Here is a 72089-nt window from a genome sequence, read left to right on the forward strand (position 1 = left end):
TGATCCAGTCTATATAGCATAAGACTTTTGTCTCATAAGAAGTAGGAGATAGAAGAGATAAAATTCTGAGTGATAGATAAGTTCAAGTCTCCACATACCTTTTTGTTGATGAAGTTCCACGGTTCCTTGAGTAGATCTTCGTCGTTGTATGATGAATCGCCATGAAGTCCTTGAGCTCAACTACACTTTTCTATCCTAGTCCGAGACTTAGCTATGTAAGCTAGAAATCAAGACTCATAGTATTGATCATTAACATTGAAAAACATGCTTGATATAGCAACGCATGCGAGGTCGACCGAGCTATGCTCTAAAAATCTCCCCCCTTTTCAATTTTAGTGACAAAACTATTAATACATATGGAATACAAAAAAGATAAACTTTAGTGGCTCCTATTCCATAGTCTAATTTTCAACGTTCCCTGAAATGTTCGTCCTTCCAAGTACTCCAATGATCCCAAAGGTTGTAAGTTTAGCATCACCGTTGTTGAAGATCCATAGCTATAACAATGAGAGAAATCGAGATTCTCGATCATTATTATACAGTGTCACAATATTATTATGTAACATCAAGGTCCAATTGTATCACGACTTTAACAATAATACTATGGTGATATGTATCAGTCCCTCTTAGTCAATACTCCATCTCGATCATGGAAACCACTCCCCCTTACACAATGATCCAAAAACCATATGTATTTGTAGTGTGAACTACAATATTTCTCCCCCTTTTTGTCAATAAAATTGGCAAAGGTACAAGAACGGGATCATATGAAATTTCCACAAAAGACATTTTATAGACTAAAAGAAAAATACATACCAACTTAATTTAGATGCAATCATAAAGCCGAAGCTAAATGCATTCATCAAGGAGTTTTAAGATACAAGATAACCCCTATAAAATTCCACAACCGCACACCCCGCAAGATATTACCATTAAGCACAAGTTCAAAAGAACTCTCCCTCATTTGATGTCATTCCCGAAAGAACAACAAGAGGGACCTTAATTTCGAAAGAAAAGAAGAATTTTTTAACTGGACACCAAAAACCATGGAAATGATTTTCTATATCCAAAACTCAACCAAATTTATCACAAGTAAACCCATGATTAATTTAATCGGAATACACAACTAAATCAAACCACAAAAGTGATCAATTTAATTGATTGTGCTCAACATAAGAAAACTCACGGAGCTACGACTAAGATAACCACACGGAGATGACTACCTTAATCGTTCAAATACTCAACATAAGGAAAACCTTACGGAATAAAAGACTACATCAACCAATAGAACATGATTAGTATAGCCGTTCATATAATCAACACAAGAACTTGTGGAATATATGAAAAACTCAGCTAGATTAATTACAAGAGAACCTATAATTAATCTAATTGGAATACACAACCAAACTAATCATCGAAGCAATCAATTTAATTGTCAAATGATTTTGCTCGACAAAAGAAGACTTTCGTAGCAAATAACTAAATAACCATTCAAGATGATTAATTTAGTTCAAGAATGCTCAACATATAGCATCTCATGGAACAACCAACAAGGCCAATATTAATCGACATAGTTGTAAGGTGCTCAACATAAGATACACAATGGAGCCTTCACGGTAAAACATAACAAAATGGATCAATGAAGATCAATACCGTGGATAACATACAAGGATCTATTCTATTTACCATCACTATTTGCATAACGACATAATAGACTTTATCCTTGTCAAACAAAAGATTTCATCCTATTTTCCATCAAATAAATGACTGCATAGGCATAACTTTTGTATTTGTCAGAAGTCCATTTGTACTTTCATCAATACGAACACCAATTTATGAACAACCTTACTTTTGACAACATATGGGACCTTCAAGTTCACGGATGCAAACAATACATATCCCATAAACAATTGCAATATCACAAAATCATAAAGATTAATACCGCAATAACAATCTTTGCCCTTAGAAGGTAGAATCAATCTTTTTCGCACGTATTTATACCAAGATTGGTTACCAAAAGGGTATAAAAATATTTCCTTAACAAATAAGAATATACAAAGTCATTGACGACTATGCACCATAGTTCACATGAGATGATTGTGAACACTCAAGAATATATAGCAATGTAAACTACTACCCATTCTCGAAATTCCTTCTTTTTGATTCACCAACATCATTCTTGTAACAGCTACAAAATAACTTAGAATAGGATTTCTCCAAGAATCCCAGTGCCCAAGTCCAAGAGAATAGAACAAGTGCAACGAAACGGAGCAAACACTAAAAAACAACAGACAAGACAAATACCAATAATAACTCATCCAAATTCAAAAATTCTCATCTTCATTTTAAGGGAATTCAATAAAGAAGAGAATTCAAAAAGAATGAGGTAAATCCGAGTTCGGACGAAGAAGTTACGGCCAAAACAAGTTTACCGAATATCGACGTCAAGTATGCATACGGGTTTGCGAACTTAAACCCCTGGATTTTGATTTTGAATGTTGTTATGCATACTTGGTATGTGTACCATGTAGTTCAAACATCCCGAACTATTATTTTCAAACCTAAACATTTAAGAACCTTAAACACAGATCGAGTTAGGTAGAAATGAACGATAAGCAAGATTATTATAAGTATTCTAAGCAAATAAAAGTACAAATCTTGCTCAATTTTATAGACATACCTTTTTAGATGAATCCAATCGAATTCTACCGCCTTACCGAACATAATATGTGTGCCCCAATTCTTGTGCTTCCCTCACCGTATACAAAGCAGGGCATTCCTTGGTGAGGATGCACTTCCAACACAATCAAGTTGCGTTGGGGTGAACAAAGTCTTGCTCACCACAAGTGACCTTTGGATTATCATGAAAGAGATCACTTTTAGAACCTTTCACATCCAATTCCATTTTTCCAAAAAACTTGTTAAGTTCCAACATCATGGATACTGCCTTTTCCATAGTCATGGAGTTTTCTGGAAGATCATTCCTTTTCACACTCAAAACATCATTGTCTTTCTTCGGTATCCACTTCTGAGTGCGTTTAGGAACATTCGGAACCTTCTTCCCATCACTCTCTTCTAGAATTCTTGGAAGAGAATTGGATTGACTATTCTTTTGCAAGTTAGTATTTCTCCAATTGGGAGCATTGGATCTTGTCTTCGTATTTACGAAGTTATCCTTTTGATAACCATTACGATTATGAAAAGGATTCTTACGAAGTTTATAGGCAAATCTAGGTCTATCATAGCACTGATTCCTTTGCCTAAAGTTTGGACAATTACAACCTGTAACGTTAAGAGGATCAGTCTTAACGTATGATCTTGGTTTCACAACTTCTTGTGATGCCCAAACAAGAACATCATGAAGTTTCTCATTCCTTATACGGAAACGACATCTCCTTTCCAGGTGACCTTTATTTCCGCAATAGTGGCAAACATAAGGAATGTTCTTACCTCGATCCTGTGTGCTAACTTTGGAGGTTGATAAACTTTGCTCTTTTGAACCTTAACTGCCGGAGAAGGTATTTCACTTTTGCCATCAGTGGAAACCTTTTGTTGAGAAGAATCACTAGCCTTGACAAATTTTACCTCTTTGCTAGTACTTGGAGCATCTATTCCCTTATAGCCCAATCCTCGTGTATCACGATGATTTTTACTTGCTCCTCCTAGCATAGTGGTTAATTTGCTTGAACTAGTATTGAACTTTTTCAAGTCATCTTCCAACATCTTGATTTTATCAAGAGCAGCAGCTAAATCAGCCTCAAGGCGTTTTTCTCGAGTGAGATAAGCGCTTTCTCTGTCGTCAAAACTTGTTTGCTGTTAAACCTTGCTTCAGATTCTGCAAGTTTCTCTTCCAACAAAAAGTACTTTTGATAAAGATTATCACATTCAAGTGACTTCATACGTAGGTTTTCCTCAGAATCCTTGAGGATCGATTCGGTAGAACGATTCGAAAAATAAACACCTGCGTAACATCTTCTCAATTTCTTGTTTTCTCGACAGAGAGGAGTCAGAAGAGGTGTGACATGAGAAGTTGTAATATTCTTCATATTCCACGAATCCAAAAACTTAACATACTCTGAGACTTCCTCATCAACATCTCTATCAATATATGAATCACCTTCATCAGAAAGTTCATCCAACTGTTCTTCTAGGAGAGTTTCCCAATCAACAGTTTTTACATCAAGAGAATGTTTGGATATTGACTTAGATGTGACAGTTCTCTCAGGTGAATCCAAGCTTTTAGAATCATCTGGTAATTTCTGAACTGGTACGTTATTAGAGATATACTCGTCCATAATCAGATCGCTACAAACACAGACTTATAAGGTTTTTAACGTGTTTGCCTTCTCTGATACCAATTGAAAAGGCGGGGGTCTAACAACACCACCTAATATTCCGCTTAGCAATCTGTATGGACAAACTCCAATATACTTTTTATGAGAATCAACTAGACAGTTAGACTCAATCAATAAAAAGATATATCAAAGAGTTTATATCTCAATCTCTCGATTTGATCTTTACTCAAGCAAATGAAAATCTGCGAGTCTTTATCAAAGAGAGATAACTTGGACGGTACCAAAGACCAATGTCCAAGGATCAATCAATATCAATCAACAACCAAAGGTTGGATTTCCAATTGATGATCTTTAACACACAACATGTATTATTTCAATTATATAAAAACATAATGCGGAAAACAAATAACACAGACACCAGAAATTTTGTTAACGAGGAAACCGCAAAATGCAGAAAAACCCCGGACCTAGTCCAGATTGAATACACACTGTATTAAGCCGCTACAGACACTAGGCTACTCCAAGCTAACTTCAGACTGGACTATAGTTGAACCCCAATCAGTCTCCCACCGATCCAAGGTACAATTGTACTCCTACACCTCTGATCCCAGCAGGATACGTGCACTTGATTCCCTTAGCTGATCTCACCCACAACCAAGAGTTGTTGCAACCCAAAATCACAGACTTGATAATAAACATATCTGCCTCACACTGAAAAGTCAATAAGAGGATAAATTTGTCTCCCACAGATAAACCCTAGGTTTTGTTCCGTCTTTAGATATGAAATCAAGGTGAACAAGAACCAATTGATAATCCGGTCTTATATTCCCGAAGAACAGCCTAGATTAATCAATCACCTCTCTACAATCCTTCCTGACTACACAAGCGGTTTGTCGAGGAATCACAAACAGTGAGACGAATATGTTTGTGGCTTCTTTATCTTGCCTATCGGAGAACTCTCACGATCTCAAGCCAATCAAAGATTGTACTCGTATGATAGAAGATGCAAGATCAGATCACACAACTACGATAAAAGTAGTATCGGTCTGGCTTCACAATCCAATGAAGTCTTTAAGTCGTTAACCTGGTTTTAGAGAAGAAAACCAAAGGTTAAAGGAGAATCGACTCTAGCGAGCACACTAGTATCACACAAACGTGTGGGGATTAGTTTTTCACAATGCTAGATGTCTCCTTTATATAGTCTTCAAATCAGGGTTTTGCCTTAGTTACAAAACAATCCATATTCACCGTTAGATGAAAACCTGATTTAGATTCAAGCTAATATCACTCAACCGTTAGATCAAAAACTTAGCTTGTCAAACACACTTGGGTAGACGTTTACTGGGTTTGTGAAAACCATGCCCAAACGTGTACGTGTATGTTGGTTCAACATAGTAACCCAAAAGGTTAACCATATGAGCATTTCATATTAACCTTGTTCTTCTTCACCATAACTAGTTCAATTGACTCAAATGAACTAATTGGAGAGTTGTTCAATTTCTATGAGATCTTACGTAACTACAAAAGACATAATTGAAACAAAGATGATTCGGTTCAATTGAATCGGCTCATGAACTTTATAGCCACGGTTTTGCATAAAGCATTCCTTAGTAATTTAAGTTTCATGTTCAGAGCACATCTTTAGATCATAACCTTTTAAGCTCACAAACAAGTTCGCGGACTTAAGACAACCGGTGGAGTTTTCCAAACTCAACAGAAAATCTCGGCAAAGAGACTTTCGCCAGTTCGCGGACTAGGTTCGTGGAATGAGTTCACGGACTTACACGCAAACGAGTTTTTGGAAAATCCCAGCAGAAATTCTCGGTACAAGAACTTCCGTCAGTTCGTGAACTGAGTTCGCGGACTTGGCAAAGCCAATTCCTCCGGTTTCTCTCAATCAACAAAGTTCGAAAACTTCGGATTAAGGAATAGATGGTTATGTAATCTAAACTCTCATTCCAATCATTGAGATATTCTCGGAGGACGTTATATAGCCGTTATTCACAGACCGTTTCGCGTCAGAGTAATTCTCAAAGTAATTGAAACTTTTCATGACTTTCGTCACTAGGTGAAGATAAACTTGATCAAAGCGAAATGCTTTACCAACACATGATTTCGAGATATAGATAGGCGAGATATACTCGGCTCGAAATATCTAATGTGTATGATCCAGTCTATATAGCATACGACTTTTGTCTCATAAGAAGTAGGAGATAGAAGAGATAGACTTTTGAGTGATAGATAAGTTCAAGTCTCCACATACCTTTTTGTTGATGAAGTTCCACGGTTCCTTGAGTAGATCTTCGTCGTTGTATGTTGAATCGCCATGAAGTCCTTGAGTTTCACTACACTTTTCTATCCTAGTCCGAGACTTAGCTACGTAGGCTAGAAATCAAGACTCATAGTTTTGATCACTAACATTGACAAACATGCTTGAGATAGCAACGCATGCGAGGTCGACCGAGCTATGCTCTAACAAAAACCAACTCAATCCGGTTACCTAAGTATGCGTACCAGTACACATACTGGCGGAAATTTCACGTCCGTGAATTTCTGCTGAGTTTGAAAACAAAAAAAAACTCAAATCCGGTTACTTAAGTACGCATACCCGCACGCATACTTAAATGTGTTATTTTTTAAAATTGGTTTGTTCATGAACTAAAATATTTATATAATAAGGAATGCAATTTGCAAACCGTGGCTATAATGTTCATGAATCGATTTGAGTGAATCAAAACCTATTTTGCTTCGGTTGTGTCTTGTATACTTCTATAAGATCTAAGCAATTGAACAACTCTCGAACTAGTTCATTTGAGTCATTTGGACTAGTTATGGTGAAGATGAATAAGGTTGATATGAAAGTGCTCATATGGCTAACCATTTGGTTAACTACTGTTGAACTAACTAGGTGTACACGTTTATGTACAGTTACACAAACCTAAATGAACGTACATTTCATTTGTCTATAACAAGCTAATTTCTCCGATCCAGTACAATTGTGTTTCTATCGTATCGAGTACAATTGTAAAATTGGCTCGAGATTAATTTCTCCGATAGGCAAGATAGAAAAGTAGTCACAAACATCTTTGTCTCATCGTTTGTGATTCCACAATATCTTGTTTCGCTAGTCGATTAAGGTTATTGTGAGGTGATTGATATTTCTATGCTGTTCTTTGGGAATATAAGTCCGGTATATCAGTTGGTTCATGTTCACCTTGATTTATCAAAAGACGGTAAAACTCGTAGGTATTTCTGTGGGAGTCAGATTTATCTATTAATGTAGACTTTTATGTGTGATGGATATTTGTTTATTAAAGTCTTCGACTTTGGGTCGTAGCAACTTTTAGTTGTGGGTGAGATCAACTAAGGGAATCAAGTATGTAGTATCTTGCTGGGATCAGAGACGTAAGGAGCGCAACTGTACCTTGGATCAGTGTGAGATTGATTGGGGTTCAACTACAGTCCAGACCGAAGTTCGTTTGTAGTAGGCTAGTGTCTATATCGGCTTAATACAGTGTGTGTGTTCAATCTGGATTAGGTCCCGGGGTTTTTCTGCATTTGCGGTTTCCTCGTTTACAAAACTTCTGGTGTTTGAGTTATTTCTTTTTCGCATTATATTTCGTTATATAATTGAAATATCACAGGTTATGCGTTGAATCGATCAATTGGTAAATCCAACCTTTGGTTGTTGATGGATCCTTGAACATTGGTCTTTGGTACCGTTCAAGTGAATTTCTCTTGTATTCAATTAGACTCGCAAACTGCTATTTGCTTGAGTAAGTATTGAATCGAGAAATTGAGATATAACTCATTGATATACTTTTCTTAAGATTGAGCATGACTGTCTAGTTGATTCTCTTGAAAGTATATTGGAGTTAGTCCATACATATTGCTAAGCGAAATATTGGGTGAGGTTGTTAGACTCCCACTTTTTCAAGCAGGACTTTGCGCAATTGATTCTCTTAAACGGTCTCACACCAACTAAAAGTTGCTTCAACTCAATTGAAGACTTTAAACCAAATCTGCCTCCCACATATTAAGCTTATAATCGATTTCCTGATTTACGATCTAAACGGATGATCAGATCAAATGATGGATCCATGTGATGAAAATCGATAGCAACTTGACAAACGTCTGGCTATTCTCAAAATCTGGATTTATGCAACCCAAAGTGCACCCTAGATTATTATTCACCTTACAAGTGTAAAACTTGTGGAATCAACAAAGTATGAGACGAAAAGAAATTTGATGATTACTGTCTATATTGATCGTTGGAGCAAGCTCTAGAAACAATCAAGATCCGGATACTCAAGTTATCAAGATAAAAATAACTGGACCTGGCTTCACGAATCCCAATGAAGTCTTTGTAGTCGCTAAACCCTAAAAGAGTTTCTGGAGAGGACGACTCTAGATACAACTAGGACATACCAAAAAGTAGTGTTAGGATTCAAATATCCCAGTTGCCAAGAGTCCCCTTATATAGACTTCAAAGCCTAGGTTGCTTTAGATTTAGGATGAGATAGCTTTGGAACCCAGCAAACAATATCCACCGTTAGATGAAAGCTTTGAATCTTTATTCACTTATACAAGATATACACTCTGGTTAGATAAACCTTAACCGAACCGTGTATAAAGACTATGTTCAACATGGTTAGCCCAAATTAACCGATTTGAACTTTAAAAGCTTAACACTCATTTTCATGTCCACTAAGACATTAATCTTGAGTCACAATCATGTGATCAAATGAGTCTAGTGTTAATTAGAGAATTGATCAAATGCAAATCACTTCATAGAAATAATTTAATTACAATTGAATCATAATCGACATAGTTGGTAAATGTACAAGGTACAATTACTTGGATCATTTGTGAGTCGGTTGAGTCACAGTACGCGGACCGATTTGCAAATTTATAAGCAATAACCGAGTTCCAGAGTTGACAGAACTTTTACAGTTCATGTACCGGTTTGCAAACTTAGGTGCAACTCAAAGTTCTGGAGTTGACAAATTTTTTTTAGTTCACGTACCGGTTTGCAAACTTAAGACTTTTCTCGGTTCCGGAGTTCACATAACTTTTTCAGTTCACGTACTGGTCTGGGTACTAACTGGTTCTAGAACATAGAACTGTATTGGCTAGCATACCGGTTTGATTATTTTGACCCGGCTCCCTTAGCATAGTTCCAAAATGGTTTGCAAATGAATATGCATACCTATCCGGATCACGAAACAAACAGATTTTCCCATGATGTACATACGAATATGCAAATCACACAAATCTGAAAGTGGAAACGTGCTTTCCACAACTCGCAAATAGGAAAATTTAGTTCGCGAACTCAAGTACAATTTGGAGTCAACGTAAAACCTCTGAAATTACATGGTTCGTAAACTAACATTTTCAATACATTTTGGAGTCAACGTAAAACCTCTGAAATTACATGGTTCGTAAACTAACATTTTCAATACGTGAACTGTATTGCAATTTGGATGGATGTCAACAGAAAACTTCTAAAATTGCATAGTTTGCGAACCAATATTTCCCGTCCGCGAACTTTAGTGCAATTTGGATACCAACAGAAAACCACACAATTTACGTAACTGTTGAACTAGCATTTTTAGCTTGCAAACTCTAGGACAAAATCGAAGTCCAAGGAAATCTAAATTTTGCTACGGGTGTTCGAACGGTTAAATAGAAAAAGGAAAAGAATTGTTATTTGAATTTCCTATCTAACGGTTATAAAGTGTATGAAGATGGTTATAACGGGTTTGATAACGCTGCTACAACAGTTTTTTTTTTCGTTTTTTTGTTTTTAATTATAAGTTTAAATCTTTCCTTTTAGAAATAAAAAATCATATAAGAAAATATTTTTATACTTTTTTCCTATAAACCAGCGTGAAAACAAAATAAATAAAAAACTTGCGCTAAAATGTTATTTAAAAAAAATTTAGAAAATAATATTAAAAATGATTATAACGTGCATGAAATCATGATAATAATTCTGGATAATAACATATTTTTAATGTATCAGCGTTAATTAGACACGAATATCGATAACCCCACGGACACACTGGAAATGGACCGTTTTAATGATCGGTTTTCCGATTTTTTTTTTCCGTCTTTCGGGTTGGCAATGGGTCCGGATCCTCCGGATATCACTGGATCCAGACCCTACTAATAAAAGACGGGTCCGATTCTTAGCGGTACCGGGCCGGTTCGTAAATCTGTGGACCCAAAATCGAACCCGTTAAAAATACCGTGTACCCGTCAATTTCGGGTACCCGTTGGGTATGGAGAGACGAGAGAGAGCTAGGGAGGAAACATGAAAAATCGAAACATATAAATCTGGACTATTGGGAGTTGCATGTGATCCATGTGTGGACGCTACAAATTCATGGTAGTGACAGCTCTCTCTGATAATCTTGTTCTTATTTACTTGGCTCAGCTAGGTAGCTTTCCTTCTGAATCCTTGCCCATTCACAACGTGAATGCCACTCTACACATACTATAAAAGTATCGTTTCTTAATATTTCGTCACCTTTCTTTTTATTTTTCCATTTTCATATTGTTTAGGATTCCCATCCACCCTTCGTCTTTCTGCCAATTGTAATTAAACCCTGAAACATGATGCACTCTGCACTTTAGAGCATTTCCTATGGGTAATCTCCGTTTTGGAGACTAACTCGTCCATATGAAGAACCTCTCGCTCATATGAACGAGTGAACCCATTATGGGCAAAAAGAAAAAGAGCACTACACGGAAGATGGTTTCCCGTGAGAAAAAAATTTGAAACCAAACGGGTAACAATCCCCCGTTAATAATTTTTTTTTTCAAAATTTAATAGTAAAATAATAATGAGAGGGAAAACTTAAAATTTAAAAAACAGAATTTAAGCATTCACGGGGGACAGTCCCGCGTGAGATAGTGAAAAATAATATGGACGGGGGACTGTCCCCGCTCAACCCAAATTTTTTTGATACACGGGGGGATAGCTTTATTTTTTCAAACTACCAACTACTCATTCATATGAACGAGTGTATGAACGTGTTGGGGGTGTAAGTGGGGTAAAAACTACCCATAACAGTCTCTAATTAGAACAAATTGGTACCCATAAGATTTGCTCTCAGGAATCAAACAAAGTAATGAAGCTCACAAAGAAGACCCAGCCAATGGTTCCATATATCCGTCTCAAGCTGATTAATTATCTCTATCCATGTAGATAGTTATGTTGAACAACCACCTAATATGAAGCTCTCAAAAGTCAAAATCACAATTATAAAAATGGATTGACCAGTTACTTCCGTCAATGTTCTACCTTTTTCATTTTCACAGGGTACTGTGATTTCGTTGTTTTACTGTGGTTCTGTAGTTCCCAATATATGAAGTGGTCTGTCAAAGAAAAAAAAAAAAAAAAAACCATCAAGAGTCAGCTTCTAAATCAGAACCTCTCGTCATGGTTCAAAATCCCTCACCTAGTCGAGGGAAAGAAAGCCGATCTTCTAACCTCTGATACAACCCGTGATCTTGTTTACTTGCATATGAGTTGTAAGCAGAGAAATACAGAAATGATTTATGTAACGAGGTTTTCTCCCGAAATTCGTCCGCAAGAACCCACCCCTATAACTCCTCGGTGCGGGCCATAGGGACTGTGGGTATCTGGATTTCCTGGTCAGTGTAGCGTCTCCCAAACATCTAATTTGGTAAATTACACTTGACTAATTTGGTATAATGTGGGTCTACCATCGTCTAATTATCCTTTAAACTTCCTATTAGTAACTATTAGCCAGTTCATAATGTTCTTATCGTGGCTAGGCACTCACGTTCAAATGGAGACCTCAATCATTTTTCATACGGTCCACATATGTACTGTATCATAAAGATCCCACTTAGATTCCTAGGTGGCCATCAGAGCCTAGTTAGCAATTCGGGGTACGAGTAGTAGTTCGTAACGACATACGTACGGGAATTATACGGATTCAGATAGGTCGGATTCGGTCAAAAATTCGGTCTATGATTCGTTGTTCGGATAGTAGTTCGGAACGGCATACGTACATGCATATTCGTTTTATAAATGTGAGTTCGGGACTTAAAATCGGCTTACATATATGATAAATTGATAAGTATTATGACCTTATTACGAGACTAATTTTATTTGTATATGATTTATAAGATGGAAACAAATATTTTTAGCGTTATTATTTAATAAGAAGTAAACAATTTAATCGCATAAATGTATTATAAAACGAGTTTATAGACTTTTAAACAAAAATCAACACATAAAACACTGGTTAAACAACTATCAATAAAATTTTTTAACTGAATAATTATATTTAAATATATAGTATATACAAAATCAAACAAAAACCAATCAACAAAACTCTGGTTAGAGAGTTACCTATGAGAGTTCTAATTCGGAAATATCATTCGGATTCGATCAGTTCGGATACGTTCGCAAATTATTGGTGAGGTCCATATAATCCGCGAATAAAGTTCGGAATTCAAATAGTTCGAAATATCATTCAGATTCGATCAGTACGGATGCGTTCTCAAAACATTCGGGAATAATTCGGAGAATTACTAACTAGACATCGGAGTCGACAACTAAACTTTTATTCCCCGGTTACTCTCCTCGCCGCTATATTCCTGTCCAACATTTTCGCGTTCATTCATTCGTTTCCATACAGCAAGGTCCATTAAGCTTTCCGGTAGTCCTACCATGCCATCCTTATCCGAACCGCTGGATTTCTATAAGTTTCTTAATCTGTAGACACGTAAAGTGTGTTGTATCTTGTATCATCCAAATCAAAACGACACGCCTCCACGATTATTCGTTACCATATCTTTGAAGCTGTCGAGGACTTCATTATTCGTTTGAACTTTTGGCTCCAAAAAAGCGCGGCCATAAAAATCGCCCTTAAAATATTCAAAATATCAAAAATCAAAAATTTCCACTTTTCACAATTCACACTCCATGGCATTCCCCAAGGCAACCCCAGGGAACGTCATCAAGAGGTAAATTTCAACTGTTAATCTTCTATGTTATATCCTTAAAAAAAGCATTTATTATTTTCAGGTCCTTGAAGTCGTTCTATATTCAAAAGGTGAACATAAAAATTAAATGAAAAATCCCTACCTTTCAAACTCGGACTCTGTAGAGAGTTTCTCTGTCTCTCTCTCTTGGTTTTGCAAAAAAAAAAAAAGAAAGAAAAGAAACTTGCTTTCTTTGTTTGTCTTGAAAATGAAGGAATCTCAAATACTTTGTTACTGAAATCCTAATTTTACTTCATCACTCATCATCACTCATCAGTATAGAGTTTTTCAAGTACATTTTCAGTTATGAAATTCAAAAAGGGGGGAGATAATGGAGTGAGTGAGAGTTGATTTTGATTGATCAAATGGCAGGTTCAACATCGTCAACAAGAGGAAGAAGTAGTTCACCATTTGGATATACAAAATCAACAAGTTCAATTTCATCATCATCTTCATCATCATCACTTGTAATGAATAATAATAGTAATAGTAATGGTAAAACCACTATTCCAAGACCTACTTCATCATCATCATCTCTTTATGGATCTGGTAGTGGTAATGGAATTAATACATTAGCTTTGACACCAAGTCAAGCCCAATCTGACTCAATGTACAACCAAGGTTCTATGGATTTTGGTGGGAGTATTGTTGCTGTTAATGATGATGCCATTCCTGATACTATTGATACTTCAGCTGCTGGAGATAGTATTTCTGTTACTGTTAGATTTAGACCTTTGAGGTATGGATCTGGCTTTATATTTTTTAGATCCGTGTGTGTTTTGTGAATTTTTTTAAGTTTTATAATTTGGGGATTTTTAGGTTAAGAAATTTTGAAATTTGGGTTTTATTCCGCTGGTGTAGTGAGCGGGAATTTCAGCGTGGTGATGAAATTGCTTGGTATCCTGATGGTGATAAAATTGTTCGGAATGAACCTAATCCTGCTCTGGCTTATGCATTTGGTTAGTATGGATGGTTTTTATCATTTGGAAATTGGAACTTATAATGGTACTTTGGTTGTGTATCTAAACTGGTTTTGTTTGAAAATGTGAATCCTTGATGGCTACATTAATGTTGTTGTTTTGTATTGTAGATAAGGTATTTGGGCCAGCCACAGAAACACAAGATGTGTATGAAATTGCTGCTCAACCTGTGATCGAGTCTGCAATGGATGGTATAAATGGTAAGGTTCCTCTCATCCTTCACATTCCTCGACTCCCCGATGGACATAATTGAGCTGACTTGAGAATAAAATTCTAATTGAGTTATAATGCAAGAGTCCAATGGTGTTGGATTTTGTATTTGATTAAATGAGTTTTATTATGATGACACTATATTTATATTATAGGGACTGTTTTTGCATATGGTGTTACAAGTAGTGGGAAGACACACACCATGCATGTAAGTAATTCCTTGATTCTAGAAGTTGTGTTTTTCTTCTACCTGTTACTTTCGTTAGAAATGCTGAATTACAAACATTAATGCTAAAGCTATGCACAACTCATATTATGACTTAGAATAGGTAGATTTCGTTTTAGAGATAGAAATTAAAGGAGGACTCGCCAACACCCTGAAAAGGACAGCATCAGCACAAGATGACAGAAGCCAAATTCTCTGGAAGTTTTTTGTATCTTCTTATGTGATGTATTGACATTTTCCTTATAAATTTTTGTAGGGGGATCAAAATTGTCCAGGTATTATACCGCAGGCCATTAAGGATGTGTTCAGAATAATTCAAGATGTAAGTCCCTGATGCGCGATTCACTGAATCCTTAAACTAGTTGTAGTACATAACAATCTGTTGATGTTGTTGCTTATCAAGTTTCTTTTGGTGATTTTGGTTTCAGACTCCAGGAAGAGAGTTCTTACTTCGCGTCTCGTATCTGGAAATTTACAATGAGGTCCGTCATTCTGTAGATAACACTATGCTTAAATTCGTTATTTTGACCATCAAATGTACGCATCCATGTTGGTGTTTCGTCAACATTGTTTCATCAATATGCCTCATATTCGCTCCTGCAACTAGGAAAAGTACATCTTCAAAATAATTATGTCTAGAGAATTCATTATTTGCTGGGTACTTGTTGTTGTCTCCTTGTATGCTTTGTAGTCATTGAAGTGCATTTGCTGCTTGTTTAATGAAAGAGGACTGATTTGTGATTTTTCATATTTTTTTTTTCAGATTATAAATGATTTGCTTGATCCAGCCGGACAGAACTTGCGTGTTAGAGAAGATTCACAGGTTTGAAGCTTGATTCTTGCTGGGTTTTTAAACATTAGCGTCCATGCATAGTTTCATATCATGGGTTAGGTACCTCTTAACTTGAAACGATATACTCGATACACGGGTTCCACTTGTGAGCATTTTGCTTGCATGTCATAACCGTTTTATGTCATTTTAAGTTTCTTGAATTCTACTTTTTATCAGCTTGAAGCCTTCTGTTGAGTGTCATTTCTCCTCTCTGGGTGTTAATTATGCTGCAGGGTACTTATGTTGAGGGCATAAAGGAGGAAGTGGTTTTATCTCCTGGGCATGCACTTTCTTTTATTGCAGCTGGAGAAGGTAGCTTATTGAAATTACTGCTGCCATATGGTTATAGTTTTGTTAGTTTTTATTTTTGATTTCTAACCTTCGATCGTCATGATGGCAGAGCATCGTCATGTGGGCTCAAATAACTTTAATTTGTTTAGTAGCAGAAGCCACACCATTTTCACTATGGTACATATATTTACCCTGTTATTCTTTTATTAATAATTATACTAATCTGATAAAAAAAAGATCTAAGATAAACAATATAACTGATCCGTGTTATATTTATTATCTGTTATTATCTCTCTTTCTCTAATGATGTTTGTGTCTATTTCTGACAGATGATTGAGAGTAGTGCTCGTGGTGATGAGTACGACGGAGTGATATTCTCTCAACTGGTACAACTTTTCATTATTTTTAGAAGCTTGAAATAATTCTGGACATTGGTCACTTACCTGACATTTTAATAACCTTTTTTTTTTTTTTTGTAGAATTTAATTGATCTAGCAGGGTCTGAGAGCTCAAAGACCGAAACAACCGGTCTTAGGAGGAAGGAGGGATCTTTTATAAACAAAAGTCTGTTAACTCTTGGAACTGTGAGTGCTAACAACCATTTGCTTGATTAATTTCTGTCTGCAATGTATTCTCCCACGCATACCCTGATCAGTGCTTGAAATCTGAAGGTAATTGGCAAGTTAAGTGAGGGGAAAGCATATCATGTTCCATACCGTGATTCTAAACTTACCCGTCTTCTACAATCCTCATTGAGTGGTCATGGACATGTTTCGGTAAGGAGTTAGTACGTTTTCCTACTACATGTCTTTCCTGGCAAGCTTACAATAACTACATCTGAATATGTGTAGCTCGAGCCTTGAAGCTTCACAACCTAAACTTTTGCGGAACTTACTAATTTCGGATCTTGTACAGCTTATATGTACAGTTACTCCTGCATCAAGTAATATGGAGGAAACTCACAACACACTGAAGTTCGCAAGCAGGGCAAAGCGAGTGGAAATCAATGCCTCACGGAATACGGTAGCTTATCATATACTTGCAACATTCCCATGTCCTCAGTGTAGTAAAACGTTTTCTAGCAGGAGAATGCATGTCAAATTAATACTTGATTTACAATTCTATGGAATCTTTGATATTTCAGATAATTGATGAGAAGTCATTAATTAAGAAGTATCAGCGGGAAATTATGACGCTTAAACTTGAACTTGACCAAGTAAAAAAGGGAGTAGTCGTGGGTGTCAATCTTGAGGAGATCATGAGCTTGAAGCAACAGGTTTTCCTCAGATATTTTTGTTATTCATTAGTCATTTTCACATGTTACTATATTTTTCCAGAGATATTGGTACTCAAATACAAATTATCTCAATTTTGTTTGTTGGTTCTGAGCAGTTTTATATGATTCTATTGAACAGTTAGAACTGGGTCAAGTGAAAATGCAATCCCGATTAGAGGAGGAAGAAGAAGCAAAAGCAGCTCTCATGAGTAGGATTCAAAGGCTAACAAAGCTTATTCTGGTTTCCACAAAGAACTCAATTCCTGGGTGTTTGAGTGATGCACCAACTCTTAGTCATCAACGGTCTCATTCTCTTGGTGAAGATGATGTAAGTTCTAAATTTGCGCAAAGGAGAAAGATTCTCTTCGACAATTTAACCCAATTATCTCAAATATAAGGAGAATTAAACCACCTTGTCAATGTCTCTGTGTTTCTTTGCGGTTGACTCATGCTACCAATTTTTTGAAATATTATTTTGACCAATGGTGACAACCTGTTTAGATTAAGAAAGCATGATTGTGATATTAACCTGTTGAGCAATCTGCTCTCAGAAATTGGATGCTTTCCGGGAGGGATCTCCATCACTTGCAGATGGTGAGAACCAGAAAGATTCTCCATCTTCTGCTCTGTCAGTCCCATCAGAAGTCATTTCCGATCATAAACACAAAAGGTCTTCCAGCAAGTGGTCTGAGGACCTATCACTGACAGAATCAACTCGGGCGGGGGACCTTTTCAGTGGAATAGCCGGTGGTGCTAGAATGTTAACAGTATGTTCCAGTTTCCTTTCTATTCAATTATGCATGTTACTCCGATCTTGCTTTGATAGTATGACATTGCTGGAAAAGTCAAAATACTCGCATATAATGTGCTTGCTGTTTCTTGAACAAAGAATTCACCGACTGTACTCGAGAAATAAGTTTAACTTTAGCGGAGTCATTTATGTTTCTCTATTCTCTATCGCAGTTCACAAATTAACATAACGATAATCAGTATTTAAACGTGTGGAAGCTGCAGTTTAATTACTGTTATGGATAGTTCTAGACATCTAGCTGTATGTTACTAGGCATTATTTTTCCGTGATTAAAACCCCAAACCTGATTCTTTTCTTTCATGTGGTAAATTAGGATGAGATGACTATGTCAGATCAGATGGATCTGTTAGTTGAACAGGTTAAAATGCTTGCTGGAGAGATTGCATTCAGCACGAGTACCTTGAAGCGTTTGCTGGAGCAATCCACCAGTGATCCCGAAGGAATGCAGACACAGGTATAACTGTTTATGTTTGTCTTTCTGTTTAAGTATTCTACTTAGCCTTTATATTTAGATGAGTCCTTTCTCCATGATGCCATTACTTTAAAATGATTGTTTCGATTGCTGAAAAGGTCTACCCTTGCTAGTAAACATTGGATAGTTTTAATTTTTATTCCCATTCTCGGTAGTCCTGATCATTTATATTGTGATTTTAATCACACTTGGGAAGACATGTTCCATCTAATTGTTCCTCCGTCTTTTCGCCGTTGCTTCTAGACCTTCATTTCATCTAATTGTGGTGGATGAGATTGCATGGTATCCTGAATAGCTTTAATTAGCTTCTTTGGGTTACCCAACCAGTATAGTTTCCTATCAACATCTCCCAGTTAACACACATCAAGAGCTTCATAGCCATCCTGATATCAGTTTCTTCCTTGAGGTGCCTCAATTTTATTCCTCTTACCTGTTTACTGCTTCATTTGATTTGGACTGATATATACAGGTCAAATAGTTTAATGTTATACTTAACTTAGCATAAGGTTCATTTGATTGTGTGTTTACTGCTAAGGAACTTTGTCAGTAAAGCATATGATTCTGTGCCTGACATGTTGATTTTCTTTTAATGAAATGCTCTTATGTGCAGATTAAGAACTTGGAACATGAAATACAAGAAAAGAAAAGACATATGAGGGTCTTGGAGAAGCGCATTAGTGAATGCACTGAGGCTTCAGTTGGTAATGCGTCATCCATTGAGATGCAGCAGGTGCATTCTGATGTTTATTTATGTCTTCTCTTTTGATCTTCAAAGCTTGATGATCTTTTTTTTTTTGTTCTCTCCAATTAACCTGTGATTTTTTCATACAAACAGACGGTTATGAAATTGACGAGCGAGTGCAGCCAGAAGGATTTTGAGCTAGAGGTAGTACTTGATTCATGACGTTAATAATTTTGATATATATTGGAAACTAGACTGTGCAGTTCTTTTGTTCTGCTCCTTTTTTAAATCTGAGCAAAGCTTTATGCTACAATATTGATCAGCTTTATCACCTTTCAGTTGAAATTTAATAGGTAAGCCTGAGAGAATTCACAATAGCTTAACTTCAAATGGTTAACTCCTGTGAGTTGTGAATGCAGATAAGAACCGCAGACAATCGGATTCTCCAGGAACAGCTGCAGGATAAGGTAATAACCATGATACATGCTCCTTCAGTTGGTTGGTATAACCGAGCAACTTGCATTTCTCACTGATGTTTTGTTTGATCAATTCTCTGATTGCCAGTGTTCGGAAAACAAAGAATTGCACGAAAGAGTTCTCTTCTTAGAGCAGCAATTGGCTACGCTCAACGGAAACAGGTCATCTATATCTTCTGAGCAACGTGTTTATGAAGAATATATTGATGAGTTGCGGAGGAAAGTCCAGTCTCAGGTTAGTGTTAGTTTACATGATCAGCTGTATATATTTTACTTTTATGGTGTGGACAACTCATTATATCATTTTTTCCGAGCAGGAGTTTGAGAATGAGAAACTAAAGCTAGAACAAGTTTATCTTGTAGAAGATAATAGTGGACTGCATGTACAAAATCAAAAACTGGCTGAAGAAGCTTCTTACGCGAAGGAGTTGGCATCTGCTGCTGCTGTTGAGCTGAAAAATTTGGCAGGTGAAGTGACCAAGCTTTCAGTACAGTGCGCAAGGCAAGCAAAAGAATTAGTGGCTGCAGAAGAATTAATTCACTCCAGAAACTCTGGCATGCATACCAGTAATGGTGTAATGCGCAAGCACTCCGAAAGCAAAAATGATAACGCAAAGCTAGGTAGAAAAGGCCGGCTTGCTAGCAAGGTTAACGATAATTCCGGAACTTTGTATGATGATGCTGAATATTGGAGTCTCGATCAAGATGATATGAAGATGGAGTTGCAGGCTAGGAAACAAAGAGAGGCGTCTCTTGAAGCAGCTCTGTCTGAAAAAGAACTTGCAGAAGAAGAATACAGGAAGCGTATAGACGAGGGAAAGAGAAGAGAAGCTTCACTTGAAAACGATCTAGCAAGCATGTGGGTGCTTGTTGCTAAGTTGAAGAAAGAGAAGGGAGCGTTACCGGAAATGAATAGGGAGGAGATATCTGGTGATAGAATAGATCTTGTGGATGGTCCGAAAACAAATGATACTGATAATACTAACAATATAGACAATACACAGAACATTCTTGAAGGTATACAAGTTTCAGATAGTCCGAAGCCGGTTCATGATGGCTCAGAGTTACAACTCAAACCGGGTAATGATGGTTTGGAGATAGAACCTAAACAAATTCATGATGGATCTGAGCTAGAACCTTTTGTTGTTCGTCTGAAGGTAAAACTGAATTTTAGTTCACTTCAGTTTTGATAACAACTTCTTGATTCTTTTACTATTAGAGGAAGGTGTACTAAGTGCTTTACAATGCCTCTTAACCTTTATAGGCTCGTATGCAAGAGATGAAGGAAAAAAAGCTTGAAGCCCTGGGGAATGACGATACAAATTCTCATGTATGTAAAGTATGTTTTGAAGCACCAACTGCAACACTACTTCTTCCTTGTCGACACTTTTGCTGTAAGTAATCGTGGGTTTTCCTGGAAAATCGTACATGCAGTCCTTTAATGAAAACTAGAGGTGTGAAAGGTCGACTTCATATCATATCTTTTTCCGGGACCCCTTCATAAACTTGTCACAAAATTCACTTGAATCACAAACATACTACTAAAAGTAATCAACCTTGTTGTATCGTGCATATTTTGTGCAGTGTGCAAGCCATGTTCACTTGCCTGTTCCGAGTGTCCAATATGTCGCACAAACATTTCAGACAGGATCTTTGCTTTTCCTTCCTGATAAAGGCTGAGTGTATCCTGTGAGTAAAGACTGAAGGTGTGTATACAGTGTGATTATTGTGGTATTGAAACATTTTTCCTCTATAATGCCTTTATTCAAGGATAAAGGGAACTAACATCTGCTTCTGATTTCCTTTGCACAGGTGGTCTAATATATCAATCAGCTGTTTGTATTTTCCCATGTATTATTGGGGGTGTAATTCTTTTATTAAATTGGCCAGTGTATGTAGTTGTCTAAATGGTTTATTTATACCTCGTCGAAGTCCTTGAAAGAAATGTAAAATAAGATAACACTAGGAAAAACAAATTCAAGAAAAAAGAAATCGGGCAGAAAAAGAGATCAGAGGAGGGGCTAAGGGACGCCTGAAGTAAAACTTTCAGATTGGTACTTACGACTGTGTTCATATACCCCAGAAAAGTTTTTGGTTTCTTTTTTGTTTCAGTTTTCAGTTTTATGTACATAGAACGACAATGAAAGCTACTTCCATTTTGAGCATTATATTACTATTATTTTTTTTTTTCCTTTTTTCCTTTCAAATTAACTTGCCTATCCGAAATCCGAATACACAGATTTGCACCACTCGTACCAGTTTAATCCATCCAGACTTTCCCCGCTTTAACCTGTGCTGGTCTCTTTGTACATAAGCAGTTTTTTGTTTTTTTGTTTTTTGTTGTTGTTAGCGCAGCCCTATGTATATGGGTTGGTAGTTGGTATACACTTTCTGTAACAGTTTAAAAAATTCAGCCGTAGACCAGTAAAGATAAGAATGATTAATACGGGTGGAGTTTTAAGTTAGTGCAACCATGTCCGAGTAGAGCTACTTCCAGCGGTAGTGACATTACAAACTATGGGTGGAGTTTTAAGTTAGTGCAACCATCTGCTGTTACCAACTCTTGGTACAATGTGCCATGACGAATGTGTATTGCAGATTCTGCTAGTGCGTACGGCTAAGATGTATTGCAAGTAATAACCGGGTTGGTCCCATTGTAGGAGAGTTGTTTCTTGTGCTTGGTTTTACTATACATGTATAAGAATATCTTTAATAAATTTAACATAGTGAACTTCATGTGATCCAAGTTATTACTATATGATAGAAAAAATATCACGCGTTTGAAGTGGGGTTTCTAGCCGTTATACTTGAGTTGAGTGTCTCCACTGCAGCGAATTATGTTTCAAACGGAGATCATCAAGGAATCTGAGGCATAATTAAGGTAAAAAAAGAAAAGAACAATGATTGGGTCCAACAAATTATACTGTAATGACACTTGATTAAGAACACAAGTTAACTACTACCTCTGTTACTTTTTAATAGGCTGGTTTCCTAAAATAGACATTTCAAAAATATAGACTGGTATCCCAATTGGGAGGGTACTAGGTTTCACTTTTACGGTTTTAACCTTCATAAAAACGTTTTTTCTCCTCTTACCATTTTCACCGAAACATACATCTTCACCGCCATTACAGGCCTCCATCAGCTTCATCTTCTCCCACACAAACCACCACCAGCAACACCATTGCCACCACTACACCACCAGCAACACCATCGCCACCATTACAGCAAAGAAATGTCAAAAACCCATTTCCCATCAAAAAGATCACAACTTTCAGGAGGCCCTTCAATTTTTTCAATTCAATTTCTTTCCGCCTCTTCCTCTCTGCATCATTCATCTCTTTGCTTTTACCATTTCCTTTCTTCTACCATTTCATTAAAATACAGTCCATAATAGGGTTTGTAAGTGTGTACATGAGATTTTTAGGGTTTGATTTAAATTGGCAGTAGACGGATAGAATCAGCGGAGCTTTGATTAAGAAGATGGAGATGCCGATTAAGTAGATGACGCTGGTGCTTTGCCGAAGAAGATGAAGATGCAGATTAAGAAGACGATGGATCTGTTGTTGTGACGGAAGTGATGATTGAAATCGAGATTCACATGGGTTCAAATTGTTGCAGTTGGTGGTGAAGATGAAACAGATGTTATTCGATCTAGTTTAGAGAAATAAAGAGAAAATGGATCTTCTATCACTGATTTTGTTCATGGAATTGAAGATGGGTTTTACTCGATTTGAGTTTTAACATGATTTCATTGTTGATGATGAATTTGACGTTAGGCTGATGCTGAAAATGAAATGGAGATTGAAGGGAAAAATGGAAAAAACACAAAAAACGGCGGACTGATAAAAACCTTAATCTCCCCGCTATCCCAAACCGGCCTATAAAAAAGAAACGGAGGGAGTAAATTCCATTACATTTTAATCGTGAAATAAATTTGAACCAACTTTGATGACATGCATATACATGTCAACTCCCTCAATGGTGCTTACAAGAAAGAAGTGGGAATCCACAAAGGCCAGGGTTATCCTTAAATGACGAGGCTGGTATTTTTGCTTTATGGGACGGTATTCTTCCATTCAGCCGATTCACTGCCACATCGAATTTTGTCAACTCTCCCATGTTTATTACTTGCTCTGGTATACTACCAATGAGCTTGTTACCGGACAAGACCAATGATGCTAACGCCTTAGCTTCTCCCAGTTCCGATGGTATTTTACCTGTTAAACCATTTTCTTTGAGCTCCAACTTATTTAGTTCACTCAGTTTCCCTAATGATTTTGGTATTGCCCCTCCCAATGGATTGTAAGATAATACCAACACTTGAATGGATTCCATGGATGCTTCATCTCCAACATTGTCATCTATAGGACCGACAAAACGGTTACGCGAAACATCAATTGAATTATAATGACCCAACGGGTCTTTAGTACTCTTGGAAAAAATGGTGACCAAGTCGCCCGTAATCTTGTTCGAGTGAAGATCGAGATCCATTAGAAGAGAAAGGTTGTTGAATTCTAATGGTATGGATGAATGAAACCCATTGTTTGACAAATTCAAGAAATTTTTTTTTGTCATGTTACCAATCCAATGAGCAAACTACCACTTAAACGGTTGCTGGATAAGTCAAGTATAGATATAGACGTCGAAGAAAACCACCTAGGAAGGTTGCCAGTGACCCCGGTTTTCGCCAAATTAAGGCGAAACATATTGAGTTTAGAAAGCCAATGTGGTAATCTCACCAAGTTAAGAGGATTAGAAGACAGGTCTAGTGTTTGTAATAAATGCAACTTAGCTAACTGAGGAGGAATTGAACCTTGGATATGATTTCTCGAGAGATCAAGTGTTTGAAGGTTTTGTAGGTTTCCGAAACTTGATGGAATCTTACCTGAAAAATGATTGTTTGAGAAAAATATATGAACAAGAGTAGTTAAATGGCCTAGTGTTGCAGGAAGTTTACCAGTGAATTTATTATTTTCAAAAATCAGTCTCTCTATGTTAGGTAACATGCCAATGGATACTGGCAAATTACCGGTAAGTTGGTTTTCGATATTCTAAAAAAACTGTAGAGACACTAGATTTGATATAGAAGAAGGAAGGCTTCCAGAAAGATGGTTTTGATTGAGATATAATACACTTAGTTGAGTGAGTTCACCAATGGAAGTAGGTAAACTACCTGTTAAATGATTCTCTGATAAGTCCAAGTACTTAAGATTCTTGAGACCTTTGATGGATGCTGGAATACTACCAGAGAAAAGTTTAGCATGAAGATCAAGTTTAGTTAGTGAACCCAACTTGCCGATAGAGAACGAAATTTCTCCGGCTAATTCATTAGTTGAAAGACTTAGTTCCGCAAGTGAAGTTAAAGATCGAAAAACAGGATAAGGTACTACACCAAAGAGAAGATTGTTACTAATGTATAGCTTTTGAAGCTTGATTAAGTTTCGAAATGTGGAAGGAATCGAGCCAGTAAGTTGGTTTGAGATTACTAAGGTCCACAACTTGAAGAAAAGATAGTCTAGAAAGAGAAGATGACACAATACCAGTCATTGATGTATCTGATATGAAATCACTGGTTGAGTAAAGACCTGGTCTGGAAACGTTAATGACCCTTCCTTTAGAGTTACATGCAACACCTTCCCAAGATGCGCAACAATTTGTCAATGGCATCCATGTTTGCAACAAGTTTAAAGGGTCATAAGTGATTTTTTTCTTGAAATCAAGAAGAGCTAATTGATCCATGACATGACATGGTTTGATTTGATGAGGGATAAGTAATGACAAACAGATAAAGAGAATGAGAGAGATTGTATTTCTTGTAGTGATGATAAGAGCCATTCTGTTGTGGGTAATGTGAAGTTGGTTAAGTTTTTAGTTTATATGTGAAAGACAATGGAGTGAAGATGGTGGGGAACACACCGTTTTGTTGCTTGAAACTGAATCAAAGTAGAATAACAACTAATTTTAGACCGTAAGAGGAAAACAAAAAGCTGGCTTTGTCGGTGTCAGGGAGAGATGCAAATACTGTATATATATATATAGCTGAGTGCAGTACTTAAATAGTCAAAAGGTGGGGATGTTGTCAAGTTGAGAAGGTGAGATTTGTGTATTATTATTATTACTAGTTTTTCACCCGCACGACATGGGTCTCTTTCTTCTTTAAGATGTTTTAAAATTAATTTTTGATAAGACATCCAATAAACTAATGCAAAAATGATATATAACCAGCTGAATAACATCTAAATGACAACGTTTCTGATGTGTCCGTTTTATGTGGCGGAAAGAGAATGTCTCTCACTTTACCACGTCATTCTAGTATTGAAAAGAAAAAATAAAAATAAAATATCGGATATATTAGGTTTTTTCCTATTTTTATCTCTGAGATCAATTTTAACATTATGAACAACCAACTTTTCTTTCGTCTTTTGATATTTATTTTATTTAGCTGCCAAAGTCTTCAACTTCAATCGTTGTTTCTGGTCTTCCCCTTTGATGGTTAACTATAATAGCTTATTCGTTTTCATTGAGATAGCATCATGATTGTATCCATTAGTGTAAAAAATCAATACCGATACTCAGAACAGTACTTTCATTAAGCTTCTAAGAATATAAAAGAGTCAATCAGAATGAAAATTGCTCATAAAATCTGATTGATTAAGACAAATATTTAAGATGGAAAACAGTGGGCTAAATTTTGAGCCAAATCGTACTCATAATACTCTTTTCAATTAGTAAAAATGATGAATTTGATTTTTGATCATTCATAATGATTCTCAAAAACAACAAATCCATGAAAAGCAATCTCAAGGATCACGTGTAAACAATTTTTTGCTCTCAAAAATTTCAAATCCTGATTTTGCAATGATGAAGAACAGAAGAAGTGAAAGATAAATCGATTTTTTTTTCTGGTTTCTGATATTCATCTTCATCGATCAAAAAAGACAAAACACTATGATCATCATATAAAACCTCATATGTCATCACAAGCTCTTGATGGAATCTCGATTGGATTTTCTCATTGAAAATAATTTTTTCTTTTATCTCTTTATTTCGTTTTTGGTAGTTGTTTTTGGCAACGTGGATATAAAGCAAAATAACTCTCTGCCACTATGTTTGCTACGTCAGAAATCGCGGTCACTCAGCTGTTATACAGCGGGTCAAGTAGCACGGTTGAAGCTAATGACCGTCAAAACTAATGAAACATTTTACAAACTCATAAAAGTTATTCTGCTCTAATCCTTCTCCAAATTTCAATATTCACTGAATTTTACAATATAGTTCGTCAGAAGAAGAAGCATCATCTAGATCATGATACATCATATCTACAAAGAATCTCGTTTAGCCACTTGATTTTTTTATCATCTCGATTATATCATGAGATTTTATTGGTATTTTTATAAGGTAAAATGGACATCGAGCAGTGATTTAATTTCTTCCGTAACTTGATGACCTTTTTGGATTTCAAATTATGAATTATCAAACATATAATAAAATAAAATCGAAGTCAAAAGATACCGAGAACTTGAGAGAGACGCGAGAGGGGCTCTGCGGATCGGACGACCGCCGGTTTGACTCAATCTTCTACTATTCGAACAATTCTGGGACCTAAATCAACTGCATGTTTAGGATTTAGACATAATCTCTCTTTAATTTCTTTTTATTCCCTGTTGTTTAATTTCTTTTTTCAATTCTGTTAATTATCTTTATGCGTTAGCTTTTTCCTTCAATCTCTTAAACTTTTGGAATTCCAAATCTTCTTCTATTCATAAATCTGGATTAATTTCCTTTTAATCTCTTAATTCTTCTGTTGTTTGATTTCTAATTGCTTCTCTGTATTATCTAATTACTTTATCTCTCCCCTTTCTATGTCAGGTTGATTAGCTTTGGTTTGCCGGCCATGTAGCCCCATTAGGGGCCGTTTAATCTGTCGTAGTATATGTTTCCTTTCTTCTATGGCCAATTTCACCCTTCTCATCTTGCTGGTCGTGTGTTGCTGCAACGGTACAAGCTGGGGTTCACGTTTTTTACCTTCAATTTTACATGATTCAGAGATAAATCTTTAGGGATTTTTTTCATCCACTTCAACTTGACTAAATCGGGGGCTCCTCTATCATCCCACAAGGTTTGATTGTGTGTTTGTTTGATTTAATTTTGACTCATCTTTTAATCCAGCATTAGGGGTTACTTTTGCTCTTTTCTAATGCCTTATTTGCTGCATTTATTTTAATTGGCTAATGGTCCATTTCTCAATTGTTTAGTTCTTGTCTCTGAGTCAAATTTCTTCTGCCTAAATTTTGGTTGTTGCTCTTGTTCGTATCTTAGCTAAAAGTTCCATCCGTTTACTGTGTGTTTGTTTTAATGTGGGCGAGTCCTTTCCAATTTATGCTCGCATACCGTACTTGCAGGAAATCCTACACTACACCTCTCATAAGATTTCATTAACATTCAACTCATTTTTGGATTAACAATCTTAATTTTATTGATCAATCTTTAAACAATCTTACAAAAAAAGATAAAGGAATCAAAAATAACCTCTGCTCTCAATTTTCTCTCTCCTATTTACTTGTTTCTCACTCAAAAAAGATCTCTCCCCTTTTCTTTACAATTGAATGACTATTTATAGGGAAATACATAGTGGATGACAGCTAATCTGTCCTTTATTTTCGGATATGGTTTGCGACATTTTCGCAACCTTACAAATATTAATATCGCAAACTCCCTAATTTTCGCAGGACCTTCACATTTTTCTCATGATTTCGCTGACGTCGTTTATTATGTCATTTCTGAAGTTGTTCTGCGACACTGTTGTGTTGTGTTGCTAATAATTTCGCCGAGGCATTATTGTTGCGAGATTCTGGTCCTACATCTTGCCTCTTCTCATATCTTCTCTGCGAAGTAGAGAATGATGTGAGAAATTCCGCAACTGTCCATCTCTTCATATTCTGCATTTATCACACGTATTCTTTCTTCCATCCATTTCTTGACACGTCTTCTGTAACCGTTGCTTTTCAACCGCTCACGTATTTTCACATTAATGGTGTTTATTTCTTCGAGTAAAAAATCTTCTTTATATATTCTTCTTACTCTTCTTTCCATTTTCTTTTTACTTTCTCTTCTCTTTTTACTCTCTCATCTCTGCAACTCTATTGTTCTTCCGTAAGTTCTGCTACTGTAATTCTTCCCTCTTCAATCTTCTTACTTTTCATCCATTCCCATACTCTATATTCAGATATGCCTCCAAGCGGTCAAAAGCATGAGAAAACTTTTAAGAAAACCCAAAAAGATCTCGACGAGAGAGGTTTTACACTTTCTACCATTCCTGGTGAAAGTGGCAAATCAATTCTTTCTATTAAACTTTTTTTCTGATCAACACTGTGATGATCAGATAATCATAGTTTCGCTGGGTCAAGTTCTCGCAGGTCTCCCCATTCCTCTTTACGACCCTAACATTCCTTTATTTTATGAGATTCTCGCTCATCCAAACTTCTCGCGAGCTATCTTTCAATTAAGTGGGGATTGCATCCGTCTGATGCTGGAGTTCGCTAATCGTGGTGCTGGTAAAGGATCTCTTTACTCTAAAGAACTTAGGGATCTTAAATTCGCAGACTTGGAGATAATTGCTGAAAAATACACAGTAGCGAGTTTCTTTGAGAATTATGAATTGATCTCCATGAAGAAAGAGATTACTCGCTGGGGTATTCGCTTGAAAGAGAAAGATAATAGTGATGAAGGTAAAATACTCATGCAAGACATTGATTGGCACTCTGGTAAGAACACAACCCCTCGCCAATCCAAAGATGATAAATGGTGCGTTTTTCCCTTGATGCTGAAAGGACCTTACATTGCTGGGTCAAATGTTCTTCCTGAGAATCTCGCTATTTATCAACCTTGGGTATTCTCTTGGCCCGAGAAGAAGAAAGAGGTATGTTTCTTCCAATTTCGCCCACTTTACATTTCTTTATTTATCTTTATTCTTTTGTTCGCTGACTCTTGCGAAATTCTACAGACCCAGAAACTGAAAGATAGCTACCATAGGACTGGTAAGGATAGTACCTTGTTAGCTCTTCGCTCATACACAGATGAGGTAAAAAATATTCTCTTATGATTTTAAACAATATATTGTTGCATCTATTTCTTATTTCTATCTGTGTGTGAAGGTTATTGCTGAAATAGAAGAGCCTGCCAATGTTGCGAAGACTGGTGATAAAGGCAAAGGTGCTCTTTGCAGGGAAAAACCAACTGCTCCTCCTTCAAAGAAGAGAAAAATCCGTTCTTCCTCTCCTTCAAATACTCCTTCTCATGAAAACTCTGAGAGTGATGAGGATGATGAGGATAATGATGACCTTGCTGCAAATGAAGATTCTCCATCTGAATCTTCTATGGCTAAGCTCTCTGGAATCTTTTCTGATTCTTGGCAAGGAATGGGAGATAGTCAACTCGCTAATACCTGCAAAGCTCTCGCTACGATTTGCGATGTTTCTTTATTGGATGGTGATAATTCTCTTCGCGGAGTTTCTAGATCGGTGACTCCCAACTTCATGCATTCTCTTAATAGTCTGGTATGCTTTCGTCTTTTTACTTCTTCATTATTGTAACTCAAAATCTCTTTTCTATTTTAATATTTTTTACATTTTCTCGCAGGATGGAAAAGCTTCTTTCGCTGTTGCCTCAGATCTGGAGAGGAGACGCGAAATTCTTGAAAAGAAGAATCTTCAATTTCGTACAAAGAATGAGGAACTGGAAGCTGAAGTCAAAAGTCTTCGCGAGAAGAACAAACAACTAGAAATTGATTCTTCTTCCCACAAGAATAAAATCTCTAGTCTTCAGCAAGCTAATAATCAACTCTATGGTATGTTACTTTTCTCCTTTCCCTTCATTCATTCATCATATTATTTTATCTTATCTGATTGATCCTTTTTGAAGACATTTATGGTCTTTCTGATAAAGCTACCGTTCTTCGTTCATTTCCTAATGCCTTGGATAATGACACCCTTCTTGAGAATCTTAATAAATCTTTAAATAGTTTATCAAATGATAAAATTTCATCTCTTTCTCTGAATGAACCGAGATCCAAATTTCGCCTTTTAGAGATTGACCATAGATCTAGTTTAGGCTTAGCCAACCAATTTAAGCATTTCTTTCTTAATTCTAAAGAGAAAATCAATGAGCTAAGAACTAAAATTAGCGGTCTCATAGATGATAAGGATCGCATTTCTAACCAAGGTGCTGAGACTTTGGCGAAATTCTTTTTGAAGTTCAACTTGAACGGGATGAAGCTAACCGCAAAAATGTCGTGCTTAACGAGAGAGAAAACCAAATTCGTTCTCATATCCTTATAAATAATGAGGATGAATTCGCTTGGGCTGCGAAAATCTTAGACGATGCCAGAAAAGATTTAGGTGTAAATGTTAGTCTCCAAGTTGAGCATACATCCTTGATTAGAGATATGATTTCTGACAGAGAAGGTTATTAACTGTTCTTCTTCACTAATCTTTTTTTGAATTTTCATCAAGTTATTAATTGATTGCCTTTTGCTCGCAGATTCTGAAAGTAGATATCGAAAGAATTGAGGAACTTGAAGCTGAAAAAGAGGAACTCGCAAAGAATCTTTCTTCTCGCAACGACAAGTATTCTAGATTAAAGAATCAAATCAAGATCACTGTTGCGAACTTTAAGAACGACGCTCTGCATTTTCGCAATCAAACTATTCAAATGGTTTGTGATGACCATAGTATTCCTCACTGATTATCCTTGTCTCTTGGAGGAGATCCCAAAGAACATTCCTAGTCTGACCATCTCTGATAGCGAAGCTGATGATGAAGAATCTGATGGTGATGAAGGTTCTGATGGAGATAAAGTTCTGATGCAGACGAAGAAGGGAACAAGTCTGATGAAGATGATGAAGGATCAACTAAGAAGTAGTCTTTGTTTCTTTCTTTGATCTTCTGTAATACTTGTACATTTATTCCTTCTTTCTGTATATTTGCGAATTCTTTTGGTTCCCCATATTCCTTAATATATGAGTTTCTTTCATTTTGACCTGCATTCATTAAAACAATTCTTCCTTGCAATACGGTTAATCAACATAATCATTAATTTTTTTTTTGCGTAAATCTATCATATGGAGACAAATAACATTTTCTAATTTCATTCATTCCCATACTTGCCTCTGTTATTTGTATCCAAATGAGAGATTTTGCAGATTTTTCTATTTTGTGCCTCAACTTCGCAGTTGTTTATGTATAATTTCGCAATCATATGCGAAGTGAATTTTGATTCTTTTCAAAATCTCATTCCTGTGTGGTCTTATTTTGCCTTCCTAGTTAAAGGTCTTATTATGCCACCTCTTGTCATTGCGACAAAATCGCAGGACGTCCTTGCACTTTCATGCAAAAACCCATTGATCTTGCCTTAACTTTTTCTTTTGTATTATGGCCTCTTCAGGAATGTTGCGACAATATGACAGGCCTAAATATTCTTGCGAAAATAAAGCCCCATTACATTGCCGTCTTGCGACGAAATCGCAGGACGTCTTCGCACTTTCATGCGAAAACCCATTGATCTCGTCTTATCTTTTTCTTTTGTATTATTGCCTCTTCAGGATTGTCGCACAAATATGACAAGCCTTAATACCCTTGCGAGTAAAAAGCCTCATGACATTTGCGTCTTAAGACACTTATCAGCTCCCTAATGGAGGGTGCCGCCCTTATCTTCCCCCTGGTTGCCCCTTCAAGGAGGCGTACCTCTACCATACAAGGTTGGCTCCTCCCATCCGGTCTTAACAACAACCAGTTGTTTTCGCAGCCTCTTATCCCTTTTACCTATAGGGCTTATGGTTACGAGACTGCACCCTAAGTGGGGTTTTCTTCGGGCCGAGTGCAGTATAAGCCAAGACTTGTCAAGAATGGCAAGGTACGCTCCAGACGCCCCTGGCACTCTTGACTCAACCGTGTACCTCGGCGCCTTGGTCAGATTCTGCACTCCTTGGGAGAGTCCTTATTACCTTAGTCGCCCAACCTAAGTCATATGCTTAAGCTGAGAATCCAAGGTGCCTCTCCCGGATGGGCTTTATTGACCCCAAATCTCCATGACTCAGGTTCCGGGGCGGTGTAGCCTTTCCCTGAGCCATGCAACAGGTACCCCCTTATATGACGTACTTTAGGTCTTACATTTGCCTCTTGCGAAATTGTATTCGCGAACTAGGGTGTACGCCATAAAGGTTCGCCCCTTTCTCTTTTGTCATTGTTCTCTGATTGTCTTTTGTAGAATTCATTATCTCTGCGAGATTCTCGCACATCATCATATCGTATTTGCATTTCAATCTCTTTTTATCATTCATAAAATGTATTTTTGAGAATTTTATTTGTTGCGAGAGTGTCGCAACAAATCAATCATTCATACACTTCTTATTTTTTACCTTTATTCTCTGCTTCTTTGTTATTTTTGCTACTGCTTCCTTGGTAGTGGTATGTTCACCATTTCTTATTCTGAGCTAGCATTAGTTTCGCAACATTTCTTCTTTTTCGTTCGATTCATCCACCATCAATCTCTCACTTCTTGTGTCTCTTTGTTTTTGCGTCGCCAACTTTCCTTCTTGTTTCTTTCCTTCGCAGGATTCTACCTCAGTTTCGTAACATTTCTTTCCTTCAACCCAATCTCCTTTTATGATTCCTACACCGCTGGGGTGAGGGAATTTGATGCACTGGTGGAAAGTTTGAAGCTACATCTAGAATCCCATGTAGCCAAGGTCGACCAATTAATGCATTGTAGGGTGACTCTACGTCAACAACACAGAACATGATTTCATAAGATATTCCCTTCAATGGAATTCACATAGTAACCTCCCCTTTAGGCGTTGGCATAGAGGTACCATTTAAACCATATATCTTATATGTAGATGGTATAAGATCATCATCTCTTCCTCCCATAGTTTTATAAGTATGATAAAATAAGATGTTCACAGAGCTTCCAGTATCGATTAGAATCCTATTAATTGCCCATGAATCTTCAGCTTCATCATCCTCATCTTCTTTCGGTTTTGGATTAATTTCTAATTTTACCACAATGGATTCATGTACCTCTCCACCTTCGGGACTTTTCTGCGGTAAAAGAATAGTCTGTTTTTCCATTCCTCTAGTGGCGAGATTTTCGCAATATTCATAATTTCTCTTCCATCATTGTCTCTTGCGAACACTCTACTCAAAACATTGTCATGAAAATCTTCAATTGTCTTGTATGAATGTACGATAGAGTGACAGAATAGATTCTTTGCTTTTGCACCAACTTCTATGAAGAATGTTTCCTTCTTTTTCATCGTGTTTACTCTTGTGATGCTCTGGTGGTGGTGGTAAATGGTTGAGATTGTGGGTGCCCTACCAAAAGTGGTTTAGTTTTCCTTGATCTATCATTCTCAGAATAATTCTTTTTACATTCTGCAATCATTTGTAGTATGTCCATGAAAATGATGATAAGAACAGAACTCATGACTTCTGTGGTTTGGAGGTGGTTCCGTTCCCATGTTCCATGGTGTTGGTATATTCTCCATCAAAATTATAGCTTCCCATATTTTCTCCACACTTGCATTTAGAGGTGGCATCTTGATTTCTTCCCATACCCTTGTGACCTCCTTGTCCTCTATTATAGTTTTGTCTTTGACCTCCATAAGTTTCTTGCGGCTGATCGAGTCTTTGAATCTTGTTATTTCCATCACGATTGTAGAAATTTATTTCTCTTTCATACTCCTCTTGATCTCGGTTTCCCATAGCCACCAGTTTCTGTTGATTGTTGTTGTCCGTACCCTTTTCTTGTTGTACTTGCAAAGTGCTCGCCACTGCGTTTATTAGTTTAGGTAATAAGCTTGCATTCGCTGCTTGTGAATTGGTGTTCGCAACGGGTATGATTCCATTTCATTTTGCCTTTCCTCTAGAGCAATATACTCTTACTGAAGTTCTCGCAGTTCAGTCATTGTGATTGTATTCTTGACTCTGAAAATTTGGATATACAATAGATTGGTTGCGAACATAGCATTGATAAATGATAAGATAAGATATCTCTCATCCACTCGGCCAGCCATTTCGCTACACATAGTCCTCCATCTTTTAGTTAGGTGCTTCAAACTTTCGCCAATCCTTTGTTTTAATCCAAACACGTCTTCAATACCAGTTCGCTAAGAATTGTTACTTATATACGCCCCTAGGAATGTAGTCTGAAAATGATTGAAAGATGTTATTGTATTCTTTGGTAAACCTTCGAACCATTTTAACGCCTCCCCTGTTAAGCTGGATGCAAAATACTTGCATAATACGACATCATGATTTTCCCATTGTAGCATGCACCTCACATAGGCTTTGATGTGTTGAATTGCACAATTTGTTCCATCAAAAATGTTGGTTAATGCAGGCAAATTGCATTTCGGGGGTATTCCTCCTAGCTGTACTTCTCTTGTAAATGGAGTTTTCGCAGCTTCCTCTATAGCTTCATCTAATTATCTTCTGCCTACTTCTCCTATATTGTTCAGCATTCCCCTCATTTCTTCCAATTCTTTTAAGATTTGTTTATTTACGCCTGAATTTTGATTCATTGGTCTTTTTAATTTCGCCTCCCTTCTTCTGCGTTCATGTCTTTCTTCTCTCGTGAAATTTTGCATTTCTTCTTCATCATTATCATGTCGTATTCTCCTGTGATTCTCTTCCTCATCTCTATCTTGAATTCACATATGATGATGTCTCTCATCTTCCCCTCCATGATTTTGTTCATTGCTTATCAATTCCATTCGCTGTCTTTCAGCCATCCTTTGTACTCTATCATACTCTTCATTGAGATTACCGTTATTCCGGTTTTGTGTACATCTTCTTTCTCGATTGTCGTGATTTTTCTAGCGAATTGTCTCCTGAAGCTCTTGTTCTTCCATTTCCGCTCTCAATCTTTCACGTTCGCAAATTAAACGTGCTTGTTCAGCATAGTGTCTTTCAATTTCTTCTTCAATAGTTTGTTGATTTCTTTGAGATTCTCTCTCATGTAAAATTCTCCTTCCTTCCTCTCGATTCCCTTCGCCATCTTGATTATTTCGTCCCTGACGTTGTCCATTCTCTTGATTTCTATCATTTTGCCTATCATCAAAAGTTTCATTTTGTGGAACGTAACGATCATCAGTTCTTTCTCTATCTTCGTGATGTTCTTCATTAGGATTTGGTATTTTTTCTCGAATATTATTTCCAGCATTAACTGTGGGTGAGTTTCGCCTCATCTCTCTTCTAGTCGATCTTGAATATGATCTTGTAGTACTTCTCGATCTTCTACTTTCTAGTCTCATATTTTCCATCCTCAGTTCTTGATTTTTCCTTGTTAGATTTGCACGTTCTTCTGCCTTAGCTCTTCTTTCTTCATGTATTCTTTGTCTCAACGTTTCTAACGCCCCAATTTCCTCATCTTCATGAATTATTCCTTCATCTGCTTCTTTGTACTAGTCCCTGTTTCTAGCGCCATTATGTAGTTGCAGGAAATCCTACACTACACCCCTCATAAGATTTCATTAACATTCAACCCATTTTTGGATTAACAATCTTAATTTTATTGATCAATCTTTAAACAATCTTACAAGAAAAGATAAAGGAATCAAAAATAACCTATGCTCTCAATTTTCTCTCTCCTATTTACTTGCTTCTCACTCAAAAAAGATCTCTCCCATTTTCTTTACAACTGAATGACTATTTATAGGGAAATACATAGTGGATGACAGCTAATCTGTCCTTTATTTTCGGATATGGTTTGCGACATTCTCGCAACCTTACAAATGTTAATCTCGCAAACTCCCTAATTTTCGCATGACCATCACATTTTTCTCATGATTTCGCTGACGTCGTTTATTATGTCATTTCTGAAGTTGTTCTGCGACACTGTTGTGTTGCTAATAATTTCGCTGAGGCATTATTGCTGCGAGATTCTGATCCTACACATACAAAGTGATTGTTAGTATTCCCATTTCTTAGAATTCGTCCGAGTCCTGCATATATCATTTTAAGCCTTCTTCACCCTTTTAACTTGGTTTATTGTTTCAAAGATGTGATTTTAGTATCGCTGGCCTTTTAAGTTCCATTTGTTGTCGATTTCCGGTTTTCTCCCTGCGGCCTAACTATTTTGGGTTTGTGTCGGATCGATGAATTAAGGTCTGGTTTTTTCTTTTGGTAAAATAGTTATCACCCAGTGGGTTATATTTGTGACTGTCCGTAGCTTTCTCCGTTGTTTTCTTACTATTCTGGTGTTGCTGTCAGCCTATTTCCCGGCTGGTTTCAAGTTTTCTTTCTTGTAGAATAGTTTCTTCAGCGGTTACTTTTCTATTCCTGACCAGTTTTTCCCAAAAATCATCCTTCGTTTGGTGTCTATAAGTTCATGTACTGCATTGTCTCTTGGGTGGTCCCTTTTGAGGCATCTGTTTTAGTTTTCTCTTTTTCAGTATTATATTGGTTCTATTTGGTTGACGATTTAATCTTTCCCATTTTTTTTAGATCTTTGCTTTTTCTTTGGCCAATTTGGATGCAACTTTTATACATTACAATTTTAATTAATTTGGTGACAATCCCCCTTAGTCCCCAGATAATCTCATCTTTGAGAGTGGCCTCCCCCCTTAGTCCTTTGATCTCAGCATTGAAGTTGGTTATCGTGGCAGATTGATTTGTTTCAGTGTGTTGTAACCTCTTGATAGGTATTTGTGTTTTTCCTCGACCCCATCAGCTTCTCTACTTTACACCCTCCTCTTTAGCAAATAATTTCTGCTTTCCCTCGCCATCTACTTAACAGATACTACACAGATTTAACGGTATACTTAATGTGGTTACTGGGACGGTAAGCTGTTCCCTTAATCCAGATATCATTTTCTCATAGACTTGTTTGACTCTTAATAATATATCTCTACTTTTTGACTCTTGTAATACGCTGTCTGCTAGGTTCAATCTTTTTGCTCTTATACTTTTTTGCATTCGGTCCTTCCTTTGCTCGCTCGGTTTGTAGTATTATCTTCATTTAATTTCTTTGTTTAGTTGTTTAAATTTGCTCAATTCCCGGTCATTTTATTCCCCTCCGTCTTTTCTATTTAATCCGTTTAGTCTTTCTCAATCTCTTTCATAATGAAATTTTTATCTTGGAATGTCCAAAGTATTGGGACACCAATCACCAAGGATCATTTAAATCACCTTTGCCAGTTGCACAAACCAGATATCATTTTTTTATCCGAAACAAAGGCCCCCTTCGATAGAATGGACCTTATTTTGAAAAAATCTGACTTTCACAATTGGTTTATAGTTCCTTCGGTGGGTATCGCTAAGGGGTTAGCAATAGCCTGACACAATAACGTTGATTTGAAATTAATCTCATCTCATCTAAATGTCTGTCATTTTGAAATGTTAATTGGTGACAAAGAAATAAAAATTACTTGCATTTACGGTGCAGTGGAAGCAGATGAGAAAATAACACAATGGTCATATATTTCAGATCTTGCCAAACAAATTCAAAAGCCTTGGGTTCTCATTGGAGATTTGAATATCATCCTGGATCCAGGAGAAAAACAAGGCGGCAACAATTCGAGCTCTAGCAGCAAGGCTTTTGTTACTCCAGTTATCGACTCTTTGGGTCTCCAAGATGCGGGTTATAAAGGAGCACCATTTACTTGGTCAAATAACAGAAGCAGAGATGCTAATATCTGTGAAAGGATTGTTAGAGCTTTAATTTTTTACCAGTGGATTCAGATTTTCCATAACACAAAGGTAAGTCACCTAACAAGAGTTGGTTCGGACCATACCCCTATACTTTTTGATTCCAACCCGGAAACAAAAAGACTTAGCAAACCATTTAGATGCCTCAGATCCTGGCTTACGCACCCTAAGTTATCAACTGTAGTGGCAGCGTCTTGGAACCTCCATTCCTCAAAATCCCCTGATAGGAACTTAGCCTCTAACCTAAAATCTCTCTCCTCAGACCTAGCTCAATGGAATTCCGATGTTTTAGGCAATATTCATAAAAATATCAAAACTCTTAATAACAAAATAGAAAATATTCACAAATCCGGGAACTTCTCTTCTAAAATTGATACTCTCAAGAACCTCCAAGCTGAACTGGGGAAATGGTACAAGATTAAAAATGATTACTACCATCAACTATTTAGGGATAAGTTCTTTAAAGAATATGATCAAAACACTGAATATTTCCATGCTTCTACCTTTAATAGAAAAAGGATCAGTGCAATTCACTCTCTTAGAGAACCTTCTGGTCTTTGGATCTCAGACCGAGACCAAATCAATTCTTTATTGATCGATCATTTCACTCAAATTAGAATTTCTCAAATAGGTAACTACAATGTCGACCTCTCAGAAATAATCCAACCTTGTATCTCAGATTCGGAAAATTCTTCTCTAACCCAAATTCCATCCAAAGAAGAAATTTGGTCAACTCTTTCGAAATTGAACCCTTGGGGAGATCCTGGCCCGGATGGATTTCAACCGGGTTTTTTTAAAGCCAATTGGGAAATCTTGGGGTCAGATATTACGAACACCATGCAAGAATTTTTTAGAACAGGGATTATGACACAAGAATTCAACCATTCTTATATTACTCTTATCCCAAAAATATCAACACCTCAAACCCCAGCGGATTTCAGACCGATCAGCCTCAGCAACACGATTTATAAACTTATTTCCAAGATCTTAGCCAATAGATTAAAACCCTTGTTGAATAGGATAATTTCTCCCAATCAATCGGCTTTTCTTCCAGGGAGAAAAATTACAGACAACATTATCATGGCCCATGAATTGATTCATTCTATGAAAACTTCCAAAAAAAAAGAAGGGGTTTTTTTCTCTTAAGATAGATCTCTCAAAAGCTTTTGGTAGAGTTGAGCGGCCTTTTATGAGAAAAGCTTTATCCTCTTTTGGCTTCAGTGATGGCTGGGTTAATCTCATCTTTCAATGCATCTCCACTACCTCCTTTGCTATCCTACTAAACGGATCCCCAGGCCCAACTTTTTCCAATTCAAGGGGTCTAAGACAAGGTGACCCTTTATCCCCATATCTTTTCTTAATTTGCATGGAGATCCTCTCAAGACTCCTTGAAAAAGCAACAAGAGAAAATAAAATCTCGGAACTTCAAATAAATAAACACGCCCCTACCATATCCCATCTCTTCTTCGCCGATGATTGTTTTCTTTTTACCAAAGCGGACCTGGCAGAAGCGAAAAACTTATTGGATATCTTATCTAAATTTGGGGGAATTACATGCCAAATTGTTAATCTTCAAAAATCGGGAATCTATTTTAGCCCCAAAATTCATCCCAAACACGGGAAAATAATAGCGAAGATCCTTAAAGTCCAGCCGATGACTAAAAAAGACAGGTATCTAGGAACTCATCTCTTCTTTGATAAAAACAGGAATGACAATTTTGAAAAGCTACTTCAAAAATATTATAATACCTTACAAGGTTGGAAATCAAAGTTTCCATCTCAAGCGGGCAGAACAGTCTTAATTCAATCCATTCTTCAAGCGTACCCGACATATAATATGCAGATGCTAGCTCTTCCTAAAGAAACCCTGGATAAATTAGATAAAATCCATAGAGATTTTTGGTGGAAGAAAGATAGGTCAAAAGGTAAAGGTGGTTATATAAAGGCGTGGAAATGCATGTGCAAGCCAAAAACACAAGGGGGATTGGGAATAAAAAATCCTCATAATTTCAATATAGCCCTTTTAACAAAACTAGCTAGCAGATTAATGATGGAAAAAGATCAGTTATGGGTTAAACTTCTAGAAGCGAAATATTTATATAATTCCAATCCTTTCGATCCTACAAGAAACTATGAGCTATCATGGATTTGGACAAGCATTCAGAAAGGTCTAAATATCATTAAAGGAAATTATATTTGGCAAGTGAAAAATGGAGCTAATACGAAGATTTGGGAGGACAATTGGATTCCTAACATGGACATATTAAATAAACCAAGGGACAGAGATGATAATTTGCCGCAAAAAGTTCAAGAGTTAATAAATAATGAAGGATATTGGGACACGAAAAAGCTAGATGATTTGTTCTCTTCAGATATAAAAGAAAGAATTCTAGCTATTACCCCAAATAAAGAAGATAGTGACAAGATAAGATGGGCTCACCACCAATCAGGAGATTTCTCGGCAAAAAATATATATAACTTTCTCATTAATCGTAATTCTGATAATGAGACTGAAATTGATTTCCCGTGGAAAAAACTATGGAAGTTGCAGACTCTACCTCGGATTAGGCTGTTTATTTGGAAATTAATTAAGAAAGATTTATCGACCTCGAGTAGACTAGCGGCTCATAACCCAGAGGTTTCCCAGAGTGTCAAATGTGCAATAACCAAGCTATGGAAACGGAGAATCATCTTTTTAGAACGTGCCCTTTTTCCAGAGCAGTTTGGTTTGGTTGCTCCTTGGAAACGGTCAATTCGCGAGTTAACACAGATGTGATTAGCAAGTGGATTGAATTTTGGATCGCCGATCAAAACTTCTCGAAATTTAGTGAACAAATTGCAATCATTCTTTGGTTCATATGGAAATATAGATGCGAGGTTGTTTTCAGGAAAACCGTTCCGGATCCCTCCTATTTAATTCAGCAGATAAAAAATTTCATCCAGTCTTCAGTTATCAAGGAAGAGACCAAATCTCAAGGCATCCGAAAAACGAAGATTACCAATCACGTGTGGAACAACATCAAGTCAGATTGGATAATTTTCATTGATGCGTCCTTTAAAAAATAAAATCTATCCATGGGATATGTCTTCATTCTATATTCAGTAGACCAAGAAGCTTTTCTACATATTTCAGTTGGCTCTGATTGGGCTTCCTCGACGTTACATGCTGAAGCAAAAGCACTGTTAAATGCTTTAAAGTGGCTAAAAAATAATATTCTTTCTAGTGTCTGTATAGTCACAGACTGTAAACTCCTTCGGGATTCTATCACCAAACAAGATACAGAAGCTTCATGGGTTGAGGAGAATACTATTAAAGAAGCAATTTACTTGTTGGATAAACTTCCTCAAACACAAGTTAAATTTATTAACAGGGACTACAATGCTGCAGCGGACTCAGTTGCAAAAGAAGCAAGGATCCGAAGACTTCATCATATGTCATCACACTTGTGTCAACGAGTGCAAAAAGAGAGTATTACTTCTAATATTTTGATGAAAATGAAATTGTAGATCTTCTGTATGACATTGCTTAAGTTAATATATTAACCTTTTCCATCAATATATATATATATATATATATATATATATATATATATATATATATATATATATATATATCGAGTGTATATTTTCATAAATGAATCAATCACTTTCATTTAGTGGGGTTTCGATCTCTCTCCGATTTTTGCTCTGCGAATTGTTTAGTGCCGATACGATAATCATCCTCACCAAGATTACTGAAACCATTTTGATCTCTTGTCAAGCTTATCACGATTACTTTTATTTAATCACCCAAAACACTTATTTTGATTCAAATTTCATTAAAATTTCCTTACATTTCTTCTAGTTAACTTAATCCTAAAAACTTTTTAAATACTTGTTCAAACGAAATTAAAACTTTACATCCTTCAAACCATGTCTTCATATCTTCCTTTTCTTTCCTCTTCTCGTTTACTTTCTGAGTACTTTGGCTATCCCCTTTTCACCCTCTTTACTTTCTTAGCATAAAGCCCATCTTTCACAGCACCCTTGCTTCGGGTTCGAGAAGAAACATCATCAACAACACTAGTAGCAACTCTTTCTGCAGTAGAAATCTTCTTCTTGCAATTCCAACCAAAGCCAGACGTCGATGGAAGAGAAGAAGAGGGGCAATTTTCTGGAAAAGCTACATAATGAGCTGCATTCAAATCTCGATCAACAACAACATGGTACCTGCAACCCAATCCAGCAGAGGGACAAACACTTTTAGTAATGATGGGGATAAAGGAAGACAAATAAAACCGAGAAGGCCCTCCAACAAAGTAATTTCGATGAGCATGCAAATCCCGGCCAACTCGACTGAACTGGAATCCAGTGGATACTTTACCAACATCTTCAAACTTATCTACCGGAAACGTCTCATCAAAACATACAAACCCATATCGATGATCACTGGAATCAGTACTCATTTCAGTATCACTAATTTCGATCGGTGGCTCAAGAGGGGGAGGAGGGAGCATCTGCACAATACTCTCACTCTCATTTCTCAAAACAACATGATTGGAACTCCCTGGGTTAGACATTTCACTCTTGTTCTCTTCCTAACTGAGTTTTGTTTCACAGGGAAAAACAAACCAACTTATAGGTTGGAAAATTGTTGGTATCACCTTGTTATTATCACCATCTTTAATGAGAGGCACATCAACAGTCTCAGAGGAAAATTAAATGTTCATTATCAAACCAAAGTTCTGATGAATAAATACAGGAAATCAAATAAACACATGCAATGCAGTGCATTGATTAATACTTCCAGGCAATTCAATAGACACACAAAATTTTAAATCATTATGAACCATCGAATATTGGTTGCTCAGTAAATTCTATGAACTTGCTTTGGAATCGGTGTGAAATCTTAATTTCCATTGAATCAGCAAACTCAGGAAACCAACTCGGGTCAAAGAACCTAACGGTAATCTGCCAACGGCTCTATTGCTACAATTTAGAGTTACCATGGGTCAAACTCAGTACAACTACATCTATGTACAGAACTAACTTAAAAGATGAGTTAAACGCTGATATCAATACCAACTTGGAGATACACTGTATCTACAAAAAATGTATTGCCCAACATAATATGTACTCCCATTTGATTCTACCTACCCTATTGTCTAAGGGTAATTACAATGAAAGATACAACAGATTTAATTGCAATTGGGTCAGTGTGACCATAGCAAATTTGACTTGGATTGAGAAAAATTTAAATCTGAGAAGCAATAAATTCTCAAATACAGCTTTATCAGAAACTGTCATTATCAACACGCCTCCTCAGTATGTTGTTCACACTGTTCAATTCAAGAAACTCTCTTTACATACACAAAAGGAAAGTACAAAGCCAGCTAAAGATCTAAAGGTTGAGATAAATCTGTACCATTATTAGGCCAGAAACATTAATTGTATGAGGATGTATGGTACAAATGGAATAGTGCCAACAAGACTCTTTATCTTAAAAAAAAGAGATGTCTCTGTTGGACAATTTAATAATGAAACATGCTTCATTATCAACTACAATAATACCTTTCTCAACCAATTTACCTTGGCGGTTTTTTGCTGTAACAGTCAGCATTATATTCCATACAACGTCCCTGGTCAATGGATGTATAGTTTCTATTGGACTGGCAACCAATAGAACTATTACAATACAAAAGACATCCTTATAATCCTAAGAACTAAGGTTTTATTCCATAGTTGCTTGGAAAATGAAAGAGCTTTTACTAAACACAGCTGGCTTTCACAAAGCGATGCTACTTACTTTGAGCAGACCAAAACTGCAAAAGCAATATTTTTCTCTGTCAACTTTATATCTTCTCTTCTCTGGGAGAATATCCCAGTAAATCAAGCCTCGTTCCTTTCCACTTTCTTAGCCAAAAAAAGTCAACACCTACTAAGATAAGAGACAACTCGAGTACCAGAATTCATCTAAAATGTACAGAGCATCGCAGAGTACCAACAAATTTGAATTTTTAAAATTACAGTACTCTCCCACCCATAAAATTCCCATCAAACTTTCTTAAAGAAAGAACCATCATCATTTTCTCTCTCATAACGAATTATCATACTACTTTCCTTATGGTAGATTCAGAAAACACCATAAATCAGCTTGCTGAGAAAATGAAGATGGTGACCACCATTGCTGAGAAGGAGGAAACCTGCATAGAGATAGACCCATCTTATCTCAAGGTTCCAGAGAAGAAGGAATGAAAACTTAGTTTTGTGGGAAGATTTGTAAGTCCTCATAAAGCCCTGATAATGGACCTAACAAACTGCATCAAAAGAACTTGGGATATCTCCAAATTTAACAAGGGTTTCAATTTCTTCATCATCAAAGTAAACAATGAAGAAGATCGTACCCACTTGGCTACAAGAGGTCCTTGGATTGTCCTGGAAAAATTTATGGTCCTCATTGAAGTACCAAAACATGGTTTTATCGACTTCAACCCAAAATGGTTTGACTTTATTCTAATGAATATCCATATGAAGAGGGTTCCAAGAAGAATGACATCATGTGAGGCACTATTTGAAATCTGCAGACCAGCAGGAGTCCTTAAAGAATCAAAAAAGGCCTTATGGCAGAGACGAAGATGAGAAGAACGTGGATGTTATGGTCTTAATCAATCTGAAGGAGAAAATACCAACATGAATGTGGGCAAAAGTGGGAACGAACAAGACTAGAATCGAATATGCATACTCAATCTGTCCAAAGTTGTGCCAAGTTTGCAGGATTCCATATCATCCAACAAAATCCTGTAACATCACTGAAAATGAAAGCAATACCAAGGAGGGTGGGACTGAGGAAAGACAAATGGAATTAGGAGGACCCTCAAAAGGCACAGACATGGCACAACAACACAATGAAAATGATACCACATAGTCGTCAGATTCCCACCTGATCACAGTGCAAGTAACTAACAATGATATACCAAATGCTGAGAGAATAGTGGGATTCTATGGTAAGGATACACAGATTGTTGAATCAAGAGGAGAAGAGGGAGAGGTCAATAACAATGCTCTTTCAGAGGAATATTTCCTTCACAACCTAAAACCGTCTGATCTGTCTGACCCATTCATCAACATTCCATTCAAAGGAAGTTTGATGGAATGGGACAATGAAAAAACTTTTTCTCTAGGAGGAGGAGTCTCTGCAGGATTCAAAAAAGAAAAGTTTAGTGGGAAAAATACAAAATCTCCTTCAATCAAGAATGCAGCTAGAGCAAAGATGGTAAACAACAACAAAAAGTCCCCTCCAACAATCCCACCTGGTTTTGAGAACACTCTTCCTCAGCCAAATAATGCATATAGTCCATCCAAATCCTGGACAAGACAGCAAAGGCCAGCAAATCTCTTACAAAAGTTTGAAGTAGCACACCAGGAGGATAGAGTCCAAAATCCAGGGCATTCCAAGAAAAAAAGAGTCTTTGTAGAAGATAAGGAAGAAGGAAAGGGATCAGGAGAAGCCTGGACTGGGAAAACGCAAAAGATAATCCTAAACCATAACAACTTCATCTCTAAATCCAAATTTGGCTCTACGAACTATCACACACATAAAATTAGCTCTAAACTAAGTATGTTATATCCTAGTACTAAGAAAAAGGAGTATCCTATAGTATCCTATTTTTGGGAATTCTTTGTGGTGATAACCTGGAATTGTCAAGGCTTAGGACAAAAAAATACTCAAAATTACCTCCTAGAAATCCTTAACAAGGAAAATCCAGATGTTTTATGCTTAATAGAAACCAAATAGCAAAATAAGAATATGCATAAAATTCTAAAGTCTGTGAATGTTCACAATTACTACCTTGTACCACCTAGAGGTCAAGCAGGGGGTATGGCTATCAGTTTGAAACACAGCCTCTCTATAAACATTGAAAGCTCAACCTATAACCAAATAAATGCTATAGCCACATAACATTGCTCTAACAGTCTATACATGATATCCGCCTTCTATGGTAGCCCATACCCTGTTGAAAAACAGTCTTCTTGGGATATGTTAGGGAAAATAGCTGAATCTATTAACATCCCTTGGCTTGTTATGGGGGATTTAAATGTTATCCTCAGTAGAGAGGAAAAAAAAAGGTCGTAGAATCTTTGACAGTGGTGAAGCAACCATCTTCAAAGACAAAATATCTGACATGAACTTGCAAGATTTGGGGTTCAAAGGGTACCCCTATACTTGGAGTAATCAAAGAACTGATAACTCTAGGGTAGAGGAAAGATTGGATAGAGCCCTAAGTAATGAAAAATGGATTGAACTTTTCCCAAAGTCCACAGTTCATCATATCATTGCTAGAGGGTCTGATCATGGTCCAATCATTCTCAAAACTAATCCTGATTAGAAGGATGGTGCATATCCCTTCAAATATTTTGGGGGGTGGATAGAACACCCAGATTGCAAGAGATTAATCATGGACTCCTGGAGAGCTTCTCAACAGGGATCTGTGAGTTTCTCCTTTGCTAAAAATCTGAAAAATGTTAAATTCTCCCTTTATAGATGGAACAAAAACACCTTTGGCAACATCCAACACAACATATCAAGGATTAAAAAGGAGATAGATGGCATGGCCAGTAAGAACAATAGATGCCATACTACTTTAAAGAGACTTGAATCCTCTCTTAGTAGATGGCAGGACATTGAGGAAAATTATTGGAAAACTAAGAGCAGAAATAACATCATACACTTGGGCGATAGAAATACCTATTTCTTTCACAATACTGCTAGGACAAGATATAGAAGAAATAGAACTGAATCCATGAAGGATCAAAATGGAAATTGGTTGGAAGAAAGAAGTGATATTTCAAATTATCTCACAGACCATTTCAAAAGCATAGCTTCCACCAATAATCCTGTTCTAAACATGGATATGCTAAATCTCATCCCTTCATCCATAACTGAGAGAGAAAATGAAATTTTCCTTCAAACCCCTAAGGATACTGAAATAAAAGCAACTTTGTTTGCAATGGAAGGCGATAAAGCCCCTGGTCCAAATGGTTTCCTTCCAAATTTTTTCCAAGACAATTGGGAAACCATTGGAGAAGACCTAACAAAATTGGTTCAAAACTTCTTTGAGACTGGCTTTATGCTTAAGGAAATGAATGCAACATTCATATCTCTCATCCCAAAGGTTCAATTTCCCTCCTTCCCAGGGGACTTTAAACCAATTTCTTTATGCAACACCACTTATAAACTCATATCGAAAATCTTAGCCCAACGAATGAAACCGTTTCTAAGTAAAATTAGCTCCCCTTATCAATCTTCCTTCATCCCAGGAAGGCAGATAAATGATAACACTATGGTTTCTCATGAGATAATTCATAACATGAGAACTAGGAGAGACATTCAAGAATGGATGGGGTTGAAAATCGACATGTCCAAGGCTTTTGACAGAGTGGAATGACCATTTCTGTTAGCTGTCCTGGAAAAAATGGGTTTCTCTAAAAAGTGGTGTCATATTATAAACCAATGCATCTCCACCACTAGTCTAGCAATATTACTGAATGGAGTTCTCTGTGATACTTTCAAACCAACAAGAGGGCTCAGGCAAGGGGATCCTTTATCCCCCTACCTGTTCATTCTTTATATGGAGGTATTCTCAAGAACTCTTATGCAGGCTGAGATGGAAGGAAAAATCCATGGGATAAAGATTGTGAAAAAAGCCCCTCCAATAATCCATCTGTTATTTGATGATGATTGCATCATTTTCTGCAAAGCAAACACTATTGAGGCTGAAAACATTCTTGATATCATAGCTAGATTCAGCTCATGTTCAGGGCAAATGATCAATCTAGCTAAGTCAGGTGTCTTCTATAGCAACAACACTTCCCTTCATAAGAAGTTGAACTTAACAGGGCTTATGAAAGTCAGTCATATATCCCTTAAGTATAAGTATCTGGGATCCCCACTTTTCACAAATAAGTCTAAAGTTAAAGACTTTCGCCCTGTCATTGATCTAATAAAGCACAGGATGGGGGGATGGAATAATAAGACTATTAACCCAGCTGAGAAGATGGTCTTGATTAAACATGTCACTTCCACCATGACCAATTATCAGATGAGTACTTTTAAAGTACCAAAAGCCAAAACAGATGATATGAATAAAATTCAAAGGGATTTTTTTTGGGGAAAAGAAGATGGAAAATCAAAAGGAGTATACTTGAAAGCCTGGTCTGGAACTTGCATCCCACTAGAAGAGGGGGGGCTAGGATTTGTAAACTTGGAAAAGTTTAATAGTGCTATCATCTCCAAAATGGGTTGGAGAATGCTACAACAACCGGATACTTTAGGTGCTCAAGTCATGAATGCCAAGTATTTTGAAAAAACTGATGTTATGCATATGCCGACTATTCCCAAACAAACAGATTCTTGGGTTTGGAAAGGAATATTGGCTGGAATAGCAAACATCCCAAAATTCGGAAAATGGCAAGTAGGTAATGGTAACAAAATTAATATCTGGAAGGACAGTTGGGTCACAAATTTAGATTTTCTAATCTGCAAACCAAACACATGCCCTCCAAATATTGAAAAGGTTGCTGACCTCATTAATGAACATCAACAATGGGACAGAACTCTTATATGCAACATCTTCATCGATCCCATTGCTAGAAAAATATTGCAAACAAATATAAGTCTAGGACGAGATGATAAAGTCACTTGGCATTTGACAAAGGATGAAAATTTCACGGTGAAATCTCTCTACAAGAAGCTAACCCACAATGATCAAAATAAGTTCGAAACAAAAAACTGGATCGCTATTTGGCAACTAGTTGTCTCCCCTTCCATCAAAGTTTTCCTATGGAAAGCAGCCCATTCTATCCTCCCAACAAGAGAAAGAATGGGTAAACACTTGCATTACATTGACAAAATGTGTAAAATCTGTAACTGTCAAGAAGAGTATGTCTCTCATTTGTTCATCCACTGTCCTCTAGCTCATCAGGTGTGGAGAGAACTACATTTGGAACCAAATGAAGTTTTCAACAAATAAAAATGACTTCCATGAATGGCTATCAAACCTACTAAATAACAAAAGTTACAATAACAAGTCCATGGAAAGGGCAAAGATGTGTATCACTGTTATATGGCATATTTGGAAAGCCAAATGCAATCTGACTTTCGAAAAGAAAAAACCAAATGCTAGCAGGATTGCTAAAGATATTATCCACTATATAAACAATCAGAAAGCTATCAATGGTATAAAAAGAATAAGCATCATGAATGTGTTATACTCGAAAGAGGAAGCTTAAAATCAAATCATTGAATTTAGGCTAACAAGAAACCATCCAATTATCTTTACTCTGAAAATCAATGTGGCAAATTTCTTTCACACTATTACAGGGAATCATGGAATGGGGTTAATCCTTTGTGACCATACAAGAATCTGCAGGGGAGCAAGAGGAGAAGTGCTTAGGAAAAGCTCCAGCGATGAAGTAAAGAAAAGGGCGGCCCTGGAAGCATACAACTGGGCAGTATCTTTAGGAAGCAGAATGGACTTTGAATCCAATTCTTGCCAAATAATAAAGCTGATCAGGAGTATGTACCTGAGAAGATAGGAGCTCGTTTCTCTCTGGCCTATGACGGAAAGGAAGTCTTTGAAATTGGAACTTGGAGCACAACAAATGATAAGGAAAACTACCTAGCAGTCAACCTAGCTAAATATAGCATCGACTGTAATATTGATAGGTCTTGGGACCAATTTTCTGTAACTAATATTATCCCGAACATAAGCGGCAGTATCTCTCCCTTAAATTTCAGACATCATCAAGAAGGCAATGTAACAGCTGATCTAAATGTAGTGGCTAATATTCGAGGACTTTATGGTAGTCTGCTCAGCAGCGCCAACCCTCATCTTTTGTTAACAGTCTGAGGAACTGTTCGTCTTCTTTATCTATAAAAAAAAAGTATATTTCCATAAATTATACTTATCTTGTGTATTTTAAACCCGTGAATGATTGTCAAATAATTTACACAATCATTGTATGTGTATTTGTAAATTCCGATCTATTAAAGAGAATATGTGTTTCGCTTTGGCACCACAAAATACTAATAATTAAAATAAATATTAATTTATTGACCGAATTACTCACTAAGAATTAAATTAAAATAATAAATTTATGGGTCGATTTAGTATATGTGTGTATGTATGTACCTAGGGAACTATAAGATGAGATGAACAAATGATCGTAAGAACCTCGAAACAATAGGTATCTAGAAAGTGTAAAATTGACACTAAATTGTAGGATGAACCCGTGTATTATGGAGTGAGCTATATGTAACTTGAATGAGTGTACATGTATGGATATTTATACTGGGTATATAATATGAACCCGTAAATTAATACAGTGAGTGATTCTATATAGAGTTAGTTTTCGTGTACCCCTAAATTATGCAGTTAATAATATGTTAAGTTAAACGTTACGTATTAGTGTAGACAATAGAAACACAAAAATTCTAATGAAGATTTTTATATAATGACTTTCCGTGTATATATAGTGTATTAAAACTCGGGAATTTTCGTAAATCATAAACCCGTGATTTTGCTAAACACATTGCACACGTGTAAATTATTTATTCAATCAGTGTATGCCTGCGTAACATAAAAATTACGATCCACATGAAGTGAGTTTATAGAGATTATGTAATTGTATGTTTGTATGTATACATGAGAGCAATAGGATGAACCCCAAAATGATACGTATTTAAACTTTAGCCCATGAGTTCCCATGTTACATTACGTGTATAACTTGGTCGTACAATCAACTTATGCGTACTCAAGAATTCCTATATATTGAAGAGAGCGTGCATATTATTTCGCCGCAAAAATAAATAAAAATAGATTTAAATTTAAGTGATCACACATAATTTGAGTGTGTAACTGTGTATGTACATGAGTGCGTATTTTTACCCGTTAATATAGATGAATCTACGACAACGGTGAGAAATTTTTAAAGGTGCATTTGTGGAGCTGTCCACCAAAGAAAAATTAGGCTAAAAACTATAACAATGCAGTTCTACTTTTGTGATAGGTCGAGGACCATCAACAAAATACCATCTCCACCGTATTGCTGCTGCACAAAATCAGTGTTCGAATCTAGTTAACAAACAACTTTGATCAAATTGAAGCCTTAAATGTCAAAACAATGTGATTTTATTCTTGCCAAGGGAAGAGGTGCCTCTGAAATCAAGCACAATGTCAATTAAGGGAAGGGCCAGGCCTGAATAGATAACCATTTCTTAATAATAGTTACCACCAGTAAAAGATTTAGCATAGCAAGACGATCTGTAATGCATGAGAGACCCGACTAAATCAGTCATAAACTAAATACATTCACGGGCTAAGTGGCTAAATTTACCATTGTTTATAATGTACCATGAAAATTTGTACTGGCTAAGTGGCAAGCCAGAGACAGATATAGGCACTTGTCCCAAATTTACCCATATGTTGGAAGGGCTAATTTTTTTTCCACACTTATTTTCCCAGCACTTGCTCACAGTCTAGCGATCTTTCCTTGTATGTCATGTATTGTCCCTAACAACACATTCCTCTTTCACTTGCTCACATTCAAATATCATAACCATGCGCATACAATCGATTTTACTGTAAAATAATCAACTGTGCAAATATGTGCAATCAATTTTATTTTTTTTACTTTTCTGAAGCATATATAAATATATTGATATAGAAGTAACAAAACTAACGTTATACTACGAGTATTTCCATTTATTTCCTGTTTGAATTGAATAGTGGCGACCATCAAAGGTAACACCACCATCTAAAGATATATACACCGAGTATCAATGCATTTGTGGTCGGATACTTTGTTTAATTCTTTCCCTGTAATAACTTTTAAATGTTAATTAATTTTCTTTTCAGAAAAAAAATATGTTATCATAACATAGATGTAAAATGGTTGAATTTACAATTTTACCTCATCTTTCTCCTCCCATTCATGTCATCTGTTTTTACAAGCCTCTTTTTTGCAAAGATTGTGTGTTTGCATGTAGCTGCTTCCCATATTTCTTAGATTTCATATTCATGCCATTTTGTTTACATCTTTTCGACACTACCGTTACTCTATGGTAAAAACAGGGTACCTAATAGCACGCCAACACATTGCATATATCGATTTAATACATAACCTCCATTTCCATCAATTTAAAGTACATCGAAAAATGCATGTTGAGTACAAATTAGTATTAATTAACCGAGAACTCAGATTTTTGATAATGTTGTATTGTTGTGTCGGCTTGAGATAAAAGACCAATTCCTCTTTAGTAAAAGAAAGGTACGACCAAACCTGTCGGCTTGACAGGTTTCAGTATGAACAAAAATATTGAAACCTGTCACTATTATACAATGGACTTCAACATTTTTAGTAAAACAAAAGGTACTGAACTATGGAACAACCAATTCACCTTATCGGAACAACCAAGGGAAGGAAAAAGTTAACAAAATCATATGTAAAAAAATACCGAAAAATCAAGTAACAGTAAACCCCAAGAACCTCCAGGAGTAACTGTATATCCCCAAAAATCTCTCATGACCTCCAGTTGTGGCAGCTATAGATGCCGACTACTATACGCTGGGGGAATCTGTATAAAAAGATAAAAAAACCAGTCAACAAAATCAGTTGCTAATTTTTTTAAAGCATAATTGCTGACCATTTGAAGAGTGGGAAAGGAAAAAAATCTCCCACCAAAATCGCAACAACGAAAAATTCTTCATCTTTTATACCCACAAAATGTCGCATTGCGTGAACAAATCTTCAACATCACGATTCACGACCACAAAACAAACAAATTTCAAGTTTACGAAAAATAAATTTAAAATAAGATTTCCTGTTAAATAAGATAAGAAAGTTAAAATGGTAAGAGAAGAAGCGTACCATCAACAAAAGCTAAGTTATTCCAGCTCCTATTCTTTCAAAATATCTAAATATTTCTTCTGTTGTTTTGGATTATACTGTCCTCATCGAAGCACGTAAGAATACGAAAATTGCACATTTGATGCGGCTTAAATGCCGGTTCCCGAGGATTTAAGAGTTGATTGTAGTACTGATATTAATGAAGCACCGCAAAGACGACAATATGGAGTAAAAAAAAAGAAACAAAATAACACGTTACCAGATTTATAAGTATGTTGCGAGTCTGCATCATCTGGAAACGAAAAACCTTTCCGGCCATTAACCTGATTGATCAAAAGCAAAATAATTAAAAACTGGGAGAAAAAGGGTGAGGGAATTTTATCTGGTTGGCCTCTTTATATAGAGGGGGAGGTTGTGCCAGGAAAACATCACTAGAGTATCTACTTCAGAATAAATAATAAATATATTCTTACCTAATTCACAAATCCTATTATGGATAGTTTATTTTAGAGAATAAAAAAAATCAAGGGGATCCCTTGGGGCCACTTTTGTTTGCTCTTACTCTCCACCCTCTAATCTTGAGCATTACAGAACGATGTGATTTAGAAATGCAAGCATGGTATCTTGACGATGATACTGTTATTGGTGATACTATGATGGTTGCAAGAGATTTAAAGATCATACAAGATGAGGTCGTGGATAGGGGGTTGTTTTTGACCATCAAGAAGACCGAATTGTTTTGGCCCTCTCCTGACCCTAGAGCTTCCATCACAGGTGGTATTTTTCCGTCTGATATTAGTAGACCGGAGAAGGGAGTCAAGCTTTTAGGTGCTCCTGTTAGTCTGGATGCCCAATTTTGCATGGACCTGTCCGTAAAAAGAGTGCATAAAACAATGGAGCTCATCGACGCGGTTGAGAAACTTGAAGATCCACAATATGAACTTCTTTTGTTTAGAAATTGTGCTGGAGTTTCCTGTTTGTACTTTGCCTTACGCACCACTTTGCCTGATTATTTATATAAGGCTCAGGAGCTGTTTGACACTCGACTTTACAAGTTCCTACGACATGTGATCACAGGTGACGGCCCTCGTTTTGGTCCCTTGCAGCAGAGGTTTTCCACCTTGCCTCTCAGGTTGGGTGGTTTGGGTGTTTACTCGATGCATGACACTGTGAAATATTGCTACTTGGCGTCGTGCCTGCAGACCCTAGACCTTCAGTCTGTTATCTTGAGACACACAGGTATTTGTGGTTCTAGTCCCAACCTTGAGCGGGATGTAGCTTCCTTCAACTCTCTGTGTAGTCATGCTTCTCCTATATGTGTTGATAACTCTGCCACCCACTCAGTGAAAGCCTTGGCAGTTGTTTATTTTGATACAGTAAAGAAGGACCTGACTTCCAATTTCGAGTTGTCTGAACGTGATTTGATGTTGTGGAGGAGTAACCAAGTGAAGCACGCTCTTGATTTCCTGATGGCTATTCCTATTGTTGGTTTAAATCAACAAATTAGTGCAAGGCAGTTCAGCGCGGTTTTATGCTACAGGCTTGGCATTCCCTTATTTGAGCTGGATAGTAAGTGCCCCTTCTGCAACAGAGAGATGGATGTGTTTGGTGACCATGCTATACACTGTACAAACGAGGTATGACTGAAGTTTCGACATGAGTTGGTGCGTGATGTGATTGTTGATATGTGTTACAGGGCGGGTGTGCCGGAACGAAAAGAGGTGGATCTTGGGATTCTTGCGAACAATGGTACTTCCTTGAGACCAGCCGATATTCTTGTGCTCAATTGGGATAATGGGCGGGATGTTTGTTTGGATGTGACGGTTGTTTATCCCTTTGCTGGGAATGGTAACCGTATTTTTGAGTTGGGTCAAGCTATTAAGGAGGCCGTGACGCGTAAGAATACCAAGTATTTGGAAAAATGCACCCTGCAAGGTTACAGTTTTGGTGCTTTGACTTTTACCACTCTTGGTGAGTTTGGGGATGCAAGGACTGAGTTTGTTAAAAAGCTGCGTAACTACATGTCCAACCATGATGCTAATGTGCGGGCTGGAGATTTTATTTTTCATAGGCTAAGTGTGGTAGTACAAAAATGTGTTGGAGCCCAGCTTGTTGCTCGGCTTCCGACTAGTTTCTTGTCTGTTGAGGATCATTTGTTTTAGATATTGTATGGAATTAATAAATAATAAAAAAAAACTATTTCATGTCTAATATAACTATGTTTAGAGTGACAAATAAAAGAAAATCCATTTATTTTACAAAAGTAATTATGTTTAGAGTGAAAATAAAATTTTATTTCACGCAAAAAACGAAAATCCTAAATATTTTTTTCTTTTATCCTACACGTCTGTTTTTAGGAAACTTCTGTAATTTTGGATAGTTATATTATTTTCATATCACAGTTACAAATATTTGTGTACAAAAAAATATAGTACATATTAAAAAAAGAAATAATTCTGTTCAACCCACTGGTCAATCCCACTAGTCAAACACGCCGCTGAGGTGGCGATGACGTGGCTTGACTTTCTTATCTTCGTGGGTTTTCTTCTTTCTGATCGCATGCGTTTTCGTTTTTCACTTTCTTATTTTCTTCTTTTATTCTTCTGGTAGTCTCTCCATTCCATGGACGAAAAGGAATCCATATAAGATAGAAGAAGGACTGCTACCCAGGTAGGTTTTCATTGAGATCTTTTTCTTGGAGTCTTTTAGAGAGTTTTCAAGTTAGGGTATAATCGATTAATAAAATTTCACAACTTGGGTATGTGTTTTTCCTTCGATTAATAAGATCTCTGCACCATCGATTTTTCAAATCACATTATGAATATTGAAAGGTTAAAAGTTTGGATAGAATCAATTTCTGGTAATGTTTTTCAATCATCTTCATCTGAGCTTCGAATTAGGTTCTTCTGAGTTTCGAATTAGGTCATCTGAGCTTCGAACCAAGGTATTTATCCTTTCAATCATCCTCTTCTGCTGCTGTTCTAGAAATCTTGATGAATAATTGGGTTTATTCTGATCCGATTTCTATCAAGATAATTGTATATGATGTACATTGTTATCTTTTTATGATTTCGTTTTATGATTTCTGTTTTATGATGATTTACAATGTCAATTCAGTTTCGAAGTAATTTCCGTTCGTTTTTTAAGTAATTTTCGTGATTTTTGTGTGTTTCAATTAGGTATTTGAGCTTCGAATTAGGTTTATCTCAGATTCGAACAAGGTATGATTTCTTTTTATGATTTCTGTTCTGTTTTTTGTAATCTGATTTTTTGTATTTTCTACGTTTTTCTGCTGCTGTTCTGTTTTAGTTTTCATTACACAGATCCTGTAGTATGTATTACCAATACGTACTGCATATAGCGTGCTCTCTTTTCATTCTGCAGTAGATGCCAATACATATGAATATGAGTCAGTACATGTCAATACGTCCTGCATATAGCATGCTCTTTTTTCATCCTGCAGTAGATGCCAATACATATCAATATGAGTCAGTACATGTCAATACGTACTGCTTATAGCATGTCAATACAAAGACTCCTTTTGTTTCATCTCAGTACATGCCATTTTTTACAGGGTTAACATGTCTGACGTTGCTCCCAAACCAGACTTCTCCATCTATTCTCATGCATACCATAAGCAATATCATTTTGCATATGAGGTTACATCGTTTTCAACTTTAGAGGATTTGAAATTTTGCGTCTGTAATATGTGGAGCTGGTTGACTCCATCGACTATTCTGGTTAACTATTTCCAGAATCAAGCGATAGTTCCTATTCTTGCCGATGTAACACTCCAGGGCATCTCTGCATTACATTCTTCAAAGCAATCAGCTTTCTTTGATTTGCACGTGGATGTAATTTCAAATGGCGCATCTAGGCGTATGGAAGTTGACAGTAATGCAGACTTAGTTGTCAGTGCAAAGAATAGTTATTTGAAAGAAGGTAAATAATCCCCAAGAGTGTTTTTTCCAGATGGTTGGGATAAGATTTTTGATGATACAGATCAATTATTCTATGGTGGTGTTGATGCCGTACGTATAGCATGCCAAAAATACTGCATGAGAACTGGATATGAGGTAATTAAGAAGAAGAATGACCTTGAGAGATTCACCGCCGTATGTAGTGTGAAAGGTTGTTCATGGAAGCTTCACGCAAATGCCATTGGTAGTTCTATTGATGTTTTTAAGATAAAGGAATATGTGGGAAGGCACACCTGTGGCGGTGGTTATATGTTGAAGAATCCAAGAGTTACAAAAAAACTCATGAACAGTCTAATTCATGAGATGGTCAGGCACAACCCTCGCATAACACCAGCAGAGATCATAGATTATCTTAAAGTTGGTGGTGACATTGAAATCCAGTATCACCACGCATATCATGCAATTGATTTGTCGCATAAACAGATTTTTGGTAATGATGTGAAGTCGTACACTGATCTTGCTTGGTGGGTGAATGTTGTTAGGGAAACAAACCCTGGGTCATTTATTGATTTCGATTTCAATGATGCTAAAAAAAGATTCAATAGACTTTTTGTTTGCTTTGGAGCTTGTATAGAGGGATATAAACTATGTCGTCCCATGATTTTCTGTGACTGTACATTTCTCACTGGAACTTTTAAAGGAGGTCTCATGGCAGCAACATGTCTTAATGGCAATCAAGGTAACTGGTTCTTTTTTTTTTTGATATGTAGTGTATGGTAGTTATATCACTCATATTGACCTTACTTCACTATCTGACAATGAGTATTGACCATACTACATACTACATATTGACCTTACTGAGTATGAGATAAACCATACTGCATGTGAAAATGTAGTGTCAATCAGTTGCTTAACATGTCATTATGTAGTGTCAGGTTTTCACATATCAACAAAGAGGTAAACCATAATGCATGTCAATATGTAGTGTCAATATTAGTTGCTTAACATAACTAGTAATTCCTTTTTGCAGGATTTTATCCGCTTGCGTTTTATTTAGTACCCGGTGAAGACAATATCAGCTGGGAATGGTTTTTCAAGAAACTGAAGGAGGCTTTGAATGATGATCTCCCAATCACTTTTATGACTGACCGAGGTGAAGGGTTGGTTAAATATATTCCCAAAGAGTTCCCTGATTCTCATCAAAGATATTGTTACTTCCATTTGGACAAAAACTTACCTATCGCAAAGTCTGACGAAAAGTATAAGGAAGTGACTGATGCTTTCCGAAAGGCGACATATGCTCTTTCTCCTGCAACATACGAGGAAGGTCTTCAAGAAATGGTTAATTTGGGAAGGCCTTGGGTTGCTACTTGCCGCAACATTCCAAAAGAAAAGTGGTCCAGTGCTTTCTTCAAGGGCTGTAGTTATGGTTACACTTCATCTAGCGTTGCTGAATCGTTCAATAGCTGGATTAACAAAGAGAAGAAATTACTGCGTGTGCGTTCGTTGACTCGATCGGTTTGTATCAGTTTCCTTAGTCACAGTACAAGCTTATATTAGTTTTCTTTTTGTAACAGTATTAGCATATATGTTCTGTTAATCTACGTATATTTTTAGTATAATAGACTTGCTATTCCCTTGTCGTGTAGGATACGTATGATGGAAATGATGTCAGAACGTCGTGAAGAGAGTCTCTTGATGGACCCAGAACTGCTAACCCCTACGTATCAAGCCTTGCTTGAACTACACATCCAAATTGGCCGTCCCTGGAAAGTTAGCCAGTCAGATGCTAATCGTTATGAAGTGCATTCTCCAAGGTTAGCGTTTACCCCTAATCTCTATCATCTGAATGTTATTTACTTTCTCTTTCTTTTTTTAAGTACCATGTTTCTGTGAGAACATATAATATGTACTGTGTATATTAGGTGTACTGAAAAATAACACATGAATATGTACTGTGCAGATCTCATATGGTAGATCTAGAGAGAAAAACTTGTACTTGCCAACGATGGCGCGTTTATGGTTTTCCATGCTCGCACGCTACTGCAGCTATTACTAGATCTGGAGGAAGGATTCTTGATTACGTTGAAGATTATTTCAAAGTTACCACTTTTCGTAAGCTATATTCAATAGCTATTAGACCCGTTCCTAACCACGACAGGTATGTGTCTTTAATCAGTACATTTTCATATTTTGCATAACAATATGTAATGGTAGATACCACTTACACATGTAATAGCAATTGAAACTGTCAACATAAACCTACTTACATATGGATGTTACATACTGATATGTAATGGTAGATACCACTACATTTTTTGATATTTGTTTTTTCAGGAACAATATACCGTGTACATATTCATATGTAGTTTTGGTTCATTCCATTTATATGATATTGTTTTTTTCTCACAGGCCCGATGAGTATCACGTAGACGATATCGTTCTCCCAGCAGAAGTAATTAGGTCTCCACCAGGCAGGAAAAAGGGGAAACGTATTAAGTCTGCATATGAGACTCGTAGAAAATCTGTCAAGTGTTCAAATTGTAATTTGAAGATTCATCACAACAAGGCAACATACAATCTTATCCGACAGTATGAACTTTCTGAAGAATGATTTTGTGTCAGGTATGTATTTCAGTCAGATACATATTAATGTCTTAATTAAGTAAGTATGATACAATACAATGTACTTTTAAGCAAGTAGTATTCTGATTTCTCTTTTTCTTTTATCACAGGCTTGAACGTGCAACAGAATGTTATATCGATGATGTTGCCAGATTCCTTTTCCACAATTCTTTCCTCTATCCCTTGTTCTATTCTACCGTTTTTCTTTTTGATTTTGTCAGTACCAACTGAATTTGGTTAATAAGTATTTCATTTACAGTACATACATTACAAGTGTACTGAAAATACTGTTTTTGTTGTTTCTTAGAACATCTTTTGGTTTTTGAAACATTATAAGTCTATCAAAATGTAGTTATTGTAGTTATTTTCGAATAATGAAATATGTTGTTAAGTCTATCAAAATGTCAGTATCTATCACCAGTAGTGAAGTATTTACATACTGAAATTACATGTCAGTATTGTAGTGTTAGTATCTACCACTACATACTGATATGTAGTGGTTGTAGTGTAACCATACTAGATGTTTGTAACAAGAAAACAATAAAATATGTATTGGTTTGTGGTTTAACCATCTTCCACTAAGATTATTTAGAACATATCATAATTACAATTCCACAAAAAATTTTGTGGTTTCAATCAGGTTAGTACATATTAAAGAAAACAATCAGTACTTACTGATATGTAGTGGTTAGTTTAATTATGATATGTGATTTTCCAGCTGATTCACCATGTTCACGGGGGTCGAGGGGGGAGCGCCCTCTCGTATCAACAACACAAAATCATGTTTAAGTAACACAATTGAAATATCACTACATTAAAGTTAAACCCAAATTCAAATTAAAAATCACTACATATTAGATATACCCAAAAAAACATGTTTGGAAAAGCTATGTGTTTTTGAACATTCTTGAACTCATGAAATGAAATGTAACCAAGAATAAAAAGAAAAGAAAATAGGTAAATAGTGATATGTACTGTCATATTACTTTTAGCAAGTAAGACTATTTTTGTGTTATCTGCCAACTGATTTCTGGTGGAGATGCTTTCAACAATTTGCATGCTAACGGGACCCTTTTGTTGCGAATCTTCGCTTGCACTTCTTCATCATCTCCCAAAGGCACTCCCACATATTTTCTTTTTGACTTCATCTTCATAAAATGCATCACAAACAGTAGACAGTCTGGCGATCCCCCTTGTTGAGGTGCTTCACATTCATTCACTATTACATTCTTCATTGTTACTTTGTTCTTCTTCAGAATCTTCATTTGATTGATCACCCACGCTTTGCAGAGACTCTTCATCAGACTTCTTCTTTTTCAGATTAATTGGTGTTCGTTTAAGGATTTTCAAGATTGCCTTCACAATCATTGGCCTAGTCACTTTATCACCAGCTTTCATATCAGTAGGAAAAGTCCTTTTGAAAAATTCTGTTTCACGCCATCCACTTTTTTTATTGACTTGTATAAGCCTATAATCAAGATATACCCTATTTGGAATTCTCGGCATCCCATAAATAAGTGCCATTTCTTCTGGTGTGGATACTAGCTCATTCGGTTGGCCATGCCTTTTAAAGACAAATCTAAGCTTGTTTGGATCTTGACCCCTAACGTAACATCGTAACATTTTCGTCATTGCATCTTCAATCTTCAACCAATGTTCCAACTCAAATCTTGTGTACCAGAACATTAGGAACATTTTACCGAATGATGCTTCAGAAATCATCTTCAGCTGCAACTCACTCAACTCAAGGTTTTCAGTGGACTTCGCAATAGCCTTCTTAATGGTCCTAATAGTCTTCGCAAGCCCCCACAAGCCCCTGAAACCGCCACGGTATAAACTTCGTGGTTTTCCATCTCCTTTCTTACGCTTATTAGCACCTACACAATAACAAGAACCAAAAACTATTACAGTACATATCAATATGGTATATCAAATATGTAGTTACATCATCAATATGTAGTTGTAATATCTACCAAGTCTTGAAACTACATATTATTAACAGTACATACGAGAATATAAGTATCTACCTCTACATATTTATATGTAATATGTTATGAGAGTATAAGTATTTACCTCTACATATTGATATGTAATATGTTATGAGAGTATAAGTATTTACCTCTACATATTGATATATAATAGTAGATACCACTACGTATTATTTTAACTACATATCGATTTGTAATAGTACGTATGGCATATCTATCTGCTTTGATACAGTAAAAATGTAAAAACACTTAATACCAAAAACAAGCACAACAATGCATCATTACATACTCATAAACATATGTTATTAAGGATACATATTATTCATACGCTTTGTTATTATATGTAGTTGTACTACATACCTTCTACATTTGCTTTCCCCCCTTTTGCTTTTGGTGAAGGAGTAGCAGCTCTCAAGGCAAGTGCTTTCTTCCCCTTCTCTTCCCCTACACCATATCAAATATGTAGTTAATGTATCTACCATGAACATGAAACAACTACATATCAAATACCACAACATACTGGTAATTTTATAACTACATACTGATAACTACATATGAACCACAATTTAAGGGGGTCGAGGGGGAAGCCCCCCCTCGTTATTAAGAATTATCTTCACTTTTAACATTACAAACCTTGTTTCAGGAGCGCTTTTGCTTTCCCCCTTTTTGCTTTTCCCTTTCCTTTTGGAGAAGGAGTAGCAGCTCTCAGGACAAGTGCTTTGTTCACCTTTGCTGCTGGTGAAGGAGTAGCAGCCTTTGTCGTTGTTTTTCCTTTTGCTTTAGTAGTTGTCGCTGCTGTTTTTCTTTTGCTTTTTGCTTCAGGAGCAACATCTGCTTTCTTTCCTTTGGTTTTTGTTGTTTTTGTAAACCAAAAGTTTTGTACACATTACATATTACAGGCAGATTATAATATGTAATACACATATCAATTTGAGATGCTATCATTAAACATCACAAATTAGGCTTTGGAAATATGTTGTCTCAAATTACATATACAACATATGAAAACATGTATACCAGACACTACATACAAATATGTAGTGATTCCATTGAGCATATAAATCAAAAAGAAAAACGACAACAACTTACCTATTTTCTGATCGATATGTTTCTTCCTCTTTGTTGGTGAAGGAGTAACAACTTTACTCCTACTTCTTGTTATTGGTGAAGGAGTAACAACTTTACTTCTTGTTACTCCTACATCAGGGGGGGGGGGGGTTTCTTCGGGGTTTGTTCTTGGTGAATCATCATCGTTTTTTCTTCTTCTTTTTGCTGGAGAAGGGTTTTCTTCTGTAATTTCTTCTGTAATTGTCCTCTTAATTTTTCTATTCAATACCATTTTCTCTCTTCAATTGAATGAAATGAAAATTAGGTCTGAAAATTAGGTTTTCTGTAACTATTGTTGATAGATTTTCGATTTCAAATTTCGGTAATTGTTGTTGATGACCTTTATCGATTTCTTTCAATCTTTTTTAACCACTAACTTCGAGAATTTCAGATCAAAATACTTCGAGAATTTCAGTAGGAAATCAGTTTAGTTTTGATTTCTTTTGTGATACGGTGCTTGTAGATCAAACAATTTCGATCTGTTTGGTGGATTTTGTTTTCTCCGAAGAAGATTGAAAAACTAAAAAAGAAGAGAAGATTGAAAAAGTGCAGGAGCAACAAAATGAAAACTGAAAATAGTTAGGGTTCTTGTTTGTCGATGAAAACAAGAAGAAAACTGAACTGACGCGTGGTTTCTTTTCTGCGTTTTTCTGCCTGTGACTCTAAGACGCGTGTTGTTAAGGTTAGCTTAGTAATTTTAGCTTTTTCAAATATTTTTTAGACCAGCTATTAAATGTATTCTCCCGCTAGACTACAGATTAACCCGGATCGGGTTTTTTGGACTAAACAGGAAATTTCTCAAACATAAAAGGTTTACATTACAGTAATGAAAAATTTTTATCTGCATAGATTGAACTTCTGATGTTATCAAAAAGCCGGTAAAGTTCAAATTTTCACACAAGAATACATTCTGAAATTTTCATGAATAGTTGAACACAAATACTAAAAAGATATGCAATACAAGTAATAAGAAACAAAATTCCGTCAACCTTGACAATCCACTAGATAACAATTCCATGAGTAGTACCCCAAATGCCTGAACATGTGCATTAGATGATGACAGGGGTTATGATGCACTGCAGAACTCTGGGGCACCATATCCTAGTGCTGCAAAAATTTAATACTTATTATGTAGTACTTGCAGGTATCATAATCTCTGTAGACTGTAATATGCGATTCTAACATTAAAATCTGTCAACTCAGAAGTATATTTGTTGGCTTCAAGTAATCATGGGGAATGCTTTGATCATGAAGACGGTACAGACCCCGAGCAACACCCCGAGCAACATCCACAGTAACCTCTAGTGTTTGCCTAAATGATGATTGAGAGTATCTTTGGGGTGTTCCCTCTGCAATTACAACAGTTTTCATCAGAGACGTACTCGATGTGACTGCTAAAGGCAACACCGAATTATATGGAATCTTTCACCATCCACAATGAAGAGAGCTTAGACGAGTTTTCCTTAGTATTCTAGAATAACATAAAACGAGTCCATTGACAAATTACATTGCAACCATCAGAAATATGAAATAACTATTCCCCAAAAGCATGGATTAACAAGCGAAAAGCTACAGATAGATCAAGCAATAAAATAATCAGACAAACCTAACAAAAAAAATATGCAACATAAATAACTTTCCTAGCATCCAAATATCAAGTCTTAGAATGCTTACTATATAGATGCAACGCCAAGTGGTTCACACATTGAGTATATTGAGCATATACCCGAGCCATAATGGAGGAAGCATCAGTAATTATATTTTGTTCAGGACTTGTGCTATAGATAATTCAATTACTTCCACCGGAATTAGTCGAAAAGCAAAAGGGATACCAATGGTTACCTATACGGAAACTTCACTATCCGATTAAGACACGACATTTTAAAGTTCAAAAAGTAAAATAAATTTAAACTACCTCTATCTCAGCATCAGAACTGAGACGCTACGAAGATGAATCACCTTGACCATTGCACGATATTTGATTCACGATTGAACCTTCTTTTCTTATAGCAAATCAATGTCAACCATTCCTGAAAAGGTATTGCATTGTAAATTCAGAGTTGAACTTGAAGCTGTATTTCCCATACCAAATCAGCAATGTCTAAAATTGCACTTGGAATATACGAAATGAATATATCAAGTACTAATTCATAATTTTCCATGCTTATAGTCAATAATTTAATAGAATTGAATCTTACAAAAACGATGAGATAAAATAGAATCAAAACTAGTATATCACCTCATCAACGTTGAGATTTTTATCAACACTTTCCTTGAACACAATCATCTCAAAAAAGTCTATCTTAGTAAAACCCCTTCTTCACCAATTTTCCTCCAGCGCGTCCAATGCACGATTCGAAAACATAAGCCTAATAATCTTTAATATATAAAACGAAATCAACAGAGATATAAAGTTACCCGATCCCTGGAGCAGCCGTCCGATATCTAGCTTCCACAAATTAAATTTAAAATTAAGCTAAAAACTTAAATTTGGATACTGCATTGATCTCTTGAAGTAAAACACCTTTGTCTCATGGATCTGGTGTTTGAATTTCCGGATGATAAATTGAAGATTTCTTGGCTTGTTTCTTCTATTCCGCTTGCAACGAAACCTAAAAAATAAAAACACCTAATCCAAAAACGACGTTGCTATTCAAAAAGGTGTTGGAGCCCAGCTTGTTGCTAGGTTACCAACCAAAAGCTTTGTATAATGATTATTTATCCAAAAACTAAAAAGCTAAAAAGGTTAAAGTCAAGTCAAACCAGCGCCACATCAACAGTGGGTTTGACTGGTGGGATGGACCAGTGGGCTAAACAGAATTATTGAGAAAAAAATAGAAATGCTTTATTAATTTATCCTACACGCCTGTTTTTAGGAAACTTCTGTAGTTTTGGATAGTTATATTATTTTCATATCACAGTTACAAATATTTTTGTATAAAAAATATAGTACTATTAAAAAAAAATAGAAATCGGCTTTATTTAATTTATCCTACACATCTGTTTTTAGGAAACTTCTGTAATTTTGGATAGTTATATTATTTGCGTATCACAGTTACAAATATTTTTGCATAAAAAAATATAGTACATATAAAAAAGTAAAAATCGGCTTTATTTAATTTATTTTAGACTAGTTTTATTTTTAATTATGGTATGACCAAAATTAAGAAAAGTAATACGAAAACAATTTTATTGTCTTTGCTAGAATTTTCGTATGCTCGTTTTTGTGTTGGATTGCTATAACTTCAATTCTTGATTTAATTTTTATGATTCACACTCAAACAATTTTGTAATTTTTTACTTTTATACAGGAAGACTAAAAGATTTATTTGCAAAAAAGACACAATGCTAGAATCAAAGGTTAGTACCCACGATCAATCTGATCAATTTTTCTAATTTACATTGGAAGTATAATCTTATTGTTCAGTTTTAATTGATAGAATGGAGTTGTAATTAGGAAATTATGCTTCAGTTTTAATTGATAGAATGATTCGGAAAAATGTAACCGGACATAGGACATTTGTTACATTTTTTATTCATTACGATGAAACCATGGATGCTGTGTTTTAATTTGTTGATTATCATGATGAAATTTTGGATTTTGTGATTAACTATTCATTGATATATTGCTGGCATGTTTTGAGATTTTCAAGATCTAGCTATTTCAAGCAAGATTTTTTTTGAATCTTTTTAAGATTTAGCTATCTTATTATTGACAAAAAAATACTTTTATCAATTTTTTTGGTTTAAATTTAATAAGTTTTCAAAAAACAAAAAAAAAACTGGTGGGGCCAGAATCAACCAGAAGCGAGAATTAACGTGGAGCTCTAGTGAACGTGAAGCTCCAGTGAATAAGAACGCTTTAAAAAACTCTGTTATTATATAGAGAATTAGGAAAAATTGGATAAATGCCCCAAAATCAAAAACAATCTTGGAGGAATGCCCCATTGTGGACAGGTTGGAAAATGCCCCTTTCCGTTACCTTTTCCATCAAATCCAGTTAAGTGGTCAAATGTGCACACATGTGGGGAACTAATATGCCAAAAAATGACTACAATAGCCCTTCAGTTATGATGCTGCCACGTTACTAGCTAAACCAATAGTGAGTTTTAACTGCATGAGTCATGTGCAGCTCACGTGGGTCTATTATATTACTAAGATATCTAAACATTCATATATATTACTAACATGTCTCCTGTTACCCCAGATACCTCCACGCGACTATGTTTCTCGCATAAGGCATCCAGATTGTGGCACATGTCATTAGGACATCAAAACTTAATGGATTATGATTGTTACAAAAGGTCTCCTCCCCCAAATCGTGTTTTTCTCACCGATACATATTGAAGCGCCACAAATAAGTGTTTTACTTTTACAAGTAAATGTTATCTCAGTAAGCTAAAAATATATGAACATATTGTGTGTTACCATAATAGTTTACAGACAAAGAAAAAAAAAGTGTTTTTTCATCTTTCCGATTGCTTGACTTCATTGTTTTGATGCAACAGAGGCTTAAGCATATGCGCGTCACTTGGTTCTTTGGCTTATGCATATCTGGATTAGTTGGTTCTTTATTGACTTGCGATTCAGTCTTTGTGGAAGATGCGGCTGCATCCTTTCAGTTTTCTTTCGCGATAAAATTGGGTTAATGTTTGACAGAACTCCCCCATGAGCAACGGTAACACCTGCTAGAAGCACACAGTTTCAGAACAACACTAAAACTTCCAAACAACTGAATCAATTGCAATAACTATCACGCACAAAAAACAAACATTTCTTATGATCTTGGATGAAGTAATTACGGTGGGTTTCGGTTATTATCATCATGAAAAAAATGCTAACGTGTCTGCCTATGGTCAACAAACAAATTATCGATGTCAAATAGCGAGCACATTTGCAAAGTTTATAAGAGGTCATATATCATAGATATAATTGAACAAGCAAAAACTAAATGAATTATAGTATTCTAATGTCAAAGAAGGGCGTTTCATGTGACATAAAGTAAAACACTATGAAACTAACATGCCATGGGTTTACATTAAAGTCTAAAACATGATACATTGGCCATTTTCACATAATATATAATAAGGTAACCAAAAAATGTAGATCACTTTCCTTTGGTCTACCAAGAGGTATATGAGGTCAATAGAACTCTATCATTATAAGCCCAAACTACAAATCAAATTCTTTCTAACTGGAGCTCGAAGAGCTGTATTACGCCAGATTTACACCTTAAAAGCTGACCTCACATAAATTAAAATTTAAATAGTTCATAAATGAACCTGGTAATAAATTACAAGACATTCACCACCAATATGAGCTCACCACAATATTGTCTCATTACCTTCCAAGCAAACTACATGCAAACTCTACAGAATCTAAACAACCGAAGTTACACAGATCCCAATCGAAATTGAGTCATAAATCATTTATCAACTATATCACTTAAAATTCAAAACATACTCATTAATTCAAATCAAAATGATCACAAAAATAGTGAATAACAAGAAATGCAATAATTTGAGTAAGAAAAAGAGTCATATGTCCAATAAGATTAAACGAATCAGTAAGACACCAAGCAATTGAACTGACCCCCGGTTACTCATGCGACAGTTGTAAGCATAGTGTTGGGATACCAGATCCTAACACATAGCATAAACATTATTCATCAAGCTAGAATTTTCATCAAAATTATAATTGACCTCATCATTACAACACTCATAAATTGAATTATTAATAAAACCCCCAATTTGTATAATAGTCTTACCAATTACTACTCAATAAATTAGGGTTTACGAAGAAGTACCAAATTTAAAAAAATTCTGAAGTAAAAAAATCGAACATCAAAAAAGGATTTAAAGAATAGTTACCTCATCATATTTGCGGACATCCTTATGAAAACCTTATTTGTCTTCAACCTTCAAACAACTTCAAGAACCAGCAAAAACTTGTTTGTCGTCTAACAACCACTCATAACAACAAATGGAATCCTAAAACACGATGTTGGGGTTGAAATGTGTCACGGTAATCCTTACTCGAAGGGATGATCATCGCTGGAACTCTATTCACTTGTAGAGAGAAAAGAGAAACGGCGGTTGAGGGATCAAAATTGAAGTAAGGGTTAGGTTTTCTTAAATTCTAATGATTTCATCCCAGTCGAAAGGTAATTTATAATGAAAGGATAAAAATATAGTTTTAACACTCGCGATATATTATGTGCTGAGATATTAACCGGTCAATTATAGAGAAATATAAAAATGACCCAAAATAAAAAACAACCTTGGAAAAATGCTCCATTCCGTTAACTTTTCCATCTTATCCAGTTAAGTGGTCAAATGTGCACACTTGTGGGGTACTAACATTTCAAAAAATGACTACAATAGCCCTTCAGTTATGGCGCTGCCACATTGCTAGCTAAACCGACGGTGAGTTTTATTGCATGAGTCACGTGCAACTCACGTGGGTCTATTATATTACTAAGATATCTAATCTTTCATATATAGTACTAATAAGTCTTGTTACCCCAGATACCTCCACGTGGCTATGTTTCTCGTATCTAACTGTCTACAGTTAAAGGCATCCAGATTGTGGCACATGTCATTTAAACACCAAAAGTTAATAGATTATGACTGTTACAAAAGGTCTTCTCTCGCAAAATCATTTTTTTCTCACCGATACATATTGAATCACCAGAAATAAGTTTTTTACTTTACAAGTTAATGTTATCATAGTAAGATTATGGTTAAGATAAACATGTCTGCCACCACTACCTAAGCTAAAAATATATGAACAAATAGTGTGTCACCATAATAATTTACAAACAAAGAAAAAAAAAGGTGTTGTTTTCATCTTTTCGATTGCTTGTCTTCATTGTTTGGATGCAACAGAGGCTTAAGCATATATGGGTCACTTGGTTCTTTGGATTAAGCATATCTGGATCACTTGGTTCTTTTGACTTGTGATTTAGGCTCTTTGGAAGATGCTGCTGCATCCTTTCAGCTTTCGTTCGAGATAAAATTGGGTTAATGCTTGAAAGAACTCACCCATGAGCAACGGTAGTACACCTGCTAGAAGTACACAGTTTCTGAAAAGCACTAAAATATTCAAACAATTGAACCAATTACCATAACTATCACACACAAAAAAAATATTTCTTATGATCTTGGCTGAAGTAATTCTGGTGGGTTTCGGTTATTACCATCATGAAAAATTGCTAACACGACTGCCTATGTTCACCAAAAAAATCATTGATGTCAAATAGCGAGCACATTTGAAAAGTTCAGAAGAGGTGATATATCATAGATAATTGAACAAGCAGAAAGATGAATAATAATATACTAATATCCGAGAAGGGTGTTTCATGTGACATAAAGTAAAACATGATGACGTTGACATACCATGGGTTCACATTAAAGTCTAAAACGGGATACATTGGCCATTTTCACATAATATGCTTAGGTAACCAAGAAATATAGATCACTTACCTTTGGTCTACCATGAGATATATGAGATAAATAGAAATCTATCATTATAGACCCAAACTACGAAGCAAACTCATTCTAACTGGAGCTCTAAGAGATGTATTACGCCAGAAGTACACCCTAAAAGTTGACTTCACATAAATCCAAATTTGAGTGGTTCATAAATGCACCTGGTAATAAGTTACAAGACATTCACCTTCAACATGATCTCAACACAATATTGTCTCATTACCTTACGAAGCAAACTCAAACTACATGCCAAACTCTACAGAATCTAATACAACTGAAGTTACACAGATCCCAATCCAAATTGAGCCATAAATCATTTATCAACTATCTCACTTAAAATTCAAAACATACCCATTAACTGAAATCAAAATGAGCACAAAAATAGGTTACAAAACAAAATTTGAATAACAAGAAACGTAGCAATTTGAGTAAGAAAAAGAGTCATATGTCCAGCAAGATTAAACGAATCAGTAAGGCACCAAGCAATTAAACTGACCCCCAGTTACTCGTATGAAAGTTGTAAGTATAATGTTGGGATATTGGATCCTAACACATATCATATACATTATCCATCAAGCTAGAATTTTCATGAAAATTAGCTCATTACTACAACTAGCATAAATTGAATTATTAATAAAACCCTCAATTTGTATAATGGTCATACCAATTACTACTCAGTAAATTAGGGTTTACGAAGAAGTCTCAAATTTAAAAAAATTCTAAAGAAAAAAAAATCGAGAAGCAAAAACGGAGTAAAAGAATAGTTACCTTGTCATGTTTGCGAACATCGTTACGAAAACTTCTTTGTCTTCAACCTTCAAACAACTTCAAGAACATGTAAAACCTTGTTTGTCGTCTGACAACCTCTTATAACAACAAATGGAATCCTAAAACAGGATGTTGAGGTTGAAATGTTTCACGATAATCCTCACTCGAAGGGATGATCATCACTGGAACTCTATCCACTTGCAAAGAGAAAAGATAAACGGCGGTAGAGGGATCGAAATGAAGTAAGAGTTAGGTTTTCTTAATTTTCTAATGATTTCATTCGGGTCGAAAGATAATTTGTAATGAAAGGATAAAAATATAATTTTAGCACCCGCGATATATCATGTGCTGAGATATTGACCGGTCAATTATCGAGAAATCAACCCTTAACTAGATTGGATGGAAAATGTAATGAAACGGGACATTTTTCCGACCTATCTACAATGGGGTATTTTTCCAAGATTGTTTTTGATTATGGGGCATTTTTCAAAATTTCCCTTATTATTACTATCATGTACATCTAGAAAACCTCGTGACCATTCTCTATAGCAATTAACCTCTCTTGCACTGTCTTTGATCCTCATGCTCCCGAAAAAGTAGCTTGGAAATATAGCAGTCACATAGTTACGCTTACGTATGTAAGTAAAAATTAACTATGATGTATTTGGTTTGGCCTTGCGGCTCACCGAGAATTTTGAACACAATATGCACGATTGCTAAAGGTGGTCCGGTGTCTGTCGGATTTTTAGATTAGTACGCCCTAAAAATATCGAAACACGTCTTTTACGATCATTATATTTAAATTGGAAGGCAATTATGGCTATGAAGTGACTGCAAGGCTTGCGTTTGGGCTTAATCTTGCGTTTTATAGGTGAATTTGGATCAAGTGGGGCTTAAGTTATAAATTTTCCGCGACATGGTAGAATTTTACCAAATCGTAGATTTTGAATCTTGAAATCAATTCTGGATCACGAAGCAAATTCAGGTAGCACAACAAACTTTAGGCCAAAACCATATATAGTG

General features: G+C 36.1%; 1 protein-coding gene and 1 pseudogene across 3 annotated transcripts; one reads left to right on the forward strand and one right to left on the reverse strand.

Moving 5' to 3' along the window:
* The first annotated feature begins 13452 nt into the window (after nucleotides 1–13452).
* Nucleotides 13453–21766, forward strand: LOC113357694 (kinesin-like protein KIN-7D, mitochondrial). Of its 3 annotated transcripts, none has more exons than XR_003363834.1 (25): nucleotides 13453–14058; nucleotides 14181–14278; nucleotides 14410–14499; nucleotides 14665–14717; nucleotides 14992–15057; nucleotides 15164–15217; nucleotides 15499–15558; nucleotides 15801–15879; nucleotides 15968–16035; nucleotides 16188–16244; nucleotides 16338–16442; nucleotides 16530–16634; nucleotides 16774–16881; nucleotides 17003–17134; nucleotides 17274–17462; nucleotides 17686–17901; nucleotides 18259–18399; nucleotides 19028–19147; nucleotides 19253–19303; nucleotides 19519–19566; nucleotides 19664–19810; nucleotides 19893–20732; nucleotides 20840–21029; nucleotides 21160–21281; nucleotides 21388–21766. XR_003363834.1 is itself a non-coding variant. In XM_026601130.1 (25 exons), exons 1-24 carry the CDS (start codon nucleotides 13685–13687, stop codon nucleotides 21253–21255), a joined length of 3363 nt encoding a protein of 1120 aa, XP_026456915.1. In that variant the 5' UTR covers nucleotides 13453–13684; the 3' UTR covers nucleotides 21256–21281; nucleotides 21388–21766. The 3 variants fall into 3 exon arrangements, 2 of the variants coding, with proteins under 2 accessions (XP_026456915.1, XP_026456914.1); XM_026601130.1 differs by having other exon boundaries at nucleotides 20840–20905; XM_026601129.1 differs by having other exon boundaries at nucleotides 13454–14058; nucleotides 20840–20969.
* Nucleotides 21767–23553: 1787 nt separating this feature from the next.
* Nucleotides 23554–25413, reverse strand: LOC113360121 (annotated as a pseudogene).
* Nucleotides 25414–72089: the final 46676 nt, after the last annotated feature.

The sequence above is a fragment of the Papaver somniferum genome, chromosome 3 (assembly GCF_003573695.1).
Source record: "Papaver somniferum cultivar HN1 chromosome 3, ASM357369v1, whole genome shotgun sequence".
NCBI classification, from domain to species: Eukaryota; Viridiplantae; Streptophyta; class Magnoliopsida; order Ranunculales; family Papaveraceae; genus Papaver; species Papaver somniferum.

Bases quoted from the DNA above. Each gene is read 5' to 3' on its own strand.
- LOC113357694 (XM_026601129.1), top strand. From the start codon at position 13,685: ATGGCAGGTTCAACATCGTCAACAAGAGGAAGAAGTAGTTCACCATTT. The intron at 16,245-16,337 runs GTACAACTTTTC...TTTTTTTTGTAG, and splicing joins GAGTGATATTCTCTCAACTG to AATTTAATTGATCTAGCAGG. The intron at 20,970-21,159 runs GTAAGTAATCGT...TATTTTGTGCAG, and splicing joins TCCTTGTCGACACTTTTGCT to TGTGCAAGCCATGTTCACTT.